This window comes from Carya illinoinensis, chromosome 14, assembly GCF_018687715.1.
Source record: "Carya illinoinensis cultivar Pawnee chromosome 14, C.illinoinensisPawnee_v1, whole genome shotgun sequence".
NCBI lineage: Eukaryota > Viridiplantae > Streptophyta > Magnoliopsida > Fagales > Juglandaceae > Carya > Carya illinoinensis.
Window position 1 is genome coordinate 9,475,700 of NC_056765.1, and position 72,089 is coordinate 9,547,788.

General features: G+C 34.6%; 4 protein-coding genes across 6 annotated transcripts; 2 read left to right on the forward strand and 2 right to left on the reverse strand.

Moving 5' to 3' along the window:
- Nucleotides 1-5,847: 5,847 nt before the first annotated feature.
- On the reverse strand, nucleotides 5,848-7,147 carry LOC122293544 (zinc finger BED domain-containing protein RICESLEEPER 2-like). The gene is made up of 2 exons (XM_043102102.1): nucleotides 7,076-7,147; nucleotides 5,848-6,234 (listed from the first exon to the last, which is right to left on the reverse strand). The coding sequence occupies exons 1-2, from the start codon at nucleotides 7,145-7,147 to the stop codon at nucleotides 5,848-5,850; spliced, it is 459 nt and encodes a 152-aa protein (XP_042958036.1).
- A 1,192-nt stretch (nucleotides 7,148-8,339) lies between these two features.
- On the forward strand, nucleotides 8,340-10,765 carry LOC122293652 (probable L-type lectin-domain containing receptor kinase II.1). The gene has a single exon (XM_043102174.1). The coding sequence runs from the start codon at nucleotides 8,541-8,543 to the stop codon at nucleotides 10,548-10,550; it is 2,010 nt and encodes a 669-aa protein (XP_042958108.1). The 5' UTR covers nucleotides 8,340-8,540; the 3' UTR covers nucleotides 10,551-10,765.
- A 1,436-nt stretch (nucleotides 10,766-12,201) lies between these two features.
- Nucleotides 12,202-16,567, reverse strand: LOC122293545 (D-xylose-proton symporter-like 3, chloroplastic). Its single transcript, XM_043102103.1, has 4 exons — nucleotides 16,433-16,567; nucleotides 13,217-13,312; nucleotides 12,791-12,928; nucleotides 12,202-12,678 (listed from the first exon to the last, which is right to left on the reverse strand). The coding sequence occupies exons 1-4, from the start codon at nucleotides 16,565-16,567 to the stop codon at nucleotides 12,544-12,546; spliced, it is 504 nt and encodes a 167-aa protein (XP_042958037.1). The 3' UTR covers nucleotides 12,202-12,543.
- Nucleotides 16,568-33,468: 16,901 nt separating this feature from the next.
- LOC122293211 (beta-glucosidase BoGH3B-like) lies at nucleotides 33,469-39,950 on the forward strand. 3 transcript variants are annotated; one of them, XM_043101720.1, is made up of 9 exons: nucleotides 33,469-33,778; nucleotides 34,536-34,779; nucleotides 35,440-35,530; nucleotides 36,229-36,374; nucleotides 36,760-37,003; nucleotides 37,249-37,353; nucleotides 37,437-37,619; nucleotides 37,930-38,131; nucleotides 39,207-39,950. In XM_043101720.1, exons 1-9 carry the CDS (start codon nucleotides 33,607-33,609, stop codon nucleotides 39,701-39,703), a joined length of 1,884 nt encoding a protein of 627 aa, XP_042957654.1. In that variant the 5' UTR covers nucleotides 33,469-33,606; the 3' UTR covers nucleotides 39,704-39,950. The 3 variants fall into 3 exon arrangements, with proteins under 3 accessions (XP_042957654.1, XP_042957655.1, XP_042957656.1); XM_043101721.1 differs by having other exon boundaries at nucleotides 33,470-33,778; nucleotides 34,569-34,779; XM_043101722.1 differs by lacking the exons at nucleotides 33,469-33,778; nucleotides 34,536-34,779 and having other exon boundaries at nucleotides 35,448-35,530; nucleotides 36,201-36,374.
- Nucleotides 39,951-72,089: the final 32,139 nt, after the last annotated feature.

Sequence of the window (72,089 nt, forward strand, 5' to 3'; positions counted from 1 at the left end):
TATGATTTCAACCACTTTAAAATCATATCAATATTGTTTCTTCGAGAAACTAACTTGTGATTTCTATATCACATTTTCATATTAAAAGTTTCAGACTTTTTATATCATGTATATAAATATCCACTGATATTTAACAAAAATCACCTCTTTAGGTGTTTGGACTTCAACTCCATATTTATCACATTTTACTTAGTGATATCAATTCTGCAGGAATTAAGAAACTGACTCGTGATTTATATATCACATTTTTATTTCCTTTCCATAAATACTCACTGACATTCAACAAGTATCATCTCTTTAGGTGTTTGGACTATAAGTCCCGATGCATCATATTTTACTAGTGAATCAATTCTGCAGGAATTTTTTCTTTCAAATTTGGCCAATATTTTACATCGTATTCTTCAACGATTCTTGATTCACTTTCATCATTACTTCTGGTAATGTCAATTGCCATTTCATATGGAAATACGTTGTCGACAACGATTTTATTTCTATCCATAATTTCTCTATTATTCATGAAATATAACGAGATCTCGTTATTTTCAGGTACCTGTCCCTCTTCAAGGAAAGACATTTTCATGAAAAATCTCTTCAGGAGACACTTTTTAAGAGTTTATATAGGAGAATTTTATACAGAGAATCTGGATGGACTTTATTGCTTGTTTTGTGGGTATGGCCTCTTCAGGAGCACCAAATTATTTGTGCCTTTCTCTTTTGAGATACTCTGTCTTTTGTATCGATAAGTCTCACATGCCTTTATACATGTTTTTAGATTGCTGAATTTCTTAATTGTCCTACAGGGACTTCAATCCTCGCTGGAATTTTAGCAGCTAGAATATGAGACATTTTTATCTTATTGTATCCAAAATTTAATTATCATCCAAACTTCTGGTTCACATATGATAATCAAGATAACGTCGAATAATTTCATCTTATTTGCTTCAAGCAAATTTTTCTTTCCACTTCTGGTGGTAAGACTTTATAGAAAAGAATCTTCTGGTTCTTTTATGGACGTCCATATGAAAATCATTCGACTTATCGTAATTGATTTTGGATGATCAAGATAACCATGAAAAGATACAAATATTTTGAATCATATCACCTTTTGATGCATCATAATATTTGATTCAATAATTGTATAATATCATCTCAAAGAGAAAGCTTACAGCTTTTCCAATACGAACTTCTAGTCCGAAAAGATATTCATTATCACGTCCAATCTCTTAGTTTCTTTGAATGAAACGCATTATTCTTTTTCACTTCAGGGAATAGAATTATATAAATTCATTACCATTCATTTCAGGGAATGATATAGATCTAGTAAGACGTGACTAATGATTCTTATCAAAAGCTCATTATTTTGCTCAGTCACTGAAAGACCTGATACAAATTTAGAATATATTGTGAACGTTTGCATTTCATATTGCTACTTTAGGAGCATACTCGATATTGCTACTTCAGGAGCACATTCGAGACGTTCATTCAAATATATATTTTTTCCACAATTTCAATTATGCAACTTCAGGTGCATAAATCATAATGAGCTTTTGTACAAGTATCACTCATATGAGATACTCAATAAAATTATTGATTTAGGGCGATCCTTCAGGGATGCTCCATTTCCATTATCAGATAAATCATATAATCAATAATTTATAACAAGTATAAAAGAATAAATAAAACTTTCATTACTACAAAACATTGCAGAATATAAAAATATTTTATAATAAGATAGAGGAAATACATTAATTAAAAAGGAACACTTCCATGATCAACTATACCACTAGAATCATCAAACAAATCTGAAACATCAAGGCTTGTAATATCTTCTCCATCTATAGAATCTAAAGCATATGATGGTTCAGCAAAATTTGTTTCAAATTTTTTTATTTTTTCTTTTATAGAAAATTGGTATAAGTCAATCAAGTGCTTATCTGTACGACAGACACGAGCCCAATGTCCAGTCATACCACATCTATGGCATCTATTTTCATATTTCTTTAAAAATTTGTTTTGAGAACCTTTGTCCTTCTCTGAGTTGAACCACTTATGGTGGTACGGTGTATATCTATTATTGTCCCTTTTAGTGTGGTCACTTCTAGGACCTCCACTTCTATAGTTTTTCCTATCACGTCCGCGCCCTCGTTTTCTTTGAAAAGATGCACCATTTGCTTCTGGGAATGATATAAATCTAGTACCATTCACTTCAGGGAATGATATAGAACCAGTAGGACGTGATTGGTGATTTCTTAACAGAACCTCATTATTTTGCTCAGCTAATAAAAGACAAGATATAAGTTCAGAATATTTTTTTTGAACTTTCGCTCTCGATACTGCTGCTGCAGGAGCACATTCGAGACATGAAAAGTAGTATATGTCTTCTCTAATAAGTCATCATTAGTGACTTTTTCACCACATAATTTCAATAGCGTGCTAATTTTAAAGAGTACAGAGTTATACTCACTAACACTCTTGAAATCTTGCAACGTCAGGTGCATCCAATTATGACGAGTTTTTGGAAGGATTACAGTTTTCTGGTGTTCATATCTCTCCCTTAAATCATTCCACAAAATAAGTGGATCATTCACCGTTAGATACTCAATTTTTAATTCTTCATGAAGATGGTGCCGAAAGAAAATCATTGCCTTAGCACAGTCTTGCAGTAACCCTTGATTTCCTTCTTTAATTGTATCTCAGGTTCATCGTATCAAGATAGATTTCAGCATCAAGGATCCAAGATAAATAATTTTTTCCAAAAATGTCAAGAGCAACGAATTTCAATTTTGTAAGATTTGACATTTTTTACATATATAAATCAGGAACATAAATATGTTTAACATTCACAAAATCAATAGAATAAGTATAGAGTTTTCATTAAGTAATGTAACATTTCATATTCATTTTGGAAACTACAAAAATATGTTGAAAAACTTACTTGAAGTAGAGGACTACTAGTTTCAAAATTGTCAGAACTTTCGTGTTTATAACGTGTTATGAAATCATTGAAAAGAGAGCCATAACGTGTTATAAAACTTTCAAAAGGAGAGAGAAAGAGATAGAGTTCAGAGAGGTTATGAAACTTATGAATTTCTTAAAGGATTCAACGATATATATAGGAGTACAAAGGGGACTATGCTTTTGACGACTAGCACTATGCATTTGACGGCTAGCTCACTATGCTAGTACTATGTACTATGCATTTGACGACTAGCACTATGTACTATGCACTATACATTTGACGACTAGTACTATGCACTATATATTTGACGACTAGCACTATGCATTTGATGGCTAGTTAAATGTGGTCATACAATTCAAGATATTTTATAACAGTAAATAATTTATTATTATTTCACTGTTATTCACTATTTCTTTATTACTAATTATAAATAATTCGAAATCACTTTAGCATCTAAAACTAACCTAAGATTATTGGAAATTGTTTACTATTTGCAACTCGGGCATAGATAACATCATTTGCATTACTTAGAGCATTCTTATTCTACTAGCTAAGTACAAAGTCAAATTTCGGCTAATTTCATACGTTTTAGAGTCTGCCTATTTTATTCAAATCTTATCCCTTACGTTGAATTATTCATCCACTATTTATATAATAATAAAATATTATTAATTTAATATTTTTATTATTAGTTTTTATTTAATTTATTTTTGTCATAATCTCTATTACCGTTACCTTCAGCCCAATCAATTGCACAAGACACTAAAGTTAATCAACACAAAGCTGGAGATACGAAACTTAACTACATAGAGACATTATTTCAAAGGCAAGTAGATACAAATGGATTTACAATATTTTTATATAGTTATAGATGTTTCCTTATATTGGCATACATCAGCACATTATTATTTTAGATACATTTGTAGATGAGGGTTTCGAACTCCAGACCTTCATTTTAGAAACTGGGTATAATGTCTATCAGGCCACATACTTTTGGCTACATCAGCACATTATAAACCAATAAGTTCACCACATAAACATAGAGAAAACCCGGTCCTTGCTTTATGTGTCAGACTTTCATTTCAAAATCCATTACAAACCACACAGAATTCATTAATAAAATTTATGAGAGTAATACTATATATCATACTTTCATCTCATTTTCATTTTACTATGTATGACATGTCATATTTATTCCCATTAAATGATAAAGAATCATCTAACAAAGGATAATCCAATGATGATAAATGTATTACATATTATATAGTGAGATAAAAATGGAATAATAATATAGTGTTTAGAATTTTCTAATCGATCAACATCCATTACAAAATCACTAGACCAACCAACAAGTCCATTACAATAGGTGCCTCATTACATTTGTAATTCCATTACCGAAGACCAGTCCACCACTAAACCAGCAAGTAAAAAAAGCAATCCCACCAACAACCAACAAGTACATTAAAATAGAGCAAGTTCACTGGCCAGCAAGTAAAAACAGAAGCCACTGGTAAAGAAAAAGAGTAATTATTCCATTGCAAAAGACCACGTCCACTAGCAAGTCAAAAGAATATGTCATGAATGGTTTATATGTCATAAAGAAACAAAAGCCCATCGAAGCAATCAACACGGCTGGGTTTTAATTGCTGCAGTTGCTTTGCATTTTTTAGAGAATAGGGTGGTAGAGTATGACAAAGAAGCATGTAATACTTATCAATTTTCTAGAGAATTTATAATTTACAATACTAATCAATTTGCCAAAACCTGTAAGCATAACATGATTGAAGGTAGGCCTGCAACCCGTGAAGCAAAAGTCGGTTCTGTGCATGGTCGGATCTGACCCGATTGCCCAAAGCGCACCAACCTGACCCGTCCGTACATGTCGGGTTGTACAAACGGATCGGTTTTTTTTTTCCTCTCTCTCTCTCTCTCTCTCTCTCTGGTTCTTTTGATGAAATTCTGCAATTCTGCACCCACTTTGGTTTCTTTTCCATACAAATCAATATCATTTCATTACTAAGGAGTGAGCAAAACACTAGTACAAAACTATCAAGAGAAAAACTGCAAAATAAACATTTTTTTCTATACAATTGCTGTTAAAACCATTAAAACATCTACCAAACTATTAAAACCAATTCCATAATTTGTTGAGAAGGCAACAACAAAATTTCCCTACATCACATATAATTCGAAACCTCCACTTATCGTTGGGTTTCCAAAGCTACTACCTACATTCCATTTTAATCCACCATTTTGCAAGTGAATCTACAAATCCAATATCAAAGGTTTAGAAACTAATATTAGGGAAAATCAAATCAGAATTTTTAATTCATGCAAATCATATAAAAATGAGTGAAAATGAAAATCATACCATTCATGCATACCATAAGCCTTGAGTTATTGCTCAATCTCATCATTATAAGCAAAGCTTGATTTTGGACCAAACTCTAAAAACACACATGATGATTATTAAAATGATATAAAAATAAACATTATGAAAAAGTTTAATAAATATGTAAATAAGAAATAAATTCATTACTCAATTCCGCCTCAAAGCTTTCAATATTATCCAAGGAGGCATGAAGATCAATGGCTATTGGATCCTTCAACCAATTTTGTGTACAAACAAGTGCCTCGACTGTTCTTGGAGATAGTGAACAACGAAATGGGTCAAGCACACGACTCCCTGCACTGAAGGCTGACTCAGAAGAAACTGTAGAAACCGGAATGGCCATTACATCCTGTGCAACTCTTGCCAAAATAGGATATTTTACTTCATTGATCTTCCACCAATCCAAAATATCAAAATTAGGAGCTCGTGCCTCACAACCATGTTCTAAGTACTGATCGATTTCTGATTTGTTCATCAAATTAGACTCAATAATTTCTTACTCATACTCAATCCAAAAACTTTGTTGAGAATCAGAATCAATCATAGTAGGATCAACTGAAGAATGAGGCTCAGAATAGGAAACTCCACTTGAACTCCCATACACAATACTATACTCCCAGTAAATGTCCATCATCAAGTGTTTCACTATTGCAATCATTTCTTCGACTAAATTACCACCATATATCTTTTTGAACAAAAAATACAAAAAACTAAATTTGTATCTTGGATCAAGAACAACAGCAATAAATATCATCAAGTTAGTCTTTTCAATTGATCCCCAATATTTGTCATACTTAATCTTCATATTTTCTGCCATACATTTCAACACTGCATCATTACTTCGACTCATTTTTGACAAATGTGATTGTATGCCACAAAACTCCTGGAAATATACATTAGATGTGACATACAAAGAGCCAGAAAGTCTCACAGTAGCATCATAAAAAATCTTCAAAAACTTTATCAATACTCTAACTCTCTCACAATAATTAGAGTTAGGGGGGCCCAAGTTCACACTACGACAATAACGAACAAAAAAATCATCATCCTTCTCCAATTGAAAAAAGGGTTTTTTATATGTTTATGCAACTTCTAGCATTAGATAAGTCGAATTCCATCTCGTGGAAACATCAAGGCATACCAATTTTGTACAATCAATTTTCTCCTTCTCTATACATTTTTTGAATTTCTCCATTCTTGCGGGAGATGATCTAACATACATAACTGCATTGCGCACCCTTGTGATTGAATCATCATAATCTTTTAACCCATCATTCACAATGAGGTTCATTATATGGGCACAATACTTGATATGAATATACTTCCCTTCAAACAAATGACCTACTACAAACTTTCTCAAATACTAAATAGCAACATCATTTGAGGAAGCATTGTCAACTGTAACAGTAAAGATTTTGTCAATGCCCCAATCTTGTAGACATGAATCTGCACACTTTTTAATAGTTTCTCCTTTGTGATTAGGGATCATACAAAAATTTAGAACTTTTGTGTAGTTTCCAGTCAGAGTCGATAAAGTGTGCAGTAAGACACATATAATTTAAGTTTTGAATCGACGTCCATGTGTCAGTGGTTAAACTAACCCGCCCAACCGTCTTAAATATTTTCCTTAACTTCTTCTTCTCGATTTTAAACAGTTTAATACAGTCTCTCGTTGCAGTGGTTCTAGATGGTACTTGGAACCTTGGTTCAAGTGATCTACATACCTTCTTAAATCCCTGGGCTTCTACTATCCAAAATGGAAGCTCATCACAAATGATCATTTTAGCAATTGCCATTTGTACATTTTCTAAATCAAACTTATGTGCATTTACCGAGTTACTAACATCACTATAGCTTCCACCCAAAGAAAAAGAGTAACTAAAAAATGGAGCTATATGGTTGTATAAACTAAAGTGATTAAACTTCTGGGCAAGCAACAAGCAACCGTTTAACTAAGGGACTTACTGGCTTGGACAGTGAAGACGAACGGCGAAGTCGAACGTTGAAGACGAACGGTGAAGTCGAACAGCGAAGTCGAACGGCGAAGACGAACAATGAAGTCAAACGATGGTGGCTAGGGTTTCTAAAACTCTGAGAGGAAGAGCTTGTGTACGCGAATCTATCGGTTTCGATCAATATTGATTCTCTCAACCTGTAGGTGACTTGGATCCGAAGAACCCGGCATTTTTCGGGTGGGTTCAATTCGGTTGCATTGGACAGACCGGCCCAAGGCTTTTTTTGCACACCCCTAATTGAAGGCATAACATTAAGGTTAGATTTGGATAATTAGTTGAGATGAGATCAGTTGAAATAAAAGTTGAATAAAATTTTATTAGAATATTAATTTTTTAATATTATATATTATTATTTTACAATTTGAAAAAATTGAATTGTTTATTATATTTTATATGAAAATTTATAAAAATTATAATAATAAAATGAAATAAATTGTGGAAAATGTTGTATCCCGATACCCTTAGATAAAAGCTACCATTTTTTCTTATTTTTTTTAATTTAACAATTAAGAAATTATTATTTAATAAATTAGTATTTTTTAAATATTAAAAATTACACCGGCTATGGCAGTCACCTATTATTATTTTATATCAATTATTGGGTTGGTAGACCTTGACCTAAACGTCGTGGGTCTTTCAGCTAATTCGTACAATGACAACATTTGCCCGTCGATTGGGGTAGTGACCTGGTAGAGTAATCTCATGAAAAACAAACAAATAAAAACAAAATGTCCAGACTACTGATTTCCATTGACCTGGTCAACTGGTGACCATTGACCAAAAGAGCCTCTTTGCTATGATTTTTTTTCGAAATTGCTACCAGTTTGTTCAATATTACATCTTAATATTTTATTTTAATAATTAATAAAATAATTATTAATAAAATTATATATATTTTAATAATTACTCAGATTTTTTATGGCAATTGCTTGTTGATTACTCTTCCCCTAGTCTGGGGAATTCAGATGTTGATATCTTGGCTGGCTCATTTAAAGGAAAATTCTTCTGTGATGTTTTAGGAATCGAGATAGACACATCGTAGGGCCCTAAGTCGGTGTAGGACTTTCAGGCAGCGTGGATCCTATGAATATTTTAATGTTACTGGGAGTTTGAGACATTAGAAACAGTGAAAATCCTCTGTTCACAGCAACGCACATCTCTCCCACTTCTCCTGATGGCCACGGTTCTTAGATCACTTTATTTTCTGATAATTGTCTCTGTTTCTATTTCTCCCTTGGCCTTTTCTCAAGATGAAAACCAATTCATCTACAATGGATTCATCAATCAAGCCAATCTGCATCTTGACGGAATAGCAGAAATTCACCCCAATGGTCTCTTGCAGCTAACCAACCTTTCAAACCAGATGGTTGGTCGTGCTTTCTACAAACTTCCCATAAAATTCAACCCAACTAGATCTCTATCATTTTCGACAAACTTTGTCTTTGCCATGGTTCCTCAAGCTCCAAATCTTGGTGGTCATGGATTGGCCTTCGCCATCAGTCCCTCTAGGGACTTCATCCATGCTATAGCAAGTCAGTATCTTGGACTCTTCAATGCGTCAAATAACGGACTTCCTGCAAACCATATTTTGGCCATTGAGTTTGATTCTCTTAAGAGTCCTGAATTTGAAGACATCGATAAGAATCATGTGGGAATTGATGTGAATGGCCTGAAATCAGTTGAATCAGCTCCTGCAATGTATTTTTCCAATAAAGAAGGGAGGAATATAAGCTTGGAGCTCATAAGTGGGAATCCAATGCAACTTTGGATAGAGTATGATGAAGTAGAAGAGTTGCTGAATGTAACACTAGCCCCTACCAGAATCCCAAAACCAAACAGTCCACTCTTGTCAAAATCCATCAACCTGTCTCAAATTCTCTTGGAATCTATGTATGTTGGTTTCTCTGCTACCACAGGTGTACTTGCAAGCGATTGCTACATTCTTGGATGGAGCTTTAATAAAAGTGGACAAGCACATAGCCTCGATGTTTCAAGCCTCCCTCCACTTCCCCCGCAGAGGAAAAGAAAAGATAAACCAGGACTAACGATCATGACTTTTCCTGTCGCAGTAGCGGTTGTGCTGATAACAATCCTTGGAGTTGTTTGCTTTTTAAGGAGGAAGAAATATGAAGAAGTGCGTGAAGATTGGGAGATGGAGTATGGTCCACAGAGGTTCAGCTATAAGAGTCTCCATAAAGCAACCAAAGGTTTTAAAGACGAAAAGCTTCTTGGAGCAGGAGGTTTTGGAAAGGTTTATAGAGGAACACTTCCTTCTAATGTTCAAATTGCTGTCAAGAGAGTTGCTCATGATTCCAAACAAGGGATGAAGGAATTTGTGGCAGAGATTAGTAGCATGGGAAGACTGAGGCACAGGAACTTGGTGCAGCTCCTCGGCTATTGCCGGCGAAGGGGAGAACTCCTCTTGGTCTATGATTATATGCCCAATGGAAGTCTAGACAAGTTATTATATAGCAATGAAAGAACAAGCCTTAACTGGTTTCAACGATTTCAAATCCTCAGAGGAGTAGCATCTGGCCTTCTTTACCTCCATGAAGAGTGGGAACAGGTTGTTCTACACAGAGATATAAAAGCAAGCAATGTTCTCTTAGATGCTGAATTAAATGGAAGGCTAGGAGATTTTGGCCTTGCCAGATTATATGACCATGGTACCAATCCCCAAACCACCCATGTGGTTGGGACTGTAGGATATTTAGCTCCAGAGCTTACTAGAACAGGAAGGGCAACCACCTGCACTGATGTGTTTGCTTTCGGGGCTTTCATGCTCGAGGTGGCCTGTGGAAGGAGGCCTATAGAGCAACAAGCGCTGACTGAGGAAGTAGTTTTGGTTGATTGTGTCTTTGAATGTGGGAGAAAAGGAGCTATCCTTGATGCCAGTGATCCTAGATTGGAAGGTAACTATGTGTTGGAGGAAATGGTGTTGGTTTTGAAACTAGGGCTGCTCTGCTCACATGCAATTCCAACAGCCAGGCCTAGCATGAGGCAAGTGATGCAGTTCCTGGATGGCAATGCTGATCTGCCGGATGTACCATATGACAGTGCTTCTTTCGGTGCATTTACAAGTAATGAAGAATCCAATTTCTTTTTGTCACTTAAATCATCATCTGGCCAGGGTTCTACTCATTCCATGTCTACCACGAATTCGATCCTTATAAATGGTCGTTGAATTAGCTGTGTCTCATGAATCATCATAAGTAAAACCAGATCATGGATCAACGGCCCTTGGCACACAAAAAGCATACAGATTACTTCAGGGTGGAGAGAAGAGGAAGAACAAACTTGTGATGATTATGATGTAAACAGTAGATACACTAGTTGTTGTAAACCCGTGTGATGCATGAGGAAAATTAAAATTATTTAATAAAATATAATATATATATATATATAGTTGTTTAAAATGTCAGATAACTTTTTATGATTTTCCACAAGTATCATATATACGTGTTTCAAATCCTCGTTTAGTTATACAATTCAGATAGGATGAGATAAGATGTTTTATTGAAAGTCAAATAAAATATTATTATAATATAATTTTTTAATATTAGTTTTGTTTTGGACTTTAAAAATGTTAAATTGTTTATTATATTTTGTGTAGAAATTTGAGAAAATTATAATAATTATATGAGATGAGATAAGATAGTTTGGTTTTGTATGCTTTTTGAGAGATCAAGATTGAAGTGGTAATAATTGAATTTAAGCCTTTAAACTCAAAGAATTTATGGGTTGGAAAAAGATAACGAGACTTCACAAAAATAAAAAATTCATGTTTTTCAAAATTACATATTGTGATAGATTATTTATCTGGTACTTGATCAAACTATATTGAGTGGCCCAACAATTCTCGTTATTCAGTAGAAGATTTTTTTTTTTTTCCATAGAAAAAAAAAAAAAAAACTACTGCATAGGAACCCAATCTCTCTATGTTTGCTTATCTTGACTCCCTCCTTCTCGCCCTCCCACATGCGTGCGTTAAGCTGATATATTTATCAGGAATGAGGGAATTTATAGCTACAAAACATTGATTTCTCCCCCTAATACAATAAATTGTTAAATAATCGATTGTTACAAAAGTTTAAGTTGATGGAAAGATACGAGTTTAATCATTTCATTTATATTCTATATCCAATATTGTCTCTCATGAGTGGATCATGGCCCTCCTTAGTTAGTGAGCTCAACACAGAATATTTAATGAAATGGGATGCAGTGTGTGAAGTCGTTTAACAAAAGAGAAGTGCAACAGTCACAAAGAAATTTCATAAAAATAGACTCACAAACTATTTAGTTTTATGTGGTGCATTAGATCTACTTTACAAGAAAAGTAACTTTATAATTAGACTTAATATATTAAACCACGTCAATTTACTTTTGTAAAATTCATTTTTGGCTAGTGTATTTCTCTTCGACATAGCATCATCATAGTAGAAGTCTTAAGTTCAATCTCTACTTCAAACTTCACCTACATTTCATTAAATATTCCATATGTCGAGCTCCTATAAAAAAGAGCTCAACCATGCCTGAGCTGGAGTGTTAAAATATGAACTAACAATTAAATTCACTTCTCTCTCTATTAGTTTAAGCTATTGAGACAAACAGTAATATAACAGAAATCAGGGGCGCTGACAATATTGCCAAAGAAAATAATTTCTGTCTCACATCCGAAAATGTGAACTTGTATGCCTTTTGGCAATCAAGTGCAGGATTTAATCTCTGTTCACTCTACTAAAATTCTAATCGAGTCTAGGTTGCAGCAATCACCATAAAGAAAAGGGAGATGTCCAAGTTTCAATGCAATCAGTAAGAACTAGCAAAAGCCGAAACGATTAGTGCCAGTAGTTGGAACCATGAATTACTAATAATATGCTCTAAATCTTTACATAACCCATCCTGATTGGGTGCCTGAGTGATTATAAAAAAATACCATCAGCTAATTAGTACATTAGCAGAAGAGCCATTACTTGATGTACAATATAGTAAGGTTGCTTTTATGAAATGGAAAGACAGGCGGCTCAAGGAAGCTTCAAACAGGTGACCTTGAAGTATAAAGATAGTATACAAGTTCACAGAGAAAATAAAAAATAAAAAGAAACAAGTTCAAAGACTAACCAAAACGACTTGGGTGTATTGGAAGCTCGACTGGTACATTTTTTCAATTTGCGTTTTCACTTCAAAATCTTGGACTCAATCTCTTCCAAGCTCAGCCCTTTGGTCTCCGGGACAACGAGCAGTACGAACAGAAGTGACAACAAAGCAATAGCCCCGAAAAGAAGGAAGATATTTTCCGCTCCTAAAAAATCCTGCAATATAAGCAAATCACTCCACATTCAAAATCACCGGGAGTGAGAGCAGTAAACAATGAGATAACCAGCTTTGAAAGGAATGGATGGATTCATAAAAGTAGATCAATACCTTCAATGGGGCGAATGCAAAGGTTACAGTGGCATTTGAGCCAAAGTTAGTAAGAACTGCAAGACTTATCCCTCGCCGTCTTGTCCGAAGTGGGAATATCTCTGACACCATAAGCCAACTGATCGGGCCAAATGAAATCTGAAATTTCGTTCAAAGAACAGAAATCTGTTAATGAATCAACATTCACATTAACCTTGTAATGAAGAAAAAACTGACATTACTCGTTACATATAACTGCTTTCCTTTTATTTTTTATTTCTTCAGAAAGTTCTAAACAAGGTAGCTTTCTGAGGTAGACTTTTAAGTGGACATTACAAGTTTGAATTCAGCCACTTTTGCAACACTCTAGTATTTCTCCTCAGAGTTATATTTGATTCTCTGAAAAAAATAGTGCAGAGAATTTCAATCCTTAAAAGACAGTTTTACCTGGTAGCAACCGACATAGAGAAGTAGACTGGCTACAGCAACAATAGGGAACCCTCCGAGAAATTTATAACAAGCAGAAAGCAGAAATAAAGGAGCCTGTAGTAATTTGAAAAAAAGCAGATTTAACCTTTCATCATAATTTTTATCAGTGAAAATCCAATGATTAAAATCATTTAATACATAGATGGTCATAAGTGATATACAAGGATTACAAGCCCGCTGACTCCTCCGATTAGCAGGGGTCTTCTCCCAAGATCATCTACTTTTAGGATAGCTATCGATGTCATCAGAAACTGAAGGAGGAAACATCACAAATTTAAATTTAACGTCTTTCTCTTTATATTCTTTTATAATTTTTAAGTCATGAGATTTAAATAATATATTTTTTTAATATTAATAATTATTTTACATTTAAATTATTCTCTAACTTAAATTATTTTATTGTTAGGCTTCAATTATTTTATTTTATTAATATTGAATTATAGTGTTTTTATTTGATTTTTATTTATTTTATTATGCTCTTTATTTTAAATTAGTCTATTGTTGAATTTTATTTTACTAAGTCGCTGTGTTTAAATTATTTTATTTAACTCGCCGTTTTAAAATTTATTTTCTTTAGATAAGTTTTGAGACACGAGGTTGAAAAGGTTGGATCTCATTTCTTTCGCTTCATTTTTCTTTTTCCTCTTTTTCTTTTTCCCTTTCGCTCTTTTTCTTCTTCTTTCTTTTTACTTCCTTTTTCCTCCGCTACCTCCCAGCCTTTGTGTGATCTCCGTCTCTTCCCTCCCGTGTGTCTCTCTCTCATTATCATCGGCACCACCGTGCGCCACCACTCGGTGTCACTGCCTAGCCCACGACCTTCCCCACCCTTTGGCGAGCTCAACCAACCCGGCCACCACCCCTACACCCCACCCTTCTCTCTCCTAGCCGTGTAGAGCCCGAATGGGCTATAAATTCACTGTGCCGTAGTGCACCACCCAACGGCGCCACCACACCACCACCACCACAACATCCCCTTCCGCCGGCCAATATCCTCCACCAATCTTAGCCCCTAACTCGCCGGCGTTTGCTCCCACGAAGCCCACCAAGCCGTACGGTTCTTGAGCTCGTGTGCCGCCGTCGCGCCGCTGTTGACCACCACCTCTTCACCACCGGCCTCCCAGCTACCTAACCCACCCTTGCTCAACCTCGATCTGTCACCCTTGAAGCCCATTGAGCTACATTTCTGATTTATGCTTTTTGGCCTCCAACCGCCACCCACGCTGTCACCCACGGCCAACTACCACCACCATTAGTACCAATACTCTTAAGCCTTTCATTAGTTATCCCAAGTCTTCGTTTGTTCCTATTCAAAAGTTGGGTTTTTGAGACCCACTGTCATTGCTTGGAAAACTCAAATCCACCACTGCATCGCCATTTTTAGCATGACCTTTGATCTTCCAGAGTGCTTTTCATCATTGTAAGTATTTTCCGAATAACCTTTGAAATTTAAATATATTTTGCATTAACAAATATTTTGTGAATTGGTTGGTTGTGCTGAATTGAGTTCGAAGAGTCGGGGGTCAGTTAGATTGGAGAACATAGTTTTTTTTGTGATTGGTTGAGGTTGGGATTTATTGGTTGTTGAATATTTGTGTCTTGTCATACATGGCATAAGTGCACACATATTCATGTTTGTAAAGGAAAATTGAGTTTTCGCATAATTGCATGCATGTTCATATGTCGGAAATGAAAACTTGGTTTTCATGTATAAATGAATTTTTGAGTACGTGTGTATCACGACCCCAAGCCGAGATGAGGTATTATCTCGGTGGAGCTCATTTGGTCAATCGGGAGTTGAATATATTGAGCAACGCCTCCTGAGTTGTCACTGGGCGACAATAGGCTCGGTTAATACAGTAACGCTGTCGTGCCGACTTCGTGGTTCCTCTGTTGTCGGGGGCTAGAGGATGCCTGGTCATGGTACGCGTTAGGCGCAGAGCTGGGTATCGCTTGTCATGAAGTCACATGCGTGGTCGTTACCTGCGGTATGGCGATGAGAATCAAAGTGTGCAGATGATCTCTAGTGGAGATCATGGTGCATACGGTAAAATTGGATATTTGGGCCATTTTCTCAGAAAATAGTGGGTTTTGATAAATTGAATTTTTGTGAACCATTTTATGAAAAAATGGTAGATTTTCTAGAAAAATTGTGAGATTTGGTTAAAGGATATGAGGACTATTTTCTGAAAAAAAAAAATAGTGGAATTTATGTTTGGCCATTTTCTTGGAAAATGACAAATGTTTTAATAGAAATATTTTGGGCTAAAATGAGATTTTGGCGTGCGTGAAAAAATATTCATTTCAAGAAAAAATGATTTTTGGGCCTCGTGCGTTTGTCATTATGTGCATGATATTGTTGTTGCATGAATGTATTTTTATCTTACAGGCTGTTTGGATTATTATTTACCTGCGGTACCTTAGATTTTAATGTAGATGTCGAGGAAACTGAGCCTGAGGAGGTGGCTCCGCCGTATGAATGATTTGGTGCCACTTGCTTTTATATCGAAATTTATTCCCTGCTTTTGGATCTTGTATTGTGGGTTTATTTTGTTTTTACTGGAAAACTGTAATATTTTAGAAACGCTTGTATTTAAACGAATTTATATTTAACAATTCTAGTACTTAGTTGATTGACTTTAACCTATCCACTGCGTTTTTTGTCTTACACGTGTTGCATGTGCACACACTTTGCACTTGTCTTTAGGGTGTGTGACCCATGTTATCATCATCCCGACGCCTCGATTTCCACTTGTCCGTATGTTGGAGTTAGGGACATCACAGTTTGTAAGGTATGTTGTATCAAATGTTACAATATCTTCAAAATACTCATACACTACTCTATTACGTGCATCAACCCAAAAGACATTTTGTAATCATCCATAATCATCCAAATCCATCAATGAGTAAAACCCATCATTTTTTATTTTGCATTTTCTCAAAATAACCACGAAATATATCAACACCACCTTTTCCAAGTCTAAGGTTTAGAGCCTTGTTAATATAATTCCGTGCATCTTTCTCAATAAATTGAAATTTCTCAAATTGACCAACCTCGATAGCTAATGCGTTAAAACTTTTACATATTCCAAATCCTGTCTATTTCTCATATTGCTTATACTAGTCAATGAGTTCTTGCTCAGTTTTAAAAAACATCCCTGACATCGGCTCTAAAACCCCATCATCATCATTTATCAGCGTTGGCTTTAAAACCCCATGATCCTCATTCCCAAGTATTGGCTCTACATTGGCATCATCATCGTCATTCCACAACGTTGACTCTAAAATCCCATGATTCTCATTCCCAAGCATTGGCTCTATAACCCCATCATCATCGTCGTTCTATGGTGTTGGCTCTAAAATCCTATGATCATCAATTACTTCCTCATCATCTCTCACATTTGGGGTACTCATATAAGTACTGCTTTCAGAAAAGAACAACAATCGCCTAATAGACATGATTTCTTCCCCTTTCTCCATCAAGAACAATCTTGAAATATTAAAGCACAGCATGAAATTAAAAAAATTAAATAAGTATAAAAGTTTGGTACAATAAAGACAATATTTTTTCCAAACAAAACACCACACTTGCTTATTCTAACATCACAAAGCACAGGAGAATTGACGCTAAAAGTATATTTTTAGTGTATAAAATTGACACTACAAGCTGTTTTTTAGGGTAGAAAATTGGATTTGGATTTGCATTTTTATTTCTTTTTCTGAAAGGTTTAACTCATTTAAAATTTTGGGACCAACTCACTCTCTTTTCTCCAATTTTTTTCCTCAACAAAAGGTATCATGCAAATAACAAATCATATGACAGTAGAAATTTATTTGCCTAAAGTTCTATGTTCATAAAAACAGATTCCACATAGTGGTTGTAATTTTCTGATAGAAAAGGGCAGCTGTTTGCTTTTTGGTTGTTTGTTTCGCATCAAAACACAAAAAAAAAAAAAAAAATAAGAATTTTTTCTGTTTGTTTGTTTATGCATCTATTGCTTGGTTGTATGGCCCATAACTGTTCATGAATGTGTTTCTTGGTTTTGTGAGGATTGTGAATCAAAGTCAAATGAATGCACCCAGAATGATTAAAAAAATACTTTTTGGTTGTTTGTTTCGCATAAAAACATGAAAAAATAGAATTTTTCTTGTGAATCAAATTCAAATGCATGCACCCAGAATGATTAAAAAAGGAAATTTGCTTTTTGGTTGTTTGTTTCACATAAAAACACAAAAAAAAAAAAAAAATAGAATTTTTTTTGTTTGTTTGTTTATGCAGCTATTGCTTGGATGTATGGCTTGTAACTGTTGATGAACATGTTCCTTGGTTTTGTGAGGATTGTGAATCGAAGTCAAATGCACGCACTCAGAACAACTTCGTAATACAAGCACCAAGAACAACCAATGGACCAGAACCACATTGCGAAGGAGAAGAATCTGGTGGAGGAGGAGGCTGGCGATGGGCAGTGGAGGAGGAGATCGCCAATTATTGGGCTGAGAGCTTCAGAGAGGGAAAAACCAAGAATCATAAAGTGTCATGTTCTTTTTCTATTCAGAAAAAATAAAAATAAAAATAAAAAACCATAAAATTTTTATAGAAATCGTATTTTGCCATGATGGATCAGCCTCGATTTTTTGGATTGAGAGGGACTTTCAATTTATTTCATTTTAATATTATAATTTTTATAAATTTTCACATAAAATATAATAAATAATTCAACTTTTTTAAATTTTAAAATAATAATATATAATATTAAAAAAATAATATTATAATAATATTTCATTCAACTTTCATCTCAACCGATCTCATCTCAACTAATTATCCAAACCTAATCTCAATGTTATGCCTTCAAATTATAAATTCTCTAGAAAATTGATAAGTATTACATGCTTCTTGGTTATACTCTATCACCCTATTATCTGAAAAATGCAAAGCAACTGCAGGAATTAAAACCCAGCCGTGTTGATTGCTTCGATGGGCTTTTGTTTCTTTATGACATATAAACCATTCATGACATATTCTTTTGACTTGCTAGTGGACGTGGTCTTTTGCAATGGAATAATTACTCTTTTTCTTTATTAGTGGCTTCTGTTTTTACTTGCTGGCCAGTGAACTTGCTCTATTTTAATGTAGTTGTTGGTTGTTGGTGGGATTGCTTTTTTGACTTGCTCGATTAGTGGTGGACTTGGTCTTTGGTAATGGAATTACAAATGTAATGAGGTACATCAATTGTAATGGACTTGTTGGTTGGTCTAGTGATTTTGTAATGGATGTTGATCAATTGGAAAATTCTAAACACTATATTATTATCTCATTTTTATCTCACTATGTAATTTGTAGTATATTTATCATCATTAGATTATCAATTATTAGATGATTTTTTATCATCTGATAAGAATAAATATGCCATGTCATATATAGTAGAATGAAAATGAGATAAAATTATGATGTATAACATTATTCTGATAAATTTTATTAATGAATTTTGTGTGGTTTGTAATGGATTTTGAAATGAAAGTCTAACACATAATGCAAGGACTAAGTTTTCTCTTTGTTTATGTGGTGAACTTATTGGTTTATAGTGTGCTGATGTAGTCAAAGGCATGTGGCCTGAGAGACATTATACCCAGCCTCTAAAATGAAGGTCTCGAGTTCGAAACCCTCATCTACAAATGTATCTAAAAATAATAATGTACTGATGTATGCCTATATAACTATATAAGGAAACATCTATAACTATATAAAAATATTGTAAATCCATTTGTATCTACTTGCCTTTGAAATAATGTCTCTATGTAGTTAAGTTTCGTATCTCCAGCTTTGTGTTGATTAACTCTAGTGTCTCATGCAATTGATTTTTCTGAAGGTAACGGTAATAGAGATTATGACAAAAATAAATTAAATAAAAACTAATAATAAAAACATAAAATTAATAATATTTTATTATTATATAAATAGTGAATTGATAATCCAATATAAGAGCATTCGCACTGGAATATCCAAATACCAAAAAAATAGATAATTTAGTTAATAAAAGATGAAAATCATTGCAATAGATTATCTAAATGTAAACCAATATGACTTTCACCTACAGTAAATTAACTATTGCGGTCATATTTGATATTCATTGTAGGGGCACCAAAATCATTAAGAAATTATTTCTTTTCTCTATAAACACTCTCTCTCTTCCCTCCATTTTTCCTCTCTATTCTACCAACTCTTTTTCTTCCCTTGGTTTCTTCCTCCTGCCAGCAAATTCTGAAAATAAAGCTATATGGGAGTATGTATAGCTGTTGGGTAGAATAAAATCTGGAAATAAAAAATATAGTCAGATGGAAAATATAGAAATTTGATTTGTAATTAAAATATTTATATAGAATTTTAGATGGCTTTAATTAGACATTAGTGTTTAAATGACAATTGAAAAAATATAATTTTTTAACCCATAATTTAACTAGAAAATGATTACTAATTAATAGATAATAGGTAGAATAATAAAATATGATAAAATAAAATAAATTAATAATTAAAAAGTAAATATTTTTTAAATTATTAATTAGTCATTATTATATAATAAATAAATAGATAATTCAATGCAGAGATTTAATGTGAATAGATAAAGTTAAATTCATCTTATATTATTTTATAGTTATATAGTAAAAAAATAGATATTCTAATGTGGAGACTTATGTAAATGGAATAGTCAAAATTTAAATTCATCTTACATTCATCAAAAATGTCATTTACATATGCATAATTTATTAACAATGCTCTAAATGGATAAGATTTGAATGAAATAGACAAAAAACAAAACAAATGAAATTAACTAGAATTTGACTTTGCATTTACCTAATCTAATGAGAATGCTTTAAGTAATGCAAATGATGTTATCTACGCCTTAGTTGTAAATAGAAAACCATTTCCAATAATCTTAAGTTACTTTCCGATGTTGAAATGATCTCAAATGATTTGCGATTAGTAATAAAATAAATAAATAATAGTAAAAAAATAATACACTATTTACAAATAATAATTAATAATAATGATGTAATATGAGATCATTACACTTTATCAAACCTAGCTTTATTATTATGGAAAATGTTGTATCCACCGGGAATACCAATAGATAAAAGCTACCATTTTTTTTTTAATTTAATAATTAAGAAAGTATTATTTAAAAATTAAAAATTACACCGGCTATAGCAGTCACCTATTATTATTTTATATCAATTATTGGGTTGGTAGACCTTGACATAAACGTCGTGGGTCTTCCTGCTCATACGTAGAATGACAACTTTTCCCGTCAATGGGGGTAGTGACCTGGTAGAGTAATCTAATGAAAAACAAACAAATAAAAACTAAATGTCCAGACCACTGATTTCCATTGACCTTTCCATTGACCTGGTCAACTAAAGAGCATTGACCAAAAGAGCCTCTTTGCTATGATTTTTTTTCGAAATTGCTACCAAATTTGCTCAATATTACAGCTTAATATTTTATTTTATTTATTTTTTTAATAATTTATAAAGTAATTATTAATATAATTACATATTATAATTATTTTAATAATTAAGGATATCAAAATAATACTAAAAAAACAAAAAATAAAAATAATAATTTAAAATACAAGGCACGACCAGCATGGTAAGTGGAGGAGATGATCCTATGCACAAGCAACATCAATAGATTTTTCGTGAATAAGAATTGAAGGGTTAAAACTAGTTGAACTCTCTGCCTTACATCATGCTTTATTTTACCCTTTTTTTTTATCTCATCTTTGATATTAATTCAGTAGTCATTAGCCAAAATGTATCACTTTTTGTTCACTGGCTTGTTTAACTTCTCTTCCTAATGCACCTCCAATTAGTCCGATGTTGTTCTCAAATACTTGCTACTAATAAAAAATAAAAATAAAAATCCTCTCCTATCCCTCTATGGAAATTTATATATGGACCTTTGGCATGATCATATATTGGCGTTGAGCAGTAATTTAGACATTCTCTTCAACATGCATGTCAGGAATTAAGCAAAGCAAAGATCGTCAAGTATTTCCAAAATTTTTCTTTGAGTTTATCTTCCAGCCGGTCCATCCAACGTTCCTCAAATAACAGCCCTCAAATAGTTGAGGGCCGCTTGACAACTTAATATCCACGTGACCGCACATAAGCCCATTCAAAATTCATCCCCCCCCCCCCCCCGGGTTCCTCAAATAACAGCCCTCAAATAGTTGAGGGCCACGTAGGCTTGACAACTTAATTTCTATGTGACTGTACATAAGCCGATTCAAAATTCATCTCCCCCCCCCTCCCCCCGCGGGCAGAAAAACAAGAAACCTCATCCTCTCGCATTTTCCATCTATTTGATTCTTGAGAAAACTGTTGGTTAATCACTTAAGGAGGATTTTCACACTTTGAGACTATTGTGTGATTTCTAATGTGGCAACAGATGAAAGGATTGCTATACTTCAAATAATTGCCCAATCGCTTAGAACCGTTTTCCTCTTTTTTCTTTCCTTTTTTATTCTTTTCATCTCCCTTTGCTGACTCGAGGTGCATATAATATACATCCTTTTAGATCTCCATGTTTTTCTATGTCCCTTGTATAGAGCTTTCGTAATACTTCGTTTAGTCGTGTATTTTTGCGTTCTATATTACTTAAAGACTTGGTTTTGATATATTTTTTTTCCTCTTTGCAATCTCCAATTTTTTTTTTTTTATTATATAATATGGTATTCTTCGACTATAAGTGATTATAACTTGGAAAATTGATAGTTCCATTCCTCTTTCTTAAAAAATAAAATAAAATAAAATAAAAAATCTGACAACCAAACTTGCCTGAGGCGTTGTTTATATTCAAAACTCAATTCATTTTATCTCATTTAATTATTACAATTTTTTCAAATTTCTAAATAAAATATAATAAATAATTCTATTTTTTAAATTTTAAAATAAAAATAATATTTTAACAATATATTATTTTATTTAACTTTCATCTAAATTCATCTTATCTCAATTCTATATCCAAACCTTCCCCAAATTAAGTGAAAATTAATATTTTGCCTCATTTTTTTTTTAAATATTGCTACTTTTTAAATGCAAAATGACTTTTCAACTACCTTTCCAAAAAAAATATATAGAGATTTGAAAAACTATATAAATAAAAGAAAATTCTATACGCTACATTATTAATTTATTTTCATTCTATTACGTAAGATATAGAACATTATTATTAAATAATAATTGATAATAATATATCATATCTTACCTAATAAAATAAAAATAAGAAGAAATTATAGTATATAACATTTTTCGTAAATAAAAGAGCTTTGCTATTCAGAAATTTCATATACCATACACTTCATATTTTTTTATTTTTTTAAATTTTTTTAAATTTATTCTTTTTAAACTAATTTAATTTTTCTATTCATTATTTATATATAAAATATTTGTTTAAAGAAAAAAATAAAAAAAAATAAATAATATGTGATATATGAGACTTATGTCTAAAATTTTTCTAAATAAAATATAACTTTTACTGGTTGAGTGTTTTTCGTTTTTTTTTTTTTTGGTTAAACAGGTTGAGTCAAACTTAATCATTAAATGGTATGCTATCAAGAAATATGTTTCTAGCTAGGCTTACGTGTATTTTTCCCGGAACCGACGGCAAAGGATGACTTTGATCTTCATTTATTTTTTCATTTTTTTCTTTCAATGCCAGTCCTTTTCATCGTTTCTCACACGCAAGGGACTTTTTTATTTATGGGCTTTGCTACACGCAGTCGGGAAATGCAGTTGGCGTGCAGTCGATTGTATGGAATGAATAAAAAAAAATTATAAAAAAATTATTTTATATTCAGGAGGACCTACATGAATTATAAAAAGTTATAAAAATAATTTTTTTTTTTCATATAGGTCTCGTATTAATTTTTTTTTACAGCCGATTGCACGCCGACTGCATTTCCCGACTGCACAAATCATTTCTGTTTATTTAATGGCCTTTAGAGTGTGTTAATTTATAAATTTATTTTATATAATTTTTTTATAATCAAATCATTTTAAAAAAACAACACTTGTTTTTAAGAACATCTCAGTGGTTAAGGGTATATACATATACATACATACATACATATATATATATATATATATATATATATATATGTTTTGGAGAACCTTTGTGGCCACTACCCATTGTCCTGTCTTTATTTAGTTTAAATTGTCTAGACAAGTAATTTCCATAGTTTTTGTATTTGCATTTTGAATTTTATAAGATTCTTGATCGAATTTTAATATTTGAAATTTGAGAAACTTATACATAAAATGAGTTTACAATATTTATTGCATTAAACTCTTACATCGCGCACTTATTTTTTTGATACAATCGGGAGGAAAGTTCGAATCCATGATCTTTATTTTAAAGATGTGGGTCTTGCACCATAAAGCCAAGTCGTTGGTACTCGACCATTTTAATGGTCAAGATTTATCATTTATAGAAGAAAGATTCTACAAATCTTATTCTCCTATTACCATGATAAGGTGGTCCATTCAACTTTAATTTTTTTTTAAAGAATAATAAATAATTCAAGAGTGATAAAAGTCGTTAAAATATTTAGATAAAAATATAATATAAATTTTACAAAGTTGAGAGGATAGGATAGACAATTTGTCATGATTGAAAAGTTATTAATCTAAAAATAAATAAATTAATTTTTTTATTTTTTGTCCATTTTAGTAAGTGCCATTCTTAGTGCAAGTTGGTATTGAACAACGCATAAAAACAAATGGACTAAGATTGATAATGTTGTTTTTGTGGTGTCACCTAAATGCTAAGTTGGCACTCAAACCACCTCATCATGATAAACATGGGCTAACATTTTCTTATGATTACTTTTTCTTAACTGAGAGATAAATAAGATGATATATTTTATTAAAAGTTGAATAAAATATTATTATAATATAATTTTTTAATATTAATTTTATTTTAAAATTTAAAAAATTTAAATTATTTATTATCTTTTATATATAAATTTAAAAAAATTATAATGATTATATTAGACAAGATAGTTTAGTTTTTTGTTAAACAAATCAGCCTACTTAGGTTAGAATACTCTGTTAAGAATATATATTATATACATAGGCTGCTATTAGGATCATGTCGGTAGAGAAATCACTTTATATATATACATACAAAAAGGGGATGGAGATTTCGAAACAAGATTTTTTATTTAGAGAATCGAGTCATATGCCATCAGGTCATTAAACTCTTGACACTTTTAATTATTTCTTCATTTTTTTTTATTTAACAATATATATATACACATCAAGAAAAAAAAATCTTCTCAAATTTAGGTTCAACATGAGATAATCACGGTAGACTAAAACTTGAAGAACCTTAGGTACATGGATAATAAAATGCTTACAACCTCCCACTACTCATTTATTAATCATTTTATTTGTTTTAATATATTTTTACTTAATAATTTAGGAAGTAACTGTTAGTGAAATTATATATATTTTTTTAATTTTTTCTTAATAATTAAGAATATTAAAAAAATATTTAAACAAATAATAAAAGAATAAAAATTTTAAATACACTAAAAAAATAATAAAACTATTAAAAAATTATAAGACTATCATTATCATACCCATGTGTATTCCTATCTTCTTTTAGCACCAAATGTTTGAAAAGGTTAAAAGCTACACTGACAAGGCTCTGTTGCTGCTTTCTCAGAGCATCCCCATTCGGTTCCCTATATCATCCCCATCCCTAAATTTTGGGAAAAATTTTAGGGATTTGCTCATTTTGTGTCTCCATCCGGTTCTCCATTTTGGGGTTTCGGTTTAGGGTCTCTACAGAAGTTCCCCATAGATGGAGAACAACTGTACATCCCCATCGCATCGGTGAGCCAACGATTTTCTTTTCCCCCCCGCGTCTTCCTTCTCTCTTGCTAGGGTAAACCGTTGGCCCCTCCCTCGCAACGCTCCACCATTGATTGCAGGTCTCCATCGGCACGCACGGTAAGATCTCCACAACCCTCTCTCTTCACCTTGAGGTCTTCTTTTCCCCTTTCGCTCGGCTGTGATATTTGGAAAATGCCCTCAACTCTGTGATTCATCTTGATAAATGCATTCGGCTCTCTCTTTGGATACGAATTTCTTTGGGGATTGCATCATGGCCAGACCGTTTGGCTGTTGAGAAAGTGGTGTTGATTTCTCACGGATTTTTTTCCGTGCAAAATGACGAAACTCATGTTTGAAAATTTCTTATTATTCTGATCCATTGATTGAGTTGATGTTGAGAAAATACAACACGCGATTGTGGGTTTAAGTACTTCCTGCTGTGTTGAGTTTTTGGTTTTGAGGAGAATTTATTTGAGTATTGCATATTCATTTATTTGGTGTTTGGCTGTCGAGAAAATTTTGCTTTGGTTTCTCACGGATTTTTTTTTTTTTTTGGATTTTTGTCTCATCTTTTACCATTTATAATTTATTGATGCTGGTAGTTGACAAGCCGAGATGCTCTGGTTGCAATTGTGGCTTTGGTGACTTCTTGGTGTGTTGGGTTTTTGGTTTTGAGGAGAATTTGGTGGAGTTTGTTGGTATGGAATGGATTTTGAGGCTTGAGAAATCTGTTGCCCTTATTTATGTTGCCATTTTGTGATAGAATATTAGTTGTGATATTCTTTGGTTAAGCTGTGATTTATATTGGTTTGTCATCTTCAATATTTTGCATTTCCTTGGTTTGTACCAAACAAGCATGTATATTCTTGGTTATTTGGCCAATTACGTGACTGCATCAATCTTCCCCTCTTCCCTGTATTCAGCCCCTATAATTATTTGTCGATTATTTGTGTTTCTTGCGTGTACTTATACACTCATTCTCTCTTTTCTTTTCTTTGTTTTTTACATCTCATTCGAAAAATCGAGGTGGTGTTTCGAAGGAAGCACCTTTATGTTGCAGATGCTTTAAGCCAGTGAAACTTTTATAGGAAACTCAAACAATAAACTGTAACACACTTGAAACTCATGACAACTTGTGCAAAGCTGCTTATACTTAGCAATAGACTCAAAAAATGGCATACGTAAAAATATACAAACATTGGAATCGTATTACAGAATATATTGATGGAACACCTTCTTTTTAACGTTTGGGCAAGTAAGAACACCTTTATTTAACAAACTGGAAATCTAAAACTATTATTATTATTTTTATTTTTGACAGATTCCATGCTGGTGTCTTCTATTTAATGAAATTTTTTTTCCCTTTGGGTTGGTCAATAGCACACGCACCTGAGTGGGTCTTGATTCTTCAACTGCTGTTTAAGCTGTAGCTTGGCTATGCATGTGCTTTTTCTTTTTTTTTTAGTAAGAAACTTCAATGAAAAGTGAATAAAATGCCTAGTGTGTACTTTGGAATATGTTTCTGAGCATTGCCACTTTTTGTGTTGCCATTGATCTAGAATATGTCTTTTCCTTGCTAGTTGAAACCACATACCATAATCACTGTGTTGGTGGGTTAATTACCTTCGAAATACGTATCCCCATCCCTTTTCTTATTGCATATTCTTGTGTTTGTGTATATGGTATGTGGCAGGAGTTCTTCGAGGAGTCTAGCTTGTGATCATTGCACATGTTCATTTTTTGACTCTATAATTCTTGATTCATCAGCTTCTGAACCTTGTGAAAGGACATTATTATTTTTACTTTATATATATTACATCATGTCTTAAAATTTATGTACTTATAAAAAAAATGTCTTAAAATTTATTTAGGTTGTTTAAATCTATTGAAGCTTATGCCATCAGTCTGGCCATTTGCATTGCAGTTTAGAATTCAAGTTATGATACATTCAAAGTGTAGACTTCAACTTAATTGCCTCTGTGTGCGTCTGTTATATATCACATTGCTGCTCAAAATCATTCAGCTAATATTTTGGAATGGTTTTTTGAAATTCCACAATGTGGGGGATACACTTTTTATGGCCGGTGAAATCTTCAAATCTCATATATTTAAGCCTTGAGAAGCTGCTTGATGACACACTTGAGAAGTTAATGCAAGAATTACACCTTTTGCACCGTGTAGATCCTATAGCTAGATCTCTTGCCTATTCTTATGATCAATACAATCTTGTTGGATAATAGTATTGTGGTTGTGACAGTTTCCTTGTAGTTTGCTTGAATTTGTGCAATCTTTTTGGATTCTTTGCAGTTATTCATATATCTCGGGGGAGGGGACCTATTAATAGGCTATGATGATGGTTATAGTGCTGGTAGTTCACTAGTGTATTAGGGGACCCATCGATATGGCGGGGTAATCCTCATTCGGATGACCATATTGCAGTTTGTGGTACTTTCCACAAAAGGCAATCGGGGTTCGAGTGGGGTTTTGCAACCATTCGATGTTCGCCACCTTACTTACGCATGCTGAGCATATTTACACCATTCTGAGCCCTTTCTCTTATTAAATTATGTTATATTAATAATGTATATCGGATGGGGATGCTCTTATATAAATTTCCATGATCTGCATGCTGATGATGTTGGTGTTTTGTATTATGTTCTGATAGAGAAATAAATGTATAAACTCAACCCCTTCGGCTGTGATGATGACAACCGCATGTAGGGATACATCATATAGATTGCCATCTCCTCAGTGGCTAGGTAACCTGGACGGCCAACAAGTACTGGCAACCGGTTGTTGCAGCCATGAGTGGGTGGCAATCTTATCTTTTGTATTCCCATTCGGTTCCTCAGCCTTGATCAAAAACCAAACATCAAGGTGATATCTTTTCTAATCTCTATATATTTTTTTAGAGATGGATTCACAAGACGTGACTAGTATGTACTTCACGAACCTCCTTAGTCAAGATCCTCAACTCGACCCCATTTACGGTGGGCAAAGTGGAAGTTCTCCATTAACCCTGCATGACTCTCCAACCCTACCCCCTAACGAGCCCATCGGCGTTAGGAAATCAGTGAGGGGTGCGAATTTCACCTCCGAAGAAGACAAGTTACTTGTCTCCGCTTGGCTAAATTGTAGCTTTGATGCTGTTCAGGGAACAGATCAAAAACACTCCCAACTCTAGAAAAAATTTTTTGAGTACTTCCAGCAATTTAAAGAAACCACAACTGAGCGGACAATAAAATCTCTAATTCATCGGTGGTCGGTTATCTAAAAGGCCACGAACAAATTTTGTGCGAAACTAGCCCAAGTTAAAGAGTTAAATCAAAGTGGCATGACCGACCAAGACAAGGTAAAAATTCGAAGTCCTTCTTGTTGATCTCTAAAATTTCTTATCTTCTACATTGGTTTAACATTGGTTTTTTGTTTTTTTTTTTTTTTTTTTTTTTTCCATGCAAGTTCGACAAGGCCAAGGTTATGTACCAAGCGCTAGAAAAATGCTCCTTCCAATTTGAGCATTGTTGGCACCTGTTGAAGGACCAACCTAAGTGGATTTGGCGCGCCACAAAGGAGGATCCAAAATGAAGGAAGACGATGTCCCCATCCCCGACGCCAACTCGATGTTCTGGCGCTACAATTGATGAAGCTTTTGATATGGAGGCGGATGAAGTCATGGAGAATGAAGTTATCGAGTTGGAGCGACCAATTGGAAGGAAAGCTGAGAAAGGAAAACGAAAGGCCCAAGGCCGACAAACAGAGGAAAATTTCCAACTCAGGAAGATGAAGTATACTCTTTTGGAGGAGTCACACGTTCAGGAGAAAGAGTTTTATCGAATGAAGGCTGAGAAGATGGAGTATGACAAGGAAAAAGAGGAAAAAAAATACGCCTTAAGGATGAATGACTGAGGTTAGAGGCCGAGAAGATGGTAATTGAGAGGGAAAATGAGCTCGCTAAAATTCGTCAAGAGGACGAAAGGTTGAGGTTGGAGGCGCAGAAAGTGCTGCTCGCCACGAAAGATCAAGATCAGCGCATTATGATGATGGACGTGGGTGGCATGCCTAAAATGCAGCGGTTATATTTCCAGCAACTCCAGAGGGAAATCATGGTGAGACGCAATACTTCTCAAGATTGAACATTTCAACATATAATATTTCCATTCTTACTTGTATTTGGTGTTTTTTGTTTTGAACAATGATAAATGTATAAAAAGCATGTGTATGTATTTTTTAGCATTTGCATGTGTTGTATTGAAGCTCAATATGCTTGTGCAAGTAATATGTTATTATAATTTTAAATTTTATGGAAAATAAAATTTTCATCATCATATAGATTGCAAAGCTTATACTCAAGGAAAGGCATTAATAAAAGAGTTTTGCATTAACATAGTCACTAATGACACGAAGGAAATACAAATGCAAAGCAAATCAATTCAAATATAAAAGTAAATAACACGAAGGAAATACAAATGCAAAGCAAATTAAGTTAAACATAAATCTTAAATAACATGAAGGAAATACAAATGCAAAGCAAATTAACTCAAACTTCAAAGTAAATAAGCAGAGGAAAAGAGGTCATAGTTTGAATGCGACAGGGCTAATTTTGGGAATATAATAACCACTGATGTTCAATTAGATCTTCTTGGAGCTGATGATGTGCCGAGCTATCTCTAATATGATGATGACGCTGGATGAAGTCCGTAAGCTCAATTGTATGATTGCGTGACAATTCTGGGAGATCATCATCAAGTTGATCATACTCAATGTTCAAACTCTCACTATCATCACGTTCGTCTTCAATTATCATATTATGTAAAATTACACATGCTTTCATAATATTTGTTAGGTCCTTAACTTTGAACATTCGAGAAGGTCCACGAATGATAGCAAATCGTTGTTGAAGTACCCCGAATGCACGCTCGACATCTTTTCTTGCGGATTCTTGTGCTTTCACAAAATTTTTCTTCTTGTTCCCTCGTGGTGATGGAATCGTCTTCACAAAAGTTCGCCACTTGGGATAAATACCGTCGGCAAGGTAATATCCCATAGTGTAGTCGTTGCCATTGATAGTGTAATTGACTGCAGGAGCACGCCCTTGGGCAAGTTCTGTAAAAATAAAAGATCTTTCTAGCACATTAATGTTGTTATGTGAACCGGGCATGCCGAAAAATGCATGTCATATCCAAAGATCATATGAAGCAACTGCTTCTAAAATAATAGTTGGTTCACGGATGTGGCCAGAGTACATACCTTTCCAGGCTGCGGGACAATTTTTCCACTTCCAATGCATGCAATCAATGCTTCCGAGCATTCCTAGGAATCCTCGTTGTTCACCAACCGAAAGCAATCGGGCTATATCATTAGCATTTGGAGACCGCAAATATTCATCTGAAAAAACACTTACTATTGTCTCAGAAAATCTTTTTAGGCTCTCCATTGCAGTGCTTTCACCAATATGTATGTATTCATCCATAAAATCTCCAATAACCCCATACGCCAGCATTCTAAGTGTTGCGGTTATTTTTTGCATTGAAGATAAACCGAGTCTTTCGGCATTATCTCTTCTCTGGACGAAATACGGCTTGTAAGACTCTACCTCATTTAGAATACGAAGAAATAAGGGACGGCTCATCCGAAATCTCCTTCGAAATAGACTTGAGGGATATACTGGATTCTCTGCGAAATAATCATGAAATAGGCACTCGTGCCCCTGGGCATGATCACGCCGAATAAACTTACGTGGGTGCCTATTGTCACGCTGTCTCGATGACTGTCCATCGACCTCCTCAGTATGAACATCGCTATCATCTTCAGAGGATACGTATGTCAATAATTTGCGAAAGAAGGTACGAGCCATTTGATGAAGGGAGTGGGAGATCAAAGGATAGAATAAAATCTCTGTTCTATAAATGAAATGAGACTTGAGTTTGTGAGAATGTGAATGTTAGCAATATGCTAATTTATAGACGAAAAAGTTACCGTTACACTACAAACAAAAAATGTTACTGTTTGAGAGAAGACAAAAAAAGTTACCGTTAGAGAAAAGATAAAAAATATTACCGTTGGAAAAATGACAAAAAATGTTACCGTTGTAAAAAGGATAAAAAATATGACCGTTGGAGAAAGGACAGGTAATATTACCGTTACAACCAATTTAAAAAATTATATCATCAATACGTGACTACGGATCCTCATTAATCTTTAATTGATAAAGAGTACTCTTCTAAATAAAATTTTCATCACGTTAGAAAATTTTTATTAATTTATTAATAAAATTTACTATTTTTATAATACGATTAATTATTTGAAAAAATATTGTATTGGGTAGTCATAATCATATAAATATTTAGTAGAAAGTGATATTTGAAAAAAAGATAATAAGACAAAAGAGTTAGTAGTTAGGATTGTAAATGGAAGAGAGAGAATAAAGTAATAAAAAAAGAATAGAGAAATATTATTTAATAGAATAGAGATAGGGATGGGGAATGGGATGTAGGAGGTTTTTAGAAGATGAATAAAATTTAGGGATAAATTTGAGGAAATGTGATTTTGAGTTAAATTATAAGGATGGAGATGGAAAACCGGAAGAGGATGCTCTCAGCAAAGAAAACCAGTTTTCAAATTAGTCTTTGTTCATATCAATTCTTTTTTCATTCATTAAGTAAGAGCATGTGTGTGTATTGTTGTCTTGACAACATCTTTCTATTTTATTTCAAATGGAGAATAGGGCTAGTGGTTTGGCAAGTAACATAAAATATAAAATTTTCTATTCATCTTATTTTATTATTATAATATTTTAAATTTTTTACATAAAATATATTATATAATTCATTTTTTTAAAAAAAATTAATTTAATTTTTCCAAATCTCAAAATAATAATAATATTAAAAAATAATATTTTAAACTTTTATCTAAAATAAAAAATTCTCATCTCACTTATCAAACCAAAAATCTCAATTTTCTCATTTCGAGCCTGTTTGGGATTGAGTTTAAAAGTTTAAAAAGTGCTTTTAACTGTTTAAAAACTATTTTAAAGAAAAAATGATATGTTTAATAAATTTATAAGAAGTGCTTTAATCACCTAAAAAAACTAAAAATCTACTTTTTTAAAAAGCATCAAATTGAATCTTTTATTGAAAAGCTCCTGTAGATAACTGTATATTTTAAAAAAAATTAATATAACTAACTTTAAAAGTACTTTAGAGACATGGTTACCAAACAGTAAATGACTTTTTAATAATAAAGTTTGTTATTTAAGTTATAAACTATAAGCCCTAAAGTTATAAGTTATATTTCTCCTCGCAATCTCAAACAATCTCACTAACCAATCTATATTTGATATCAAAATCACTTCAATCTATCTCAAATTAATTATTAATAAAATTTACTATTTTTTTAACTTTCTATTAAAAGTTTAAATTTATCTCATACATTCAAATTTACATCTTAATTTATTTATATTTAAATATATTTTAATAAGATTAATAAAATATTATTATTTACAGATCAACTCAAATACTTAATAATTTATAATTCTACATCCACAAACAAATAGCGTTAATAAAAGATATACCTAAAATAGGTTCAATAATTTTGTTCGACACTTTACGTGATATCAATCTTGTCAAAACTTTTTTTTTATTTAAAAAGGAAAAAAGCAAAAACAAAGCGTTGTACGACTAACGTGTAAAACTTATTTGACCCGTCTGTCCGATTATAACGAATATTTTGGAGAAATTCGTGCGTGACCCGTCATTGTATTATTTATTGTGGGATTTATTATGATTATAAAAATTAAAATGTCGATACATTTTCTATCATTTGGAAAAATTTATATACCTAGAATTTAAATTACATAATATTAAAACTAGTTAATATATACGAGTTATTTTATTTTTAAATAAGTATATAAAACACATTATTCATATTATTTAAATAATTTATAAAATTTAAATTTTAAAATTTAATTTTTATTAAATTATATCATATAAATATTTTAATTATTATATTTTACATACATGCTCGACTGCAAAATTGTTCAAAATACACACTAATTTTTATAAGAATAATATTAGATATAATCATAGATCATATATACTTATTTAAAAAAAATAAAATTTTATATTAAAAAATTAATTTTTTATATAAATTTATACTTATTTATTTTTTTCTAAAAAAATGTGCGGACTTTTCGCACTAAAGTCTAAAATGTCATTTTTCTTTTCTTAATTCACAACTTTTTCATGTCCACTTGCATGCGGGTTCCGAGTCCCGCCCCCGTAGGCTAAAGTCATTCCCGCCCCTTATAAATAGACAATGAACTCCAGCGATTAGTCTCACAGATTTGCTGACAATTGTAAGTTTTACGCAGCTGTCGATTCCATTTGCTTTGATCTGCTGTCTCTCTGTGTTTAAGTACGCTCGCTGACTGACAAGCAAGGCTGATTACCAGAGTTATGGGCCAAGTGGAGGTCGTGGATTATTGCTTTTACACAGACCCCAATGCAACAGTGGAGGCTCGCATCAAAGACCTGCTCTCTCGAATGACATTGAAAGAGAAGGTCGGCCAGATGGCGATGATTGAGCGCCGTGTCGGCACCTACGACGCTATTAAAGGCCTTTCCATTGGTAAGGACCTCTCTCTCTCTCTCTTCCCACGTCTAGAAGTTGTGCTCACTGTCGTTACATGTTATGAACCCACTAGGAAAAGTCATCCCTGAAAACCGGTTTGCAAGGAAATGATGCTAGGGGCTTATAAGCCGGGATACCAATCCATTTATAATTTATAAACAATTTTAAATATAATAATATTTTTATATTATATTTAAACACATCAAATCATCAATAAAGTTAAAATAAAATTTAAAATAATATTATTTTTCTACATAGTTGTATTCAAATTGTAAATAAAAAATAAATTTATCATTTTCCTTATAAATCCATTAAATAAAGTTAAAATAAAATTTAAAATAATATTATTTTTCTACATAGTTGTATACAAATTGTAAATAAAAAATAAGTTTATCATTTTCCTTATAAATCCATATTAGTGGATGTGGGATTGTAACTATCACCACTCTCCGCAGCCATGGCGGTTTCGACACTCACACGGGTTGGTTGTGCTCTAGGTCTTTCCTAGACCCAAACAAACACTACCATGCTAGCATTACCCCGTGCTGTATGATTTTAACCGTCACAATATGACCATACATGTGGCTCTGATAACATTTGTTATGAATTCATTACATAGAACTCACTCTTAAAAATTGGTTTGCAAGGAAATGGTGCCTAGTGGCTTATAAACCACGTACCAATCTCATACTAGTCGATGTAGTATAGTAACATTACATGTACGTGCCCTTCTGCGCATGTTTTGTTTCTGCAGTGTTGCCAACATTTTGTGGACTACTTTCTGTAGGGGCCATGATGAGTGGTGGTGGGAGTGGACCCTTCGGGAAAGTGAAAACAAAGTCGTCGGATTGGGCCGATATGGTTGACAGGTTTCAAAAGTCGGCGCTTGATTCGCGGTTAGGGATACCTTTAATATATGGGATTGATGCGATTCATGGTAACAATAATATCTATGGTGCCACCATATTTCCTCACAATGTTGGCCTTGGAGCTACAAGGTTAGTCTTTGACTCTGTCCCCAGTTTCTTACATAATTAGGCACTTCTGGGCAAAACTAGAATAGGAAACAAAGAAAGATTGTGAAAAAAAGGAATAGCCCTTAAAATGTTTGCATTCTAGACTCTAAATCCAAAAAGTGCATTCAAATAACTATATCCCTTGATTTTATGTTCTGTAGCTATCCAAAGAAAATCAAAGTTATATCTGGACCTATACCACAAATTACCAGTAAATGTTACAATTGTAACCTCTTGGAATTGTTATAAATTACAAGAACTCATCCCTTCCAAACTATATGGGATTCTATTCACCACCCTTTCATATTAGATATAAGTATTGTAGTTTATGGGAGACTATTGGAGAAAAGATGGAAAATGGGAGTTTGAAATCTTAATTTACTAGCAAATAGGTCTATGGACAGAGTACTCCATAACCACTTTAATATCTCATACAACCATCTTATCAGCCACCAGCTTAGTTTATGCTTTAGCCATTGAAACGTAGGGATAAAAACCATTTCTGGGGAAGCTAAAGGACAAAGGACTATAACAGTTAACCCTTACGCATTTCTCTGATCTTCTTAAAATCTCAAAGTAGCCAAATGGAAGGTATTTGGCCCTTTTGCTTCAGGACCACTTATATTGTAAAACTTGTTATAGGGATGCAGATTTGGCTCGAAAGATTGGGGAAGCAACGGCACTTGAAGTTAGGGCTAGCGGCATTCACTATACTTTTGCCCCTTGTGTGGCTGTAAGTACTGTAAATGTGACCTTTAGCTCGGCCATTATTTGTTTTAAGTGGTTGATGCCTGCAATTTGGCAGTGGCCTTATAGTTTTAAGAAGTTATCAGTTCTTTATGCTTTTCATATCTGTGGGGAATATTGACTATGTTTCTCTTCAAATGTTGCTGCCATTTCAATGAGTTAGGGATCTCTTGTAGTGTAAAGAACTAACAAACTAATTTAAGTGTTGAGAAGCTCAAAATTTAAATCATGAACAAGTGATATTATGCTAGTGTTATGCCTGAGGTGTTACGAGTGGTAGGACTGAAGATTAGTGCACTATCCTTTCCATAAGATGCCACACCTGAGATTTGTATGGTTTGTCCATCAAGATTTCTCATATCAAATACAAAATTCTCATTTCATCATTACAACTTTCTCAAATCCTCAAACAATATATAATAAACAATTCAACTTTTTCTTAACTTTTTCAAATCCCAAAATAATAATAATATTAAAATATAATATTTTAATATTTTTTCTAAAAACTCAAAATTCTCATATGAGAAATTTCAATGGCCAAGCAGAATCTAAAACTGCGAATTGGATTTGAATGGAACATAGATTCTTGTTATTCTTCTATCTTCTTTCACGTGTTTTTCTTCTAAACACTCTTTTTGTGGACAAAAAATTATCAGGAAAACTCATTTACACAAGTTCTGATAGGTTTCAAGGGATCCCAGATGGGGGAGGTGCTACGAAAGTTATAGTGAAGACGTTGGAATTGTTAGAAAGATGACTTCCATTGTCACAGGGCTGCAGGGCCAACCACCCCCGACACACCCAAAAGGCTACCCTTTTGTGGCTGGGAGGTAGTGAAAAGTCTTTGATATTCTAATTGCATTTATTTAATGACTATGCTTTTCATATCTTTAATCAAATTTACTCCTTAGCTAGTTCATTCCACATTCATCATCAATTTAAATACGTTTGTTAATGTCTGAGAGAAACATATGGCGACTGGGAAAAAAAAATTGGGTCTTCCTGATGTTGTCCACTGGTTATATTATATATTGTGCATCTAAAACTTTTTTGTCCCGTTTTCATAGATTTCAATTTTTAAATAGTTACGTAACTAACTTAACTCTTCATACTTTCAAGCTTTGTAATACTCATAATGCAAAGAAACCCTGATTGTCAATTCCTCTGTTAGCAGCCATCCGATTGGCTCTCTCATAATCCCATCGTTGATTGCAGAAACAATGTTATTGCTTGTGCAAAGCATTTTGTAGGGGATGGGGGTACGGAAGGAGGAATAAATGAGGGGAATACCATATTATCATACGAGGAATTAGAAAGAATACATATGCCACCTTATCTGGACTGTATTTCTATGGGAGTTTCCACTATTATGGCATCCCATTCTAGCTGGAATGGGCGTAAACTGCATGCTGACCATTTTCTCTTGACAGAAATTTTAAAAGATAAGCTTGGTTTTAAGGTAAAAATCTTGATATTACTTGTATATTCTGTAATAACTCAAGTTCTTTTGTTTTTTGGTCAATTTACCATATGATAATAGGGATATGGATAATCACAGGAAAATAGTTGGTAGAAAATTTTGAAGGGTCGGGGGTAGGGTAAGCTATTAGGGAAGTTCCATTTACAGTAATCATTTCTTTCTTGGGTTCTGAGATTATAGTTTCTGCACATATAGATAAATCTTGGGAAAATATTCTGCTGCAGGGTATTGTAATTTCTGACTGGAGAGGACTTGACAGACTTAGTGAACCTCGTGGCTCCAACTATCGTTACTGTATTTCCTCTGCAATTAATGCTGGAATAGACATGGTATAGATTGAACTCTAATTCCAAAAACTACAAGGTTTCTTCATTTATTTATATCTTCTTTGCCTAACTGAGAAAAGATGCAGGTGATGGTGCCTTACAGATACGAACTGTTTGTGGAGGATTTGACATCTCTGGTTGAATCAGGGGAGGTCCAAATGGCAAGGATCGATGATGCTATTGAACGGATACTTAGAGTGAAGTTTGCTGCCAGTGTTTTTGAATTCCCTTTCGCGAATAGATCTCTGCTTGATACAGTTGGATGCAAGGTGACTTTTGAAGAATTTAGCAAATGGTGGTGCTGACATTTTTGGCATGTGCACAATCTTGGGAAGATGCATAAGCTTTCCCTTCATTCGTTAAACCGAATCAGTCATCTCTCCCTTGTATTAATGCCAAAACGCATTAGAAACAGTTGCATCACAACTGTTTTCATTCTAATTATTTAAAAGATCTCATATTAGAAGGCATGGGAGAGATAATCAAATGCTTTCAATTAGCAACTAACTGTAACATCAAACTCAATTGCTTTAGTACTTAAAAACTGAGATAGATTTTGGTGTTTGAAATTTTCTGCAGCTGCACAGAGATTTAGCACGTGAAGCAGTCCGCAAGTCTTTGGTTCTTTTGAAAAATGGAAAGGATCTGAAGAACCCTTTTCTTCCATTGGATAGAAATGCGAAAAGAATTCTTGTTGCTGGGACACATGCTGATGATCTTGGATATCAGTGTGGTGGGTGGACAGCTGATTTTAAAGGAAGCAGCGGCAACATAACAATTGGTATGTAATTACTTTGTTAATGTCATAGTGTTAAGCGATAGGTTGACTTTCACCACGAGAGTGAGAACATATTTAGCTTTGTCAGACTGATTTGTTTCTTTAGAATCATTGTAATACTCACTAATATTTGCATTGTTATTTCTTATTCTAGTTTTCATTACTTTGTAAGATTGATTTTTTAGTTCTCTGAGTCCTGTTATCATTGAAGTCATTTGGCATCAAAGCAGCGTGAGAGGATCCTTCCCACAATGAATATAGGAAGGACCTTCCTTTCCACTATCAGTGTGGATTACAGGAATGGAAGGCCAGAAGGAATCCTTCCACAGTGGTCCATTTGGCCAGATTTTGTGAACAAAATTGGCACTACTGTGGTTCTATATGAGTTATGATGGGCAATATTTTACAATCGTTGGTTATCCCTGGGTTTTGTATGGCATGTTTGGCAACATAGACCGTCAACGAGTCTCCTTAAATGAGGTTGTCCACACCCAGTTTGAATGGTTCAGAGGAGAGAGTTGCTTGGTGTCTCCAATGTTGGGGTTGGTGGATTGATCATTTTAAGTCGAAGCATTGTGAATCTATTCCATCACCACAAGCAGCAGTTAACATGGAGAATCTATCCAGAACTGCAGCATCATAATTACTTTGTATTGGTTCCTTGGTGGGCTCAGCCTAGTGTGCACAGCTTGACATCCTGTGCAGGGGAAGTTGCCTGCATGCCAACCGAAGTTCCCTACTTGTTTTCCTCATCTGGTAGTGGAAAAGTTTTTTTATTTTTTTTTACAGCTGCAGGTCGGCCACAAAGTAATCCACGAGAGTACTTGGGATCTGGTGGGGCCCATTTCTTGGATTGGAAGAAAAATTGAAGATATTTTTTGGATTGACAAAATAAAATTAGAAAATAATAAATGGTCACAAAACTTTAAAGTTCAAAATTATTTTAAGTTTAAACAATTAAATTATAAAACTCATTATGTGGTTCAACAGGATCGAAAGTTCTGTTTAGAAAATTATATATGTTATAGATATGTTGGAAGGTGAATGGCGAGGAACTCATGATGTAATTGTGTTTCAGGCACAACTATCTTGGATGCAATTAAAGAAGCAGTTGGAGATGAAACAGAAGTAGTTTATGAGCAATATCCATCGGTTGAAACCTTAGCGCGTCGGGATTTCTCTTATGCAATTGTAGCTGTTGGGGAAGAACCCTATGCAGAGAAGCTTGGTGACAATTCGGAGCTTGTAATCCCCTTTGATGGAGCTGACTTATTAAGTTCAGTTGCTAGTTGTATCCCCACATTGGCCATTCTGGTTTCTGGAAGACCCTTGGTTCTTGAGCCATGGCTTTTGGAGAAGATAGATGCTCTGATTGCTGCTTGGTTGCCTGGAAGTGAAGGAGGAGGAATTGCAGATGTTATCTTTGGGGATCACGACTTTGAGGGCAGACTGCCAATGACATGGTTTAAAAGGGTCGAGCAGCTGCCCTTGCATGCTGAAATGGATGCATGTGACTCTCTATTCTCACTAGGGTTTGGGTTGACATGCAACAAGGAGAAATCTCCAAACTCATAAAGTTAGTTCATATATATATATATATATACCTATAGTTTCTCTAGGTCACTTAAAGCAAAAGCAGTGCTGCAGTTGTTGGCTCATGAATAGATTTTTCCACTAGTATGAATGTTGTCTGTACTCTTTTCTGTATTTCCACTAGCTTCTAGTTCATTGCCCTGTGAACAGCACATGGGATGCAACCCATGGATGCCTTTTGTTGAAGATGGTTTGTGGTTCGTTGAATAAGATTTAATCAGTTTGGCCATGCTCAGTTGTTTATATATGGGAAGAGGATGGGCTCTTCATGCTAAGCTTATTATTTTGGATCTCATCTATTACAATATCAAATTGCCTGATATATTTCGAAATCTCAAATAAATATTATTAACATTATGCCAGGGAGATAAAGAGATTTTCTACTCTCAAATTGGTCATGTGTATAACACACCATCTACATCACTTAAATGGTAAAATTTGATTTGTAAGATTTAAATTTAAATTTTTATTCTTTAAATCAAATTATTCTACGTAAGCACTTTACTAAATGTACTTTACACATTGACTCAGGATTATAGTTTTTTGAGAGAGAAACAATAGGTTAAATACAAAAATGGTCTCTATGGTTTGGGGTTTGGATAGATTAATTACTATAATTTTAAAAATTATACTTCCCATTAGTTTAAAATCTCACTGACGAAGCTTACATCATGTAAGAACAAACATAAGGTAAGCACCTATAGAATATAGCAAAGAAGAAATAAACATATTTTTGAGCTAAAGTTTGAGAGCCCAAAGAATTTAATCTTTGCATCACACAATGAGTTGAAGGAGTTTCAAAATGCAGAGAGTGTGTTGAAAAATCCTCTGACTTCAACTAGAAGGGTAGATCGAGCTATTAAGTGGCTTAAACCTGATGAAAATGTATACAAGGCAAATTGGGATGCTGCCTTGGATGTAATGAGTAAGAAAATGGGATGTGGAATCATAGTAAGGGATTGGCAGGGAGAGGTAATTGCGGCTTTGTGTTTGAATGAAAATACAGTCACAACTCCCACTATAGGATAAAGGCAAGCACCATAGCAGAAGGAAAATCACTAAGGAAAGCACTAAGCAGAAAGGAAAGCACTAAGGACAACCTTGTGCAACCCCTAAACATCAAGCGACGGTCGATCACTCTCTAACCTCACGAGAGAGGCGTGTGAGTATTATTTTGAATAATAAAATTTCGTTTAATTTTTGATATTTTTTCTTTTCTTTTTAATTGATATACCAAAATTCTTGACATGGCATGCACGTGCTTCGTTGGTAGGATGGATGGAACAGTGAAAGAAGAATTGGAATATCAAAATTGAAATCACAAGATTAAAAAAAAAAAAAAAAAAAGACCAATCATTAAGAGGATACAACAAAGCCAAACTACGCAAATGAGACCAATCATTACGAGGATACGAAAAAGAACCGGTGAGCCACGTGATCGTTCACATGGTTACCTACCTATCGATCATTTCCTCAAATGTTTTTGCGTATGTTTATTGAAACGTTTTTAGACACTATGATTTTACGTTTTGCATATATCTATTGATTTGTTTTCTGGGTGTTTTCTTTAAGTCCAAGCTGATTGGCGAGGTTGATCTTCATAATGATCATATTAGAGGGCATGGATTTCAATTATAGGGACACCATCGCACCCGTAGAGGCTTGTATAAAAGACTTGCTTTCTCGGATGACATTGAAAGAGAAGATCCGCCAAATGACCCAGATTGAGCGTCGAGTTGCACTCCCGACGTAGTCAAAGACTTTTGTAATACACCCAATTAACTTGGGATAAGCATGCTTGATAGGCCTCATAATATCCCTTTGGGCCTAGTTGTTTACAATAGTAGTTTCGCTTATGATTAAACGATTTAGTTTGCTTTATGTTATACTGGTGTTGAAGGACAATGGTAGAGTCAAGGGTATTTTTGTAATTTCATGTCATGGGTTATTAAACCCCATGCCAGGGAAGGGGGTGATCATGAGGCATTAGGAATTTCTGTTGAACCTTTGTATTTTCATTTGGAAGAATTGGGTGATCTCGAATCATCCATACGTATATGAAAGTTGGGTGTCGTAAAAAGAGGGAGGGGAACGGCTAAAGGCGATGGAGGGGGTGAAATCGCTACATGCACTGTGTGGAAGTGGGGAGTCAAGGGAGCAAGGGGAGTCTGAAAGTGGAAGTTGAGAAGAAGAGGGAGGGGAGGGGAGGGGGTGTTTAAACCCTAGGTCGAAATGGCATGCTAAACGACTCCATTTCATTTAGGTTTTTTTTTAAACAAATTGCAAAGATAAAAACAAAGTAGTTTCACTTATTTAAGTGAAACAATGTCGTTTTATATATGTATAATTTTTTTAAATATATATAATCAGTCGATTCAACAGTTTGAACTAGGTTCAAACAGGAACCGAACCTGTCGATGTTAGTTTTAGGATATTTCTGCCTCCGACTGACCGATTCCTTGCCAATTTTGTACTCCAATGACTAATTTGAGTTTGTTACGGATGGTTTTTGTACAGTCCTATTTGACTAGGTTCTTGTTTGCTGCTCTAGTTTTGACATGGCTTTTGTGCATGAGTGGTATTGGTATATATCTATCTAAGAACCATTTAACTAAGAATGGGGAATTATGGGATGGACTTAGTATCGGGTTTGTAACTAAATGTGATACTAGCAATACATACAGCCCCATGCAAGATGTTGTAGATTCCTGTAGGATTGGGGTTGCCACCATTATGATATATTGCCTTATATGGGAGTACAAACCTGCCACACTTCAATTTATGCTACTGTTGTCTATATTTTGGTTAGTTTTAGCCTTGATGCAATTTTTGGCATAGCTATGACTGCCCTTGAAATAATTGGGTGAGGATTAAAGGAACAAAAGTACATGGGTTTGTTAGACCATTCTCCAGCTGCGATCCCAAGTTGGCAGAAGGGAAGGACAACAAGTGGGATTGGAGGCAACTACCTGGACTGACAAAGAATTGTCTCTATGAAATTAATCAATGCAATGCTGCATTGATAGGAGTTCACTATGGAGGAATTCTCTATGAAGAGAAAAGCTACTCTTAAGCCCTCTGTTCCGCCCACACCACAAACCGCCCCACGTGGATTTTAATTTTTTTTTTTATGTACAGTAAATTCACTTTAGCATTCAACTTTCCGTATGCCTCACTGAATCCAGTTTGACTTTCCTGTCTCGTTCATGAATATTTTATTTTCTTCTTTTTTGTTTCTTTCCTGTACGTTTCACGTTCGCGTCTTGGGTTTTCACTTTCAAAACTTGAAATTCGCTCGTCTCCAACTTATGCGAAGATCAGTCCCTTCCGATCGTCTCCTCTCCTCCGATCTCCCAACTGAACAAGAAATGCAATCAAAGTGTTGGAATTGATTTAAGCACTCTCCATTTTACGGCATCTCAAGGTAATCTATTTTAAGAGTTGGGTATTTGATCTGGGATGAGATTTAGAATGGAGATTTATGGGATGGATTTTTCAATGTGCTTATAGTTTATAGCTTGGCTTCTGTAACCCTATTTTTCTTCTATGGAAAAAATTTTACTTTTCAAGTTATTGTCATATTTAGAAATAAATATAGCAGACCACTGATAATGAGAAAGGCTTTTGATTGAGCTGAGAATTGGTTCTGAGTTGAGAAGCTTGCAATATATGTGGTTCACTAATCTGTGAAAATTAGCATGTGGTTATGTAAAGATTGGGTAATTTGTTTGTCCTCGCGTGGAGAACAGTTTGGATCATGTATTGTTGGAAGTTAATGTAGTGAGATGTTATCAACAGATGAGACTTTGCTCTTCTTTTTTAGATTTATTAGTCCTTTCTTCTTTTTTTTTTAGTTTAGGTTCAGTCTTTGCATTAGTTTGCCTAGAAGTAGAGACTGCAGATGTCTCTCTATGTTGCTGCTAGGTAGGCAGATCACAATTTAAGATGCTCCAGTCTCTCAGACCCCTTAGTTGGGTCATCCATTCGTTTGCTTTTAAACGGAGGAATGTCAAACAAGTAATTGACTTCAGATCTATGTGGATTCAACTCTCCTTCCATTTTCTATATTGCAATTTTAGTTTAAAGTGCATGCAACCGAACTAGGTGTTGCTTTGAAATTTTTATAGTTAAAGGTAGACTGCAAATATAGAAAATAATTTTTTTTTCAAATGTTGATGGCTAGATTTGGTAAAATATTTGCAGAATTTGATATTTAAAACTTGAGAGACAAGAGACGATCGTTTATTGTATCATTTTCAATAACGTGATGGACAAAGAAGAAGATAAAAGCAAAGCTGTGCCTTCTACACCAATTCCACCGACTCAGGTATGATACGCTGGTAATTCAACAAAGGAAGGTGTCTTGATTTGAACTAGTTATTATAATTATATAAATATATATATATTTGTATTGTAAGGATATTATGGTCCAAGAAATGCCTATTGCCCGCCATTTATGATGCATCCAAATGTATATATGAATTCATATACATACACATGGGGTGGCCAAGTATGTTGGTTCCTAAACTTTCGTGCATTTCTCGATGTGTTAATTGTTACGTATTCTAACATTGGGCTTGATTGCAGTCCCCACCAATGCCACCATTTCCAACGACGTTGATCTACCCTTCATCGAGTAATGCGGATGAGTCGGGCTGTGTTGAACAAACAAGCCAGGTACGTACATAGCTTTGTAAAGTTAAAAAAGAAAAAAAAATCCTTAAGTTATCTATTACCCATTTTAACATTGTGTCTGATTACAGCCGCCACCAATGCCACCGCTTTCAACAACGTTCATCTACCCTTCGTCGAGTAATGAGGATGAGTCGGGCCGTGTTGAACAAACAAGCCAGGTACGTACATAGCTTTGTAAAGTTTCAAATAATTTTTCCTAAGTTGTCTATTACCCGTTTTAACATTGTGTCTGATTACAGCCGCCACCAATGCCACCGCTTCCAAAAGGATTCATCTATCCTCCGTCGACTAGTGCAGAAGAGTGGAGACAAGTAGGAGATTTTCTAACCTTGTATTTTTCTTCCTTATGTGCATTGATACATATTCTAACATTGTTCCTGATTGCAGTCCCCACCAATGCCACATTTTCCAACACTGTTCATCTATCCTCCGTCGACTAATGCGGACGAGTCTGCCCATCTTCAACAAGTGATCCAAGTAGGCATTTTTCGAACCTTGTATTTTTCTTCCTTACATGCATTGTTACTTATTTTTTACATTGTTCCTGGTTCCTGATTGCAAGCCCCCACCAATGCCACCTTTTCCAAAAGCGTTCATCTATCATCCGTCGACTAATGTGGACAAGTCTGGTCGTCTTCAACAAGTGATCAAAGTAATAATTTTCCTAAACTTCTATTTTTTTTCGTACATGCATTGTTACATATTCTAACATTGTGCCTGCTTGTAGCCCCCACCAATGCCACCTATGCCAACTAATTTCATATGTCCACCGTTGAGTACTGGGGCGGAGGAGTCGGGACATGCTCAACGAAGGAGTCAGGTACAAATTTCTACTTTAACCTTTTATTTTTTTTATCGGGTGTTACCCGTTTTAATATGAGTTTGTGATTACAGTCCCCACCTATGCCAACTATTCCAACAACGTTCATCTGCCCTCCGTCAAGTAATTCAGAGGAGTCAGGGCATGTTCAACAAGCGAGTTAGGTGCAGTAATTTTGCCCTTTTTTTTTTTATTTACGTTTTAACCCATTCTTTTGCCTTACGTGCATCGTTACATGTTCTAACATCATACGGTATTAAAGGCCCCATCAACTTCATGCCCTCCATCGAGTACCGGAGAAGAATTGAGAAGCACCGGAGACGAATTGAGAAGCACCGGAAATGATTCAAGTAATGTGGAAACTGCAAGTAATGTTGGAGGTACATTAGTTTCTTGACGTGGCTTTGTACTTTCATATAAATATCGTATTACTTGGAGGGTAATATAAATTTTTACATATCCTAACTGAACATTTTCTTTTTCATATACATCATTAGACGTAGAGACAAAAGCCAAGGATACAAATATAGAAAACTCTGATAAAGAGCAAGTTGAGGAGGAGCCCAAACCTGGTATGAAGTTTGCCACTGATAATGAGCTAATGACATATTATAAGCGATATGCTAAGCAAGAAGGTTTTGGTGTGATAACACAAAGGACGAAGAGAGAGGCAGATGGAAGGGTAAAGTATTTGATGATTGGGTGTGCGCGAGGTGGCAAGTACCAACCGCGGGATAGTAATATGTCAAGGCCTCGACCAACGATTAAAACAGATTGTAAGGCAAAAATCAATGCTCACTTGGTGAAGGGTACTTGGGTGGTGACCACTGGTACTGTTAGCCCACAAAAGTCTAAATTCTTTAGGTTGCACAAGTATTTAGACGAATACAGTCAGAGGATGCTTGACTTGAACGACAGAGCAGGTATTCGAATGAAGAAGAATTTCGGGGCACTTGTTGTTGATGCGGGTGGGTTCGAGAATCTTGATTTTCAAGAAAAAGACTGTCGAAATTTTATTGACAAAGCCAGACAATTAAGATTGGGTAAAGGAGGTGGCGAAACACTTATTGAGTACTTCAAGAGGATGAGGTTGCAGAATAATGGTTTTGTCTATGTGATTGATGTGGATGAGGAGTTGAGACTGAGAAATGTGTTTTGGGCTGACGCACGTAGTAGAGCAGCGTATGAGTATTTCGGAAATGTTATCACATTCGATACGACATACCTAACAAATAGATACAGTATGCCGTTTGCACCATTTGTTGGTATAAATCATCATGGGCAGTCTATTTTATTAGGGGCGGGGTTGCTTTCAAGCGAGGATACGAGTACTTTTGTGTGATTGTTTCGAGCATGGTTGGAGTGCATGGATGGTCGGGCTCCAAAAGCGATTATTACAGATCAAGATCGAGCAATGAAGGCTGCTATTGCATTGGTATTCCCAGACACTCGTCATAGATATTGTCTATGGCGTATAACGCAAAAACTGCCTGAAAAATTGGGATCACACGCTGCCTTCAACGCAGGGTTGAAGACCTCTATCCAGAGTGCCCTATATGATTCACAGACATGCAAAGAATTTGAGAATAAGTGGGGCCAACTTATTCAGAAGTATGATCTTGGTGATAATCCATGGCTGCAAGGGTTGTACAATGAGAGGACATTCTGGGTACTGGTGTACCTTAAATGAGTATTTTGGACTGGCATGAGCACAACACAGAGGTCTGAAAGCATGAATGCTTTCTTTGATGGGTTTGTGCATTCTGGTATGACGTTGAAAGAATTTGTCGATCAATTTGATAATGCGCTTAGGAGGAAAGTGGAGATTGAGACGATAGCTGATTTCAATTTTGCAAACGAAATTGTCCCATGTTCATCCGCATTCCGCATTGAGAAGCAATTTCAAGCTGTGTATACGAACGCAAATTTAAGGAGGTCCAACAAGAGGTGTGGGGAATGATTTTATGTAATTGCATACTTATAAGTAAGGATGGTTGCATTTCCACCTATGATGTTTTGGATGAAATTACCACTGATGATGACCATGTCAAGAGTGTGAAGTACACAGTTTACTTTAACGAGGAGGAAGTTGATGTTAAATGCACATGTGCATTATTTGGGATGAGGGGGATTCTTTGTAGGCATGCATTGAAAGTTTGCCAGATGAATAAGATTCATGCGTTGCCGGATAAGTACATCTTGGATGCTGGAGAAAGGACTTAAAGAGGAGATATACGGTTGTAAAAAGTAGCTATGACGACTTGCGGTAGAATGCGGACTCATGGCGATATGAGTTCGTGGTTAAACGATGTCTGAAATTAGCAACTCGTGTATGCCCAAGCGATGACCATGTTGATGCATTCATGTGCCACTTGGATGAGTTTGAGGTTAAATTTAAAGGATTAACACTTGAGTCCGGTTCAAGTAAGGTAAAAGAGACTGCAGCCCCCATTAAGGGTAAGAAAATCTTAAGCCCACACGTTGTTCGAGGGAAAGGGAGGTTTCATCCAATGAAAAGGAAGGTTCCGCCTTTGGAGAAAGCTGCAACAAAGCGAAAGAAGAAATCAGTAAGCGATTTTATATATATGGTAATTACTTTAACGAGTACATGTATATTTGTTTCTAATGAATAATACATTTTTTGGATGAAATTTATTTAGACTTGTAGGAAAATATTTGATGAAGCATCACATGATTTAGATGTATCAGAAGCTCCAACAACTGATCAGGTAATACATTTACACAAGGATGATGCGAAGCAATTTTTAGGTTCTCAGTGATTTACCAATTTTTTTGTAGTGGGTTTTTATTTATCGCCGCCACCAATTTTTTTAGGTACACAGTGGAAGCAAGGATGATTTTTGATGGCTTGCAAAATTTCATATTGCAGATTTTACAAGTTCGCTCGAGCGGAGGCTTTTGGCCGCTCGAGCGAATTCAGGCAGATTCAAACGCTCGACTGCCGCTCGACAGGGAGCTCGAGCAGGTTGCTGAAAAACGAAGATCGCTCGAGCGGAGACATTGGCCGCTCGAGCGAAATCAGGCAGAGTCGAACGCTCGATGTGCGCTCGATAGGACGCTCGAGCGAAATCAAGCAGAGTCGAACGCTCGACGCGCGCTCGACACCCCGCTCGAGCGAACATCGTATTTTGACAGATTTTAGGTTTTCCGCCGTGGGACCATATAAAAGGCCATTCTTCACTCTAGAGCCGCGGTTTTTGACTGGAGAACACTCTTTGGGAGAGAAAAACATAACTAGAGGGATTCAAATCATTTGTTTTGGAGACGGAATTCCAATTTATTGCACGTACGTTGGATTCATACACGAGCACGGATGGGAGAAAGGCGTTGAATCGTTCCCTTGAGCTTTTGACGACCAGTTGAGGCTGCAAGGAGGATTTTTCAGTGTTTATTTTCTTCTTCCCATCTTCTCAGAACAATTATGGTGAATTCGTTTATGTTGAATTCCAATTCTAGCATGAGCTAAATTTTCTTCTTTATAGGAAAACGATGTAACCTAATTCCGAACTATGCTTGTTTGTCCATGCTAATTTAATGCAATTCTCTATTTGTTTATCTGATTTATTCTGAGTTTAATGCTTCTAATTAACTGGCCATTGATTAGATGATTATTAATCTTGTGATTTGCTATCGAAAGAGGGAATCATAGGGTAGATCTTGGATATTTCAGCATAGGTAAGTATAGAGATCGAAAGACTTGTATGAACCTGTGTAGTAATTAAATCATTGGTCTTATTGCGTTCTTGATTATTTAATTTGCATACTCTTGTGTGAATTGATAAACTAGAATCACTTCCAATTGACTATCGAAAGAGGCTTTTGGATGAATTAGAGATTTGCTAATAGACAAAAGAGGTTTAAGTTAAATTAGCTGGATGAGAAAAGCATAGTGAAGAATTATGGTGAAATCGATTTCCTAGAAGGTTTCTTCCCCATTGAATTTGATCTTTGAAAGTCAGTTTTATTTTCTTTGCTTATTTCTCTTTGAGTTGATCTAAGTTTATTTGCAACTACAAAAACCTTAGCGATTCCTCTAGATAAAATTGAGATTAGTAAAATTTTGGTATTTGGCAAGAGTAAGGTACCAATCCCTGAGGACGATACTCTACTTATTACTTTACTATAAAACTACGATACTGTGCACTTGCAGTTTTGCACCGGTCAATTTTATTATTCTAACACAATGCAGTACGTTCACAAACCCAACGCCATTGGAAAATGAGGAGAACTGATGTCGTAGCTACTACCAAGTATTTATTTGTATTATGGGGGTATTAATGTAATTTGATATTTTTTGAGAGTTGTGGAGGAGTTGATGTAATTTTGGGAGTATATTGGGCTGTATTGTTGGGGGTTGGGGTATTGATGTCATTTGACATGAATTTTGTATGATTTAAATATATGTCGCCTTTTATTTTGGACATTTCTACATTGTAAGATTAGGGAGAAAATTCAGGTATTAATGATAGTGGTATTTGTTTTCTTGATTTATCATATAATTCTGGGCTCTATGTCATATTAGGTTGTGATTTAAGCAATTATTTGGTTAATTTATGGAAAATATCAAGTTGGTAATTACATATATGGTTATTTGGTACAATTCACCTGTTAAAAATTTTTCAAATATCAATTCATGTTCAACATCCAGGAACCATCAATTTTCATTTAGGAAGCATCCATTTTCATTACCAAAAGTTTACAATTACTAGCCAACAAAATACATTGGGTCATGTGCAAAATACAAAACGTCATGTTAAATGCCAACTATCCATTTACAGCTAACTTCCACCAAATACATTTATGGACCAAGCCAACCAGAAATGATTACAATCGATAACACCCAACACATACACAAAAAGATGCGTGCACATCTGTTCTCTACGATCTGCTTCCCAATTTTCTCCTCTTGCTTGTAAAGAACATTCTCTTTTTCTTCAAGTTCATCTTCTTTTTTCTAAACTTCATACTCGCGCAACAATACATCGTCCTCCCTTTTTCTCACTGCATTCTCTCTTGAGCGAATTTTATCCTCGACTAGTTGAAGTATATCTGCCCATATGAAGAATTGGCACTTTGCTTCTCCCTGCAGTGCAGTACAAAAGCTATAATTGACAGATGTAAGTAAAGTAACTACTTAGAGTGCAACACAAAACATAATCAGAATGTCGATGTTTTACCGTGTTGTATTTCGGGCATGCGTAAAATTTTCTCCTAGGATTTTTGTTAGTTTGGGAGGTCTTCAATTGGGCTTTCAAGCCACACTAACATGTTGGTGATTCCAAAAAATCATCGACTACACATGATGATGTGCCCGATGCCATAGGTTATCTAACTCAAACAGTCAAAAAAATTGTTAAACCAGTTCATCCATGTAAGTACAAGTGACCATAATGTGATGTTCCAACAAACTGTGTAAATGTGATGTTAAATGACTACAAAAATTATATGTCGTTTTGACTCATGCATATGTTCACTGTCTACTACAAGCCAAGGTGTGTAATTTTTTCGTTACCTTCCTATCATTGGGTGCTATTTTCTTATATACCACAAATACCTACTTAGAAAATAAATATCTTAAAACCACATGTAGAAACACATTGGAATTGATTCCATAACATGTCAATGAGTTTATCTAATCTTTCCGAGCTAAGGTTAAAAGTAGTGTTGAATATGAGTTTCTTAAATGTTACAATACTCTGAAAGTTTTCTGCAACCTGCAGTGTGGACTAGGGGATGCTTTTCGGTGCAGTACATGCCCTTACAAGGGTCTTCCACCATTCAAACTGGGCGAGAAGGTACTCCATAAAATTCATAAGCGCACCCCCCTTCGTTCCCTCAATTTTAGGAATGTATTTAATTGAGAAACATGCATTATATACTTTTTGTCTCTTTAGATACAATCAAACAATCTTGGATAGGGTTTTTTATTGCATTTCTTGTTCCTGGCAGTGGTTCTATCATTCTTTAATTGCCCAAAAACTCTAGATGTTGAGATGCTGTCTCTTGTTTGTTTTTGAACTCTTGGATGGTTTAAGTCTAGAGTAGAAAAATACATGGCAGAAGCTTCATTCAACAACCAAATCAAACTATACATAACCAATGCAATCCACAACTTTCAACAACAAAATCAGGGGTAAAATCCAACTTTCAAGAGTATAATTTAACAACCTCACAAACCATATTTATATAACCTTAAAAAAAAAATTACCTAGTCTGACCCACGTGAACAAAAATACATAACAAACCCAACACCAGCGATAAAATACAAGCAAGAAAATGATAACATAGGCCGCCGAGTATGAACAAATCTAACACAAATCCAGAGTGAGAAAGGGATTACCTTACCGTCGTGGAGTGGAGTGGAAGATCTTGCATCGGAGGAGAATGGGTTTCGGGGAGGAGAGGAGGAAAATGGGTTTCGGAGGAGAGGAGGAGAATGGGTTTCGGAGGAGTACAAAATGGAGGAAACTTTCAGTTGGTTTCAGAGGAGAGGAGAGGAGAGGAGAGGAGGGTTTCAGTTGGGAGATTGGAGGAGAGAAGACGATCCATTTCAGGTGGGTTTCAATATAGTACAAAATGGCATAAAATGGAGAGTGCTGAAATCAATTCCAGCACTTTGATTGCATTTCTTGTTCAGTTGGGAGATCGGAGGAGAGGAGACAATCGGAAGGGACTGATCTTTGCATAAGTTGGAGGGAATTTCAAGTTCTAAAAGTGAAAACTCAAGACGCGAACATGAAACGTATAGGAAAGAAACAAAAAAGAAGAAAATAAAATCTTCACGGACGGGACAGGAAAGTCAAATTGGATTCAATGAGGCATACGGAAAGTTGAATGCTAAAGTGAATTTACTGTACAGAAAAAAAAACAATTAAAATTCATGTGGGGCGGCGTGTGGTGTGGGCGGATCAGAGGGCTTAAGGGTAGCTTTTCTCCTCTATGAAATTGTGCCACTGTTGCTAATTGGGAAGTTGATCCTCGGGGTTTCTGGTATCTGTCCGTAGAGATTTTGACATGTAAGGCTCCATATGCTAAGGTATTTAGCAAACTGTCAGTACTCTAAACCTTGAAGAAAAGTTTCTTTCGAGGTAACGGCAATGTAATACACCTAATTAACTTTGGGCTGGGCATGCCCGATGGGCCTTAAAATATCCCTTTGGGCCTAGTTGTTTACAATTATAATTTTGCTTTGATTAAATGGTGTAGTTTACTTTATGTTATTAAGTGTGGTTATAATAGACTTAATAGTGTTAAAGGACCATAGTAGAGTCAAGGGTATTTTTATAATTTCATTTCATAGGTGGTTAAACCTCTTACAGCAATGTAATACACAAAATTAACTTGGGCTGGGCATGCTCGATGGGCCTTATAATATCCCTTTGGGCCTAGTTGTTTATAATAGTAATTTCGCTTATGATTAAACGGTGTAGTTTACTTTATGTTATACAGTGTAGTTATACTAGTGTTAAAGCACCATGGTAGAGTCCAAGGAATTTTTATAATTTCATTTTACAAGTTGTTAAAGCCCACGCTAGGGAAGGGGGTGAGGCATTCTGGAATTTCTATTGAACCAGCTTTGTATTTTCATTTGGAGGAATTGGGTGACCTCGAATCATCCATGCGTATATATAATATTACTTCATCATCTTTATTAATATCTGTCATCTTCACAGTCTCTATATTACGTTATCTAGTAATTTTACAGTGTGAGGTGAGTGAGATTCATGACAACTTCTCCATCGTTAGTCTCTTCTCTATCTATAATTTGGTACAAACTTATATATATACGTCGTCATTAGTTTGAGATGATTTTTAAAATCAGTACATATTTACTGCTAAATATTTGTGCTTGATTATCTAAAGCAAAATTCATATACAATTGACAATAATTTTATCCAAATTACCATTAAAAATGAAAAAGTATTTCTATTACAAACAATCATGAAGTACGTAAATATTATATAATTATTTTAAAAAAAAGTAAAATTTATTATTAAAAAATTATTATTTTTACGTATGTCTCATATTTTATTTATTTTTTTTAAAATAATTATATTACATAATTCACAATTATAAATATCTTTTCTCTTACTAGATATAATGAGGTAGCATCTATTGTAATGCACCTGTTGGTTAGTCTAGTGATTTTGTAATGGATGTTGATCAATTTCATTATTTTATATAATATTTTTATAATTAAAATATTCCTCTTATTTTATATCAATTATTGGGCTGGTAGACGTCGACATAAACGTCGTGGGTCTTCTTGTGGCCATACGTACAATGACAGCATTTTCCCGTCAATAATGCCACTAGCTATGGGGTAGCCTGGTAGAGTAATCAAAAGACAAACAAACAAATTAAAACAAAATGTCCATACCACTAACTTCCATTGACCTGGTCAACTGATAACCATTGAACAAAAAAGTCTCTTCGGTATATATATATATATATATATATTTTTAAATCGGATACTGTTATTTTTAATTATAAAATTATAAAAATATAATTATTTAATAAAATAGTATTATTCTTCGAATTCAAAACCTTCAAGATAAAATAAGATTTTTGTTCCAAAAAAATTTGAATAAGCCTAAAAAATAAGAATATTTTATTTAAAATTGTGTAAATACTGAAAAATTAACCGTGTCAATATCATTTTTGTTTTTAATTGCATTAATTGGTATAACATATTTTTAGTTGGCCTGTGACTAGATGAGCAATTCTAGTTCAATAGTAAAGTATATAAATATCGCATAATTATTTTGAAAAAGAAAATAAGATCTACTCTTAAAATTCTTAAAAAATTAATTTTTTTTTTTATTTGAGTCTCATATTTTATTCACTTTTTTAAAACGATTACATGATAGTTGTATAATTCACGATTGAAAATATCATTTATCTTAATAAATTTATATAAAATGCCACAAAAGTGTGCCACATCAAATGATATAATTGAGACTAACAAATCAAGAGCTAAGATATAGGAGTTTCTATTTGTTTTTTTTTATACTCAAACTTCCAACTTTACTAAATTAAATAGAAGATTACAGACATAAATCAAATAATAAGGTTTGAGATAAAAAGTCCGGAATACAATCCCACCAAGTTGTAATACTATCAAGATGTCTACCATGTTGAGCTAAAGAATGGGCAGCCTTATTAGCTTCCCTATAAACATGTGTAAACAAACAATTTCGGAACAAAGAAGACAACTGTTTAATCTCCAAATACATCCCTCCATACTGCAAATTAGACATACTATCATTGTTTAAAGCTTCAATCACCATAAGGCAATCACTTTCCACTTGGATATTAGAAATACCCATACTTGCACAAAGCTGTAATCCACAAAAAATAGCTAAAAGTTCAATATGCTCCACTTCATCAACAAATACTTCCAGTAAAGCTACTGCCAGCAGAATTCTTCCCATATTATCTCGTAATATAGCTCCAGTTTAAGCTTTTCCAGCTTCTACATGCAAAGAACCATCAACATTAAGCTTGAGAAAATCTTCTTGAGGCACCTTCCAGTGATAGAGAGCTTGCACTTGCCGTCGGTTCTGCTTTTGTACAGATTTGTAACTTTTCAACATAGATAAAGCATGATCAGCAGCATGATATGGAGACACAACAATTTGATCATGATAAAACTTATTGCGTCTATACCAAAAACTCCAAGCCACTGTGAAGAATATAGATAGACTCTCCCAATGCTTATCCAAACAAAACTGAAAGGCAAGATCAAATTTGAGTGAGATGTTGCATGCATAGAAGGTAGAACTTTTAGCCAAGTGGCTTCCAGAAATTTACAGCCCACCAACGCGTGAAAAACTCCCTCTTCCTGCTCCTTACAGAAGCTGCAAATCCCATTGATAGGAACATGTTTTAACAAGAGATTTGTCTTTGTCAGTAATCCATCTTTGCAAGCACGCCAAGCAAAAATTTTTATCTTGTTTGGAACCGGCAACTTCCATAGATGTTTCCAAAGCACTCTTTGATTTGTAGCATTAGAAGATTCGGCTACATGAAAGCCTTGTTTATCCATAATGAACCGGTAGCAACTTCTAACACTAAATAAGCCATTTCTTTCAAATTCCCACATCCTTTTATCCCCTTGATTCATAGCACCACACGGCATTTTCAGAATTTCCATAACTATACTTGGATTAAAGAGAGCTCTAAGTTTGTTTATATCCCATGAAGCAGAATTTTCAGAGAATAGACTATTAACACAATCCCGTTCAGTTCCCCTTCTTATCTCAATACCTTCCTCTCCAAAGAGGTATGACCTGGAATCCACTTATCACTCCAAATATTAACAGTAGTGCCATCACCTATCCTCCATCTACACCCATCCACAACCCACTTTCTAGCTTCCCAAATCTCTCTCCAAGAGTAAGAAGGACATCTACCCAACCCGACTGTCAAAAAATTTGATGATGGAAAATATTTAGCCTTTAGAAGTCTATGGAGTAAAGAACTCTCATCTTGGAGCAAACGCCACCCTTGTTTAGCTAACATAGCTAAATTATGAATTTTCAGCTTTATAAAACCCAATTCACCCCAGGATTTAGAAGAACACATTTTATCCCAGCTTAACCAATGTATTTTCCTTCCATTATCTTTGTGATCCCACCAAAAACGAGCCTTCATAGCCTCCAAATCATCACATAAAGTAGAAGGGAGAAGGAAACAACTCATAGAATAGGATGGAATTGAAAGTGCTACCGCTTTTATCAAAATTTCCTTATCCCCTTGAGAAAGCAATTTTTCTTTCCAAAGTTGCAGCTTCTGCCAAACCCTTTGTTTAATGGACTGAAATGCTTTGCCTCTAGATCTTCCTACTAAAGGTGGTAACCCAAGATACCTCTCGTACTGCTGAATGTCAGAATTACCCCATAAATTTTTTATATCTTCTTGGGTCCTCCTGGACACATTTCTACTGAAAACCATTGCTGTTTTTTCCCTGTTTATCCGCTGACCAGAGACTTCCTCATACTTTGCCAAAATATCGTGAATCCATATGTTTTCTTCTAAATCAGCCTTATAAAAGATCAAGCTATCATCAGCAAATAATAAATGAGTAATGTTCGGGGCCCCTCTACATATTTTAATACCTGAAAGTTGTCTCCTCAAACCCGCTTATTTTAATAAAGATGTTAACCCTTCAGAACACAAGAGAAAAAGATAGGGAGACAAAGGGTCCCCTTGTCGAAACCCTCTAGTGGAATAATAGGCCTCTTAGGTTCCCCATTAATAAGCACCGAGAAAGAAACCGAGCTAACACACTGCATGATCAGCCTCACAAACTCCTCACTAAAACCCAATACCTCCATAACAAATTTCAAAAAACCCCACTCTACCCGATCATACGCTTTGCTTATATCCAATTTCAAAGACATAAAACCCTTACTCCTTGTCCTCTTAAGCCTCAAATAGTGAATCACTTCATAAGCTATAAGGACATTATCAATAATGAGACGCTCGGGCACAAATGCACTTTGACATTCCCCAATGATATTAGATAAAACCAGTTTCAGCCTATTTGCAATGACCTTAGCAATCAGTTTATAAACCACATTACATAGGCTAATCGGTCTATAATCCGTAACTCTTATTGGAGATTTCTTCTTGGGAATCAAAGAAATAAAAGTATGGTTAAGAGAAGAAGGAAAAGAACTTGTATTAAGGGCATGCAACACTGCTGCAGTCATTGAACTTCCAACCACTTGCCAATATTTTTGGAAAAAGATTGGCGACATGTCATCCGGGCCCGGAGCTTTAGAGGGATTCATTTGCTGCAAGCTATCTTAACCTCATCTTCAGAATACACACGGGTCAGATCTTCATTCATACTTGGGGTGACTCTTCCCCTTAAATCATTCAGAAAATCTAGTGAAGCAGTCATATTTGAAGAAGTGAACAACTCACTGAAATAACCCAAAATAACATTGTCCATATGAGCCCTCTCATGCCACTGCCCTTGTTCATCCTGAATTCTTTGCAAACAATTCTTTTTTCTTCGTTGAGATGCTTTCATATAAAAATATCATGAATTATGATCACCTTCTTTTAACCATAAAGCCTTAGAACGTTGTCTCCACATCACTTCATCCCTCTCCAATCAGATTGCAACCTCCTTTCTAACAACATTTAAGGCTGATACATCAAGCCCCCGATGATCCTCATATACTTGTTGCAATTTCAAATTAGCTTGTTGAAGCTTTTTGTGAACATTCCCAAAGCTATTTATGTTCCATTACTGTAGTTTGACCCCACTCTTCCTAATCATATCCGCCACATCCTCCAATCTTGAGTGAACATTATCCATTCTCCATGTATCCGTGATGATAGCTTCACAATCTAGATTTCTAACCCACATTTCCTCAAACCGAATTTTTTTTTTCTTTTTATAAGGAAAATTTGTATCACCCTCCAATTCCAACCAAATCGGGAGATGGTCAGAGTAAGCCACAAAGCCGTGAACCACTTTCGCATGTGGATAAGAATTCCACTAAGTGGAATTGGCAAGACACCTATCCAAACGTTCATTGATACAAGCAGAAACTTCTCTCCTATTTGACCACGTAAATTTATACCCAGAAAACCCCAAGTCACGCAATTCACACTCCTCAACAACATCTCGAAAAACAGATAACTGATTTTCCTGTTTAGGATTCCCCCCTGTTTCTCATGATGGAACATTGTTTCATTCAAATCACCCATGACTAACCATGCCTCCCCCCGTGAACGTCTAATACTCCTAAGAAGAGACCAAGTTCTATGCCGTAAATGGGTTTCAGGAACCCCATACAAGGCTGTTAAAAACCAACGCCCTCCAACTACATTATCATCACTAATTTCAAAATCAATGTGGATTGAAGAAAAATTAACAATTGAAAGTGCAACTTCTTTTCCCCAATATAGAGCAAGACCCCCTTTTCTACCATTTGAACATACTGCTAAACAATTAGAAAAACCAAGTTTGAACTTACAGTTTTCAGCATCTCGCACACTAAGTCGGGTCTCTTGAAGGAAAAGAACATCAGGCGCTTCCCTCTTCGTCAAATCGCAGAGGTGGCGAATGCCTCGTGGGTTCCCAAGTCCACGGGCATTCCATGCTAGGAGTTTCATGGCTGCTGGTGGTGCTGTTCAAGAGCCACCGCCGATAGCTCAGTGCGTCCCTCAAGCTCTGCATCCGTGTGAGTCAGTGCTTCAAAAATTCTCCCAGACTCATATCTCGTTCGGACCTGTCAAACAGGTTCCGTATGGGTGTTGCTCTGTTTCCTCTTCTTGCCGCTATCCTGTGTCGTAACATCAAAAGGAGTATTAGGTTTTGACGTTTTGGACTTAAACGATAGTCTTCCATTTCTTCTACTTCCGTATACCGAAGCAGGCTTCCTCAATGGGTTGGACTGCTCCACAACAGACGACCCTACCTCCATCGGAACCTCAACAAGCCCAATATCAAAAGACCCACCAGAAAGCCCCTCTTCAAAAGCCCCATCCGAAAGCCCATCCACACCCTTCAGAGTCCCTTTAACACCTTCTTCACTGACCCCATTACCACCATCCTCTTTCAGCGAGCCGTTTAAAATCTTATGAAAGGCGTTACTGGGTAACGGTCCTTCCTGAAAATAAGCCATCTTCTCCGTGGGAGTTGTAACTGTTACGGTTTCGCCATCGCCAGAAATGCTGGCTAAGCTATTTCCGGCAGAGAGACCTGGTTCTATTTTATTTTAAGTGAACGTAAAATAGATAAAATTATATGTGTCAAACTTTCGAGACATGTATAAACAAAATGAGTAATTTGAACAATTTTAAAAGAAAGGAACAAGTGGGCATCCATGGCAAGATAGGTATTTCAGCATGTGGTGAAAAAAATGTAAAAGAAAGGAGCAAGTGGGCATCCTTTCAACCTTAGTTCCTATGCCCATTCTAAGGGAATTATGGTTATGTAGGTGTAAATCTCTCTTTGAAACTATTCCATTTTAACGCAGTGTTAAGTGTAAATAAAAAAATTACTAATCAGTCACTACAACAAAAGTGGTTTTTTTGGGATTAAAATTTTCGTCCAAAAAAATAGTGATTTCGCCTCAAAATATTTCTTGGAATGAAAAAAAATTGTCCTAAGGTTGTTCCAATAATAGTGTCCCAAAAGATATTTTAGGACGAAATATCAATTTTTTCTGAAAAAATATCTTTTGGAATGAATTTGAGTAAAACCGTTCAACCGTGTTTGAAATGATTTTTTTTTTTTTAAGGGATGTTTGGATTTCGTCCCAAAATGGTACAAACTTGATGTTGAAATGAATCCTTCATGAGTGGTCAATCGATATTAGTCAGTTCGACCAAATAAGCATGAGGAAACATTCGAACAAACAATGTAATGGTCGAACAGTAAAATATATTTGAGCGTATTGACTTAGACATTCAATCAGACCAGAATAGGATCGAACGATTTTTTATGAGATGACGTTCAAACATTTAATTTCATGTTCGATGATTTCGTTCGAACGGTTTAAAGTATTGTTCTAATGTTTAATACCAATTATATTCGAATGTTCTATATCAATATTTGAATGGTTTTATTTATTCTCTTCAAACGGTAAATATTTTATTTTACCCAATAATAAAAAACTAAATAGACATACATAATATTTTAAAAAATACATTACAATTTGTTCAATACTCACAAAAGTAGTCTAATATGTGCGAATGAATAAATAAAATAGTAGCATTCTTCATACAAAAATACATCCTAAACTTTATACTTATAATGTAAATCAGTTGCTTGGAGGCCTAAAATATTACATAAGCATCTGCATTTGAAGTTGCACCTATCTCCTAAACTCTTCTTGTTGTTGTTATTGTTGTTTTGCGGGTATATCCATGTTTGCTAGTTTCGCCGATTGAGCTTCTAACTCATGGGCATTGGGATGAGTCCACTCTCAATTATAATCAGTATGTGATGCAGCATATAATTTTGTCAGATTATAATTGTTATCTGAATCTTACTACAAGCGACATTTGTTAATATATAAAGTCATTATAATGCCTCCAAATAACAAACTATATATAATAAAAAAATAAAATAGTATTACCAATTTCTTAGAGATGCGATGGAAAAATTTTGAGCCTCTAAGATGATGAATCTTGCTATAAGAGACATTTGTTGATATATAAAGTCATTAGAATACCTCCAAATAACAAACTATATGCAGTAAAAAAAAAATAGTATTACCAATTTCTTAGAGATGCTATGGAAAGATCTTGAGTTTGTATGATGATGAAACCTCAACTTCAATCTTGAGCCTATACTGCATATCCGAATGTGATGCCCAAAGAGTCTCCAGTTTTAGGTGATGGGGAGACGGCTAAAGACGAGGGATCTTATACAGATGAACTCAATGGCCTCACTGATCATGAAATGAGGGAGTTGGTTGTTGTTCCAGATTCTCCTCTCTATAATGGGACAAAGAGCATCGAACAAGCAAATCTATTTGCTTTCTTCAAGATCATGAACTTGATCATCGCAAATGATATTGATTCTCGGCAGTACAAACACAAGTTGTCATGGATTGATCAAAGTTTATGATACGAGTCACTTGTGGCGTTCCTATCAACCTAGTGGGCCATATATTCGATAGGATTCAATCAGAGGCTCAGTACATTACGATGGATATATTGCGATTCAAGATTTTGATCACTTGATTTCTGCTACATACTGGGATCCCACTAGATATTTCCGAGCATGTCTAGAAGCCAATGGAACCAATCAACAACTCACCTTATCACGAAGCACAGGACACTCAAGATTCGTCTTCGCAATCCTATTCCATAGCCAATCGATACTCAGAGAGATACACACCCGGGAGATCCTAGAGTATTAGTCGGTGAGACATCCGTGTAGGCTGAGGCATCACACATAACTACTCATGAAGATATGGTTGATATAATGTGTGCAGAGATCAGCAAACAAATATCAGCGATGATCGATACAGTGCGCATGGAGATCCGTACTGTCATGTTTGACTTACATACAAAGATTAATGCTAGCATCTTTGACTTACGTATGGAGATTAATACAAGCATATTTGACTTATGTATAGAGATTGATGTCATGTCTCCGACTCAGGTCACGATCAGTACTCGATTGACACATCTAGAGACACACATGTATGTAGAGAGTTGGGATCTTAATAGTTTTCATCTTTTATTTACATTTTATTTGTTTTTGGTATGGACAGTATTTGATGTTTCGTAAATTTAATTTAATTATGAATTGAATTGTTTTTGTCTTTTCTAAATTAATTATTGATTTCTATTATTCCTATTATTTAATTTCTAAATTTAATATAAATTAAATATTTGTCCATAATTAAGTAAAGTATTTTGTTGCCATCAATAATTGTAAAAATTCTGTAACTATTCGAATGGAATATATCACGTTCAAACATTTCTCCATTCCTTCTAAATATTTCTACAATAAATCTCCATTCGAACACTTTATTTTATGTTCGAATATTGATTAACGTATTAGTTCGAACGGTATAGTAATTTGTTCGAACAGTAAGTCATTGTCCCGCTAAATTTATTGATCTAACCTGCTAATTTCCTGTTCAATCATATATAATATCTATTTGAACATTTATTAATATTGACGTTCAAACGTTATTGTATGTTGTTCGAACAGTAAGTCAATACCCCCTAATTTTTGTTACTTAATGTGCCAAATTGTTATTCGACCATATATAATATCCATTCAAATATTTATTTTATTTGGTTCTAACGTTTTTGTGGATGTTCAAATGGTTATTTTAATAGGGATGAAAATTTCCCTCCCTACATATATTGTTCGAACGATAAACACCTCATGTCATTTTTTAGGAATGAAATTTAAATTTCGTCCCGACATCTTGTTTTCTGGGATGATTTTTGTTTGGGACCAGAGTTTTTGTTGTAGTGAGTTTTTTGAACTAATCATGTTGATCAAGCCATCTCTCCTAGTCATGCGTTTAAGCTTTTGTATTCTTTACAACCCTAAATATGGTACCTCTAACCGTTAAAAGTGTGAAGCCTTTTTTAATTAAATGGTTAACCCTTGTAGTAGGTGGATTTAACATTAATGGTTCATCTCTTGAAAATTTGGGTATGGTTGAATATAGTCCGATGGTCTTTATAGGGATCATTATGGCAAATTATTATGAGGTGTCTCCTAATCTTTAGGGCATGGTTTAAATTTTTAAAGAACAAGAGTCCTTTACTGTCCTTAGGACGACGAGAGTGGAGGATGTGTTAGACCTTCTAGAAAAGTGGCCTCAGGCCAACCCTTGACACGCTCACTGACATGCCTAGTTGGCACCACTGATGAGCCACCAACAGGCCATGGCCCCCCCATACCATGGCGAGCCCATGTCGCAGCCAGCCAACAGCACGGCCAGTATGCGAGGCTGTTGGCCTACCCCATGTGCCACACAGCATGCTAGCGAGGTTAGTGGGCTGGTCTGCCAGCCTAGCCAGCTAGCCACTATGGCACCAACCATGTAGCCTAACCATGACTAGCCAACCAACGTCCATGGCTCATGCCATGGGCCATTTTCAGTACGGGCCAACACCAGTCAAGCCGTGGGCCCCCATGGGCCCCACGGCCAGAATTATATTATTATTTTATTATATTATTTCCTTATACTAGTATTTATATATTTCCTTATTTTAGTACTACTAGAAATTATTTCTTTATTCTAGTATTACTAGGAATTATTTCCTTTTTCAAGTACCATTAAAAGTCTCCTCATTGTAAGCCTATATAAAGGCCACCTTAGCCCCATTTTTATTATCTTTTGACAAATTCCTTGGTGGACGGCTTGTTTGTTATTGAGATCTCCTTCAGTGCTTGACATTTGGGCTATTTGGGTGCAACCCATGTGAATTCCAAATAGATATTCAACACCTTGATGTTTGTGGACAGGTATTGATTCAATTATCAATCTATGAGCAAGTTTGTTTCTCTTTTCCATTATTGAGTTGCATTCTTGTTATTTATTTGTTATTTATTTGTTATTTGCATTATTCTTTTTGCAATTGACATTATACATCACGCCCCAACCATTCCAACACACTAGATCTACTTTTCCAAGAAGATCTAGCTTTGTTGGACTCTTTCCTTCACTTTTCCTTCACTTTCCTATCATCCAAACACTATATTAGCCTCCATATAATCTTCCATAATCCTAGATCTAATTTCTTTCACCATAAAACCCTAGATCTAAGCTAGATCTAGTGCCTCCATATTTCCTACACAAAGACCTAGCCTCCATAAGGATTTCCTACATTTTAGGAAACCTTAAACCCTAGCCTCACTTCCATATTTACTAAAATACCACCCAAGGGGCTCCAACCATAGCAAGATCTCACCATTCGGCCATCATCATACCATAAACCATACCATTTCATCAAGATCCCAATTCACAAACCACAACACCAATCATCCATATTCATCAAATCTCATCACTCAAGACTAGTACTCAAGTAAAAGGCAAGCAAGAAGAATAGGCTCATCGGTCATAGTTGGGTGAAGCGGATCTAGTGAACCATAGTGTTTAGGGACTAGACGAGATCCCTAACAAGATGATCCCATGCGCAAACAACATCAGCACCAACCCTACAAAGTTACAATCAAATATTTTTGTTGGCTTTCCTAAAATCCATTCACAAAGAAAAATTGAAGGAATAAAACTAGCTAAACTCTCTGCCTTACTTCATGCTTTGCTTTACTTTTTTTTTTCATCATAGATATTAATTCAATAGTTAGAACTTTTTTTTTCACTGGCCTTTTTAACTTCTCTTCTATTTTCTAATACACCCTTGGATTAGTCCGGACGCTTTTCTCGAACATTCGATGCTAATATAAAGAATCTCATCTTCTATTCCTCCATGGAAATTTATGGACCTTTGGCGTTGTAAATATGTAAATTTTTCAAAATAGACTGGAAGGGTTGAAAGACTAATTCCCGACCCATGGTGGTGACTCGGGTTTCGATACTATCTTTTTCGCGTTCATCTATATAATAAATAATAACAAGCAAATAAAAATAAATAAAAAGAGATACAAGACTTTACGTAGTTTGACATAATGTCTACGTCCATGGATTGTTTGGGGGCAAGATCCATTATAATGGGTGATTCTACAATCTCTCATGGCCTCACATATCTCACAATAAAATGAAGGAATTTAGTTTAAGTATAGAGAAGTTGTGTTGAGCCTGGGCATAGGGAACTTTTATGGAGAGATCATGTGGAGAGAGCCTCTGGAGAGTTTGGCAGATTTGTGGGGGATCTCCTTCTTATATAGAGGTTTATTTTCTTGGAGCGATTGAGTCCAACTTGCATTGTAAAGCATTTTTCTTTTAGAAATATGAGTTTATTTCCTTTTAGGAGTTTGAAAATCTTTCCTTATTTCTTTTTAGTCTTATCTCTTGACTTTCAGATTTATCTCGAGGCTAACTTTTAGGCTACTGATTTGACTTATATAGATGCCCGCGATTCTTAGGGTCGATTTGTTCAACAAGAAGGTATTGAGAATCTTCAAGTCAATAATTTGTAGAATAAATTTTAAAAATTTTTCCCTGGTTTTTTGTTTTGTCCAAGATTTTCTGTTTGTTTTGTACTAAACAGTGAAAAGCTCAGCATGTAGAGATAGGCAGGAGATATACTCGACTACATTAGGTGCAAGCACAGAGCTCGATTTCGAGTTTGTTCATTTGTGTGGATTTTTGCTTGAAAGATTGTTTATTATTAGTGAAGATTGCATATTTTCATGATTAGTTTGTTGTGTTTCCATTTTGGGATTGATGTTAGAGTTTGCTTATAGTTACCCACGCTTAAGTGGTCAAGAAGCCCATCCACTCCCTCAATCCACATTAGGCGGTTTCCGAGCTTGTCGACTCATTTCCAAAAGAAACTTGTGCAAGGCAGTTGTGGAGCTTGGTTGCTCATTCCCAAAGGTAAACCTCAAGCAGTAGTTGTGGCACGAGCGTAAACTCTCATCTTTTCCTGGAAAAGATGTTGTACTTGTATTACTGTCGAGGTGAGAGAGGTCGGCCATTCCAGAGAGTTGCCCGCCTATTAGGCGCCTAGAAGGTCAAGCGGTTCTTGACCTTTCCCATTGTTTTGATGGCAAGGGTTGCAGGGTTTTTTTAGCTTCATGCTCATTCCACCATGAGTCTTTGGAGTCGACTTTGGTGGGTTAAAGGGTTCGTGGGGTCTTTTGACCTTCACGCCCATTCTACTAAGAGCCTTTAGACTCAACTTTAGTGTTTAAAAATGGGGGTCATTGGATCTTTTGACTTCCATGCCTATTTCACCACAAGTCTTTGGACTCAATTTTGGTATTTAGAAATGGGGTCGTGGGTCTTCTAACCTCCACGCCCATTTTGCCGTGAGTCTTTGGACTCAACTTTGGTGGTTGAGGATCGTTGTTCACCACGAGTCTAGGGACTTGGCTTTGGTGGGGCCGTTGTTCATCGTGAGTCTAGGTACTCGAATTTGACGTTTGAAGGCTGTTGTTCACCATGAGTCTAGGGACTTGAGTTTGTTGGGACCATTGGCGCTACTGTGGCATGAGGCGAAGTTCACCTCTCCTGAGAGGTTTTCACCAAAAGCTAAATAAGTGTAATACAAATTATGAGTTTGAGATTTGTAAACTTGAAACATATCGCTAGAGCGTGATGAAGGCTTCAGGGTGCCTGTGATACCAAGCAATCTATTTCGATGAAGATAGATTAAGATGCTCGAGAGGGGCATTGTAGGGGAAGTTCACATGTCTCGAGAGTTTCTATCGGTTTCGAAACGTGCAATGTGAGGGTTTTTGGATCGGCCGTGGCGGATATCTAAAAACGAGGTAGGGTTCATGGTCTATATATTATATGAGATTCGGGGCTCAAGCCCTCTAAGAAACATAGACCCAGGTCTCCGATGTCTTTCCTCAACACTTTTTATTATTATTTGCAGTCCAGATTTGTAATAGAATCCTTAAGTTAGTAAAGGAAATTTTTACCCATTATGCACAGATCTGTGATAGAATCCTCAGCACCAACGAGTTTTGCAAACCTCTACCTCCACCCTTTTTGAAGCACCAAATTTCACAGTAGAATCTCAAGACCCGAGTGGGAATCAATGCAAGCGAAAGTTGAGAAAAGTTGGCATTAAAAGAAGAATCAAAAGATGACCCAAAGCTCTACTTTTTCTCCTACCCACAAAAAAACATAGATCTGAGACCCACGAAGACGACCCCTCCACTAATTTCATTTTGGTGTTGGTTTCTATCTTCTTCACCTGCTCTGATTTTTTTTTTCTTCCATTCACGTCCTCTGATTTACTATCGTCTATTTGTTTTTTTTTTTTAAATAATGTATCAGCTGATGAAGCAAGCCGATTCCACTGCGGTTTCTCACCGCAATTGTACGTAGAACTGCTCAAATGTGAAATGTCTCTTTCCCCATTCAATCTTGCCTTGTATTGAGTGTGTATTTGATATTAGACCCAACCCACGTCATATCTGAATGGTAATAACGTTACAAATTTATGGGTAACAAAGTCAAAGGTTTCAAGAAAAAGACAAGGCTTAAAGTAGATTGTAAGTGATGCATTTTACTTGCTTTTGAGTCCCATGGGGTGACAAAGAGGGGCGCATGATGGCGTCGTGACAAGCGGCAACTGAAGCAAGTGAGGGAGGTCGGCAGCCACGAAGACTGTAATACGAAATAGGGAGATGAGAGAGAGACCGAGGGAAAGCAAGACACAGGAGGAGGGAGAAAAGAAACCGACCGGCGAGGAACAATGACGACAGTAGCTTGTTGCATACAACGGAAACAGAAATTGCGGAAGAGAGAGAGGCGTGGAGCTGCTGGTTTGTTTGCCATAATAACTCAATGTCTTTTTATTTAAGTTAAAACCACAAGCATGAGGCAAGGGATGAGTAAAAGTTTTTGGTTAGCTGTCTAACCCCTTTGACTATCAGGCAGTTTGGGCCTGAGATTTTGAAGAGGATATCATTGTTTTTTTTTTTGTTGAATTAAATAAAAAAAAATTAGATTCTTTTGATAATTTGACTTTTTACATGAGATTTGGATTTCAGAGTGAATATTAAATAATCTAGCATAAATGTACATGATTCAACTCATGGTTATTTTGAGTAACAAGAATTTTAATTAGATATGTTTGATGTAAATAGGTGCGGTGTTTATTGTTTGCTTAGTCATCACATACATGTGAGTATTAATGCTTTTAGGCTATGCTTTAGATAATAGCTTTCTTTTCTCCTCGTTAGTGATGTTCTATTTTTTCTAAAACAATTGAGAGATCCTGTTTCTTGTTCTTGGCTTATCATTTGTAGTTTTTGGAGTTCAGCAATTATTTTTCTCGTGTTAGCAATGATTCTTGTAGATCTCATTGTAATTTTCTTCCTTTATACTTGGTTTTTAACTTCGAAGGTGATGTTAATTATTGCTTAATTAATTTGTTGTTTTCCTTTTTACTTTGCTTACAAGATTACACAGTTTCTTATTACGATGGATTTGAGGCGGAAAATCCCTCTCTTACCTACTGTTGAGCGGTGCATAGCGATGTTGCTGATTGCTGAACGTGTCGGTGGTGCCGGCGGTGTCGGCGTCGCAGACAATAGACTTACAAATGTTGTACAACGTGCAAGGATGGGACCCGTACGCCTACGCATTCGAGGCGGATGAGGAAGAGGTGAGTTTGGTTTTTAGGAATCTGGGCATGGAGCATGACCTCGCTTGTGGGCCCATCATTGACGATATTGCCATAAAAAATCTCTTCACTTCCGATAGACCCAAAGATATCCCTTTCTTTGCCTCTCTCTCATCTTTGGCAGGACAAAAGTCAAAAATCTAAACTTAAAAGCTAAAGCTGGATGGTGGTTGGAATAATTTTCGGATCTCATTTTTATCTAAATATATTTTTTAAATTTATTAGTTTGTCTTCATATTTTCTTCTTCTTACTTGACTCATTTTTTATTTTTAATAGTTGGTGGATCCAACAGAGAATCGTTATAAAGATAGCAGTAATAATATGTATATTAATCTGATATAATTGGTCAAAAAATAAATTTTATTACAAATAATATTAATTTAAATTTTAAATATAAATAAATTAATATTAATATATTAATATGACTATCCTTAAAAATAATAAAACTCTTAATTTTTTTTTTAAGTAGTGTTAGCTGTGGGAGCTGGAAAAGATGATACCAAAGACAATGGATTTGATGTGTCTATGATTAATGGCGGCAGTCCTATTCCTTGTCCTCTTTATAATTATTTAGTTCCCTTAGGACCAATTTGTCAAAAGCTAAATCTTCTATGTCAATGGTCTGATCATTAGGAAAAGTAGTTGAAATTAACAGTGCTGAATCAACTTCAGTTTCACTCGAAATCGAAACTTAAAATATGGGAAATCAGTAGGCAAGAGTAGAAAATAACGACAAATTAGGAAAAAAGTAGACATGATTAAGAATAAAAAATTTAAAAAAAATCACCTAACCACTATAATGAATTGATGCCTTAGTTGTCGTTTGGTAGAAATTTGGCAGAAAAAATATCAGAGCATTGAATATTGAGGATCGAAATTCAATACCTATTCTATTATTATTAATAATGATTATTTGGCTAATAATTAAAGACAAATTTAAACAACTTGCTTGACTTTACACTGAAGCAAATGCAATTGGAGCCAAGATGAAATATATATATATATATATAATATGCATAATGAATATATTAGCCAGACCTGCCATCACCTAATTATTATATATATATATATATATGATCATGCAAATCATGAGATTTGCTTGGCTTTCATTGACCCAATTAATAATACCTAATTCCCTCACCTAATTATTTTGTTTTCTTCATCCAGGCTTTTGCTTTAAGAGGTCGGCCTCGTTCTTCTCAATTCCTAGCCAGCAATATACATACATTCATACATAAATACATATATATATATTTATATATTATATCAGAGAAAGATTAACATGATCTAAGATTAACCATGCATGCACACTGAGGGGTAAAAGTTGGGCATCTTTATCGATCCTTTCAGTAACAGCTTGAAAGTTTGAAAAAATCATGGGTTGGATCTTTGAAGGGACTCTAGGCCTGAAAAACTGGAGGAAAGTTGGGTTAAATCTATATTAATAGCTGCCGACTGGATTATGTTAATTCATTCATAATTGTTACATATATAAAAAAAATTATATAAAAATAAATTTATAAATTGATATAATTTCATGTCATATATTAAATCTATTTTATGTTAAAAATAATTTTATAATTTAATATATTAAATCAAATCACATTAATTTATAAATTTAATTTTATCTATTCTTTATCCGAGTAAAATATTTTTAAATTCAATGTTAAACTAATTAACTCATGGGAATTTTAAAAGTTGTAAAGCTCGCTCCGTAATTTAATTGTGCTACCTGCCCATCTAATTAACAACCGCCTTCCGATTCTTATAAGAACTCTCTCTATTGCATGAACTTAAAGAAACATTATGCAACCCATAATTTTCTTGTCTCTCTCTCTCTCTCTCTCTCTCTCTCTCTCTCTCTCTCTCTCTATATATATATATATATATTTATAGCCTGTCTGTGCGTGCACATGTGAATGCATTGTCAGTGTCTGTGCGTATGCTTGTGCATGTACATGCATTTCGCTCCAAAAACTAGACCCCACAAATTAATGCTGTATCAGACGAGCAGTTTAGCCAAAATAATGCAAGAGAAGTGGTACTGTCATAATAAAGTTAGGTAACTAAGAGGGTATTAGGATCGTTCTTGCTTGCCATATATGATAGGTATTAGGTAGCCCTAAACGAGTAGAAAGTACGATCTCTTCATGAATTTCTTGATCACTCGACGTTCATGACACATAGTATTGCACATTAATATATGTTATAATTGGATTATCATTCCTCAACTCGCATCAGATATATTTAATTATAATAATATAATATAATTTTATATGATTTCTCATTCATCATCATGTCTTTAGTGCTCCAATTGTCGATGTAACATCAGTTGTCAATTGCATATATATATTTATATATAGTTAGTTAGGTTCTCCTGATTTTCTTTTGTCATTTTTTAGAAGATGTAAATTATATTTTATTCTCTCAAATAAAGCTGAAAATTTTGGTGGGAGTAGACATACATGCTGTTTTAGCTTAAAGAAATGGCCAACGATGATTCTCGAAAGCATAACCGGCCAATAAAGAAAAATATATATGGAAGTTGATTTGCAGGCATTTCTTCATTCTTTTGGACATGGTAAAAAGTATCGAACTGATTATAAATTGATTTGATCATCTTCGTTAGGAATTCATGTGAATTTAATTCCTATTATATTGATCTACTTTTGATCAATAAAATTGAAGGTAATTAATGTATGAGATTTTATATTGTTTAAAAATGAGAAATTCTTACTCTTAAAAACAAAGTAAATAATAAACATATGTATGATGAGTTTCATCTTTTATTAATTAACATCGCGCTCGTCATTATCTTTATGCATGCATGTTATTCTTTCTCAAAGAAGAATCCAAGGCAATGAATTATTTACCTAAATTTATTTTAAAGAAAAATGAATAAGGTACTAGCTAGGACAGGCACCACCTGTTTTTAAAATTAAAAATTAATTATCAAGCACAGCTTGGTTAATTGCATTGTTATGAAAGGACATCATATATTATTATATAATAAATCCATTAAAGATTTGATACAATTTAGGGGACCAGCTAACGGCATAGCTCGTGTCTTGATCATGAGTAAAATAAATATAGAGTAATTTTATATATAATTATAAAATATATAATTAACATTGTGTAATTGTTAAAAAAATGAGATCTATTATTAAAAATTTATTATTTTTTCATATAAATTTTATATATTATTTATTTTCTTAAATTAATTATTTAATAGTTATACAATTCATAATTGTAAGTAATTTTTTTTCTAAAATATATGAGATATTCTTTGCTAAAAGGTTAAGAATATATGTATATATATATATAATACAAATGATAAAATTTAATTTTTTTAATAATTTAAACTTGAAATAAATAAAAATTTTTATAATATTAAAATATTCTTAAAAATATATAATTCTTTTTCATTAATATTTTTTAATTCATGGGTTTTACAAAAAAGAAAAAGTGAACTACTTGATTAGGGGTTTGATCAACACGGAATTAGCTAGGGGTAGGTAAGCATCATATGTTCTACCAAACGTGAAAGCTACATATATAATATTACCCCACAAAAAAACAAAAAAAAAAAAAAAATCATCCGTGATGATCTATCGATCGATCGTTTCGTTTTGATCTTATCATCATCATGTATAGCTAATAACATTATTAATTACAGCTAGCTAGCTAACTACTACCTTATCAACATGCTGTCTTTTTTAATACTTATTTCGTTTCCATTGGACAGAAAACACCTATATATATATAATTAATTATCCTTTGCAAGTATTATATATCTCATTTAGTAATAGCAGTTGAAGAGTGTAGAGACTTTTAGTGAGAGAGTAGTTAGATTTGATGAGAAAATAGGTGAGACTGTCGAGAAAGAATCCAAAATTGATTAACGTGTTGAATTGAAGATTGTAAAAAATTAATGGAAACCGTTAAGTTATTTTCTGTTGACTTCTCTCTCATTTTCATTCTTTAACTTAGAAGTTTAAGCACAAATTTTATTTTTTATTTTTTTATTTTTTGCAATCTTCAATTCAACACGTCAA

Coding starts and splice junctions, on each gene's coding strand:
- LOC122293652 (XM_043102174.1), top strand. CDS start 8,541: ATGGCCACGGTTCTTAGATCACTTTATTTTCTGATAATTGTCTCTGTT.
- LOC122293545 (XM_043102103.1), bottom strand. CDS start 16,567: ATGCTTGGGAATGAGAATCATGGGATTTTAGAGTCAACGTTGTGGAAT. Junction 13,313..16,432: donor TGATAAATGATGATGATGGG/GTTTTAGAGCCG, acceptor AAATTACTACAG/GCTCCTTTATTTCTGCTTTC. Junction 12,929..13,216: donor TCTATGTCGGTTGCTACCAG/GTAAAACTGTCT, acceptor ACGAAATTTCAG/ATTTCATTTGGCCCGATCAG.
- LOC122293211 (XM_043101720.1), top strand. CDS start 33,607: ATGGGCCAAGTGGAGGTCGTGGATTATTGCTTTTACACAGACCCCAAT. Junction 37,004..37,248: donor AAGATAAGCTTGGTTTTAAG/GTAAAAATCTTG, acceptor ATTCTGCTGCAG/GGTATTGTAATTTCTGACTG. Junction 37,354..37,436: donor TTAATGCTGGAATAGACATG/GTATAGATTGAA, acceptor GAAAAGATGCAG/GTGATGGTGCCTTACAGATA.
- LOC122293544 (XM_043102102.1), bottom strand. CDS start 7,147: ATGGCAATTGCTAAAATGATCATTTGTGATGAGCTTCCATTTTGGATA. Junction 6,235..7,075: donor AAGCCCAGGGATTTAAGAAG/GTATGTAGATCA, acceptor GTATATTTCCAG/GAGTTTTGTGGCATACAATC.